This window comes from Diplotaxodon limnothrissa, linkage group LG15 (genome assembly GCF_057381915.1).
Source record: "Diplotaxodon limnothrissa isolate DT_005_m linkage group LG15, D_limnothrissa_male_GT1.1, whole genome shotgun sequence".
Classification (NCBI taxonomy): domain Eukaryota; kingdom Metazoa; phylum Chordata; class Actinopteri; order Cichliformes; family Cichlidae; genus Diplotaxodon; species Diplotaxodon limnothrissa.
Genome location: NC_140610.1, coordinates 3,333,759 through 3,401,918, shown reverse-complemented (window position 1 = coordinate 3,401,918; position 68,160 = coordinate 3,333,759). Strand labels below are relative to the sequence as shown.

Sequence of the window (68,160 nt, the reverse complement as noted above, 5' to 3'; positions counted from 1 at the left end):
TGCAAAAACTCTTTACAGATATTGATTCTTTCACTGATCCGCGGTGCTATAAAACCTATGTGCCTGCTCTTGCATCATAATCCAAATACCTTATTATCATAATCTACCCAGCGTGATGCCCCAAGAAAACTTCCCTGATGAGAAAAACATCACAATTACAATATCTCCATTGACAAGGTCATATGTCCCCGCCAACGTTCTTACAGTGTAATTCAAACAGGGCATTATTTCCCATTCACCGAAGATGCATTCCTGCTCTCTGCTGCAATTTCCCCGCTTTGATGTCATCTAATGAAATCATCAGGAGAATCAATCTCTCCTCCTATTCCCACGACAGCCTATTAAGACCCAGCACTAGAGGAAGTCTAGGCAAGCAGCCATTTTTAACTTCGGCGGTGTCTAAACGCAGGGCGATAACAAATGATGAAATCAAACTGGTGCACAAGTAAGAATATAAATGAGTATAAACGAGGGTGCTCGTCGCTAGGAATTACGCTCCGCTTCGCAGAGAATTTGCAAGTCAATCAATGATCCATCCCGGCGCTCACTAATAATTCCTGTAATCAATGCTTCCAACAATCGTGTAGGGACAAAGTGTTAATTAGAGCACTGCTTGTGACACTGTAAACGGCTAAAGGGAGAATAGTCAGTATGGGCGTAGCATGGAGGAGGATTAGGTGATACTCATATGAGCAATATTACTCCACCATCGTCATTCCTTGTTGCTTGTTTTATAAATGAAGACATCAGCTGCCGTGGTTATAATCCATCAGGGAGCGGAGCAGTCCATCCCATATGGGCGAGAAATTAGAAAAATCTTGTGGCCCTCTTCTGAGTTTTCTTATCAAGTTACGTATACATCAAGCAACCACACAATATAAGACAACTTTTTAATATTGTAGGCAATGGGAAAGGAAAAAAATCTATACGCGCACCTCCACAATGTTGGATGGATCCTGTCGCCACTGTGCAGCAGCTAGGCTGCTTTCTGACTGACACCACCATTAGAGATGGTTACACCTGTCTAAACCTCGCCTCTGTCACAGATTATCAGCAGAGAGAGCCACTGAGAAGAAGACAGAGCCTCCTCCATGGAGTCAGGTAAGGCAGGCGGGACAGACAGATTGACAGGTGGACTATTTTCCAGAGAGCAGTAGACTCTGTCCAGCTCTACACCGCTTGCATAATGAGGAGTGACTTCTGGCGTGAATGTGCGCAGATGAGGAACTAATGATAAGAACGTGATTGAGGGGCACAGAGGTTGCTCAGGTGTGTGCTGCTGTTAGTGCTGAGTGTCAGTTTGACATATTCAATTTCCAGACTGTGCGGCTTTGTAAACTGCACTAACCCTATAAATATCTCAGTATGTGTTTGAGTGAAAAACCATATCAGGCCCAAAGGGGAATATTTCAAGATTACAATATAAAATAAACATTGTAAGTAGAAGACTGCTGGAACATAATGTAGGTCATGTTTTTTATGCTAAATGTTCAGTGCATAAAGATATTTTTTTTCTGCCAGTTAAAGACGGTATGAATATTTCATATATTACAATCAGCATTAATTCTTTGACTTTTTTAATGGCACAGAAATAAGATGTAAACACAGCCCTGACACATTTTAAACTGACCAAGTTAATTAATAAGTAAGCAGCAGACAAGGGACAACACCTTAATTTGCAGTCAAATGTTCCCTTATATTTACTAGCGAGGTGCTAATTTGATCTTCCAGGCTACATCCAAAACAATGAGCTAAAAGAGGATAAAAAGGGTCTGCAAAGCTATGGTGGAATCATGGGAAGGCAACAGCAACTCAAATCCCTCATTACAACCAAGATATGCAGAACAGCTTCTCTTTTTTTTTTTTTTTTTTTTTTTTTTCTTAAATGACATCAGAAACAGCAGTATGCGACATTACGTGATGGCAGAGCTTCAGTTCATCCTTTGTCATTTTTTTTTTTTTTTTTTTTTTTTAATAAATAGGACAGGGGGAATGAATGAGAGAGAGAGGGGGAGAGAAAGAAAGAAAACCCAAGGGGAGAAGAGACGGTGAGAAGGGGGGGGGAAGAGAGACAAAAAAAAAAAAAACAAAAAAAACTCCTGGGTCACCTGTATGGAGAAAAAACAAACAAACAAACAAACAAACAGAGGAGACAGCAAACAACAAAGAGCAACATAATAATAGAGAAAACAAAGCACCATCACAATAAACTAGCTAGTCATAGATATCAGTATTTACTAAGTAATAAACGATATTGTGCAGCACGCAAGATAGACAGCGCACAGTGTGCTTTGAGGCAGCAGCCAAGAAAGCTTTAGTCCGCGTCTGTGAATACCCATGTGTGCATACCTGTGTGGATCAGCATGCTTGCATTCCAAAGGTTTCTCCATGTAATGATCTGCTAGGGAGTGTGGGGGGGCCACAGCCCCGTCCTCCAGGGTGTGAAGCGGGTATGGAGGAGATCAAAACTCCAGACATCCAGAGGCCCCCAGAACACAAGAGACCATGGAAGACCAACAGAGGGGCAGCCGCGCCACTGTTCCAGTAAGAGCTGAGGAGAGTCCCAGATGAGGGCTCACTCAGCAGCCGCGGAGCAGAAGCCAGGGGGGGTTGCAGTGACGCGCCCGTGAGCTCCGCCGGCCCCCAGCTGCGCCTGAGTGACCGAGCCCCAGGCCGAGAGGCCGGGGGCACCCCACCTCCAAAGGGGCCCGAGCGAGCCCCAGGCCCCAGGCCCCGACAAGCGGCCGCCAAGGAGTGAGCCGGTGTGTACCCGGACGCCCACCCCCAGACACAAAGAACCACCAACACACCGACACCTGAGGGAGTCCGCCACCGGCAGGGGAAGTGGTGGTGGGTGGAGATAGGCCTCCAAACCTTGGAGGGCCTGAGGTGTCCCCAGAGAGGTGGCGTCTGATACCCAACCTGACATATAGACACAGACATACAGGCACACACAGACACAAACATCCATTCCCACCCTCATGCTCTCATATGCACTCACTCCACACTCAACCAACGTGGAGACAGACATAAAGAGACGCTGTACACACAATCACACTCCCCAAGCGTACTCTACAAACCGGGTCTAGGTACCCTTGCCCCTGGAGGGGGGAATTGCACCCAGACCCAGGTGGTGTTACCCTTTTCCCTGCGGTGGGGAGAGGCAGACCACCCCGACTCCGCAGCAGCAGGGAGGCCCCACACCCCAGACCGCAGTCGGACGGCCAACTCCTCCTACTAGCCCTCCCGCTCCAGCAGGCCGCAGAGAATGGGGGTGGGAGAAGACTCCAAACCTCCCTCCACCCGCTCATTGTAGTGTTGATGCATATGTGTTCTAAGGTGCAATTAAAACCCAGGAGGGCATGGAGCTACCTGCCAAGGAGCAGCAGGTAAGCGCATAGTCCCTCCTGCTAACCCTCAATGACTAAGTGTATTTAAAATTGAGAGGTGGGCAACGACGTCAGGGGTGAGGTATACACCCTGATGGTGATTTGGACTCCGTGATTGTGCCCACCCCCAAGATCCTATATGTATGTGTAATGAGAGTGTGAATAATGTGAATGTCTAAGTTGTGGGATAAAATTGAGGCAGAGGCAGCCAGAAGGGGACGGGGGGGGGGGGGGTAGCCTCCTCTGCACCCTGGTGACATACCCCCACTCCAAGGCCCTGCATGTGTGGGTGGTTGTGGAGGAGCGGGAAGAGGGAGGCAGCTGGAGATGGGGAGGGAAGGAAGGGAGGGGCAGGTAACCCCTCCCTGGGGCCAGCTCCCCCGCTGACCCCAGTAGGCACTCCCACCCTCCGCGACCCGCCAGGGAAGGGGGGCCCAGGCCCATCAGACCGGGGCCCAGTGCAGTAGCGCCCCCCGGCTCCACAGAGCCCTGGACAGTCCACCCAACCCCACCACAGAGAAAACTGCACCCACCCCACCAACCACACATCTTCCAGACTACATAAGACGGTAAACGCCCAGGCTGAGATCTTCCTCCACCTCTCCTGTATCTCCCCCTCCTGCAGAGAGTTCCTGAGAGAAGAAAGCTCCTGCCAGATGTGACCATCCCCCCCACCAGTTGAAGAGCCCCCCAGGCGGCTCGATGCATCGGCGGCACCCTGCTCCAGGGCCGGGCCCCCATGCACCCACCCGCCCACAACCCCGGCAACACACCAACCAGGACCCGAGCCCCCGAGGCCCGGCCCGGGCCCCCGCCCAGAGACGGAGCACCCCCAGAACCTCACGCCCATCCCGGACCCACCCAGGGGCAGCCAGGTTGCCAGGTCAGTAACCCACGTCCGTCAGCACAGACCCTCCCCTAGCCCCGCTGCACGCAGCTGCGAGGAAACAGTCACCTGAGAGCCAACAGAGCCCTCAACCGGACGTGACCGCTACCCCGGGTTGAGCCCCCCAAGGAAGATGCCTCCGGGGAACCCCCCGACGCCCTAAGCCTGTCCCTACCCCCTCACCAATCACAACAGTGAAGGCGGGACCAAACTATGACCCCCCACCCCCACTAGGTGATGGAGCTGATAAAAGGGGCCCAGAGCAATTGATCTGATGTGGTGGCAGAGGCTGTGTCAAGACTAATGTAATCTAATAGATAATTTCTATATTGGTTAGAATTAAGATTATTTTTATTTTTCCAGTTCATGAGGACTGTTTTCTTGGCTATGCATAGGGCAGTGAAGATCATATGGGCTATATTCTTTTCTGAAGTGACATTATCTAAGCTGCCCAACAAACACACTAAGGGGGAGGTTGGAATGTTACATTTCAGACATTTTGATAAATCTTCACATATCTCGCGCCAAAACTTTTGCACTGGTGGACAGAACCAAAGAGCGTGGATGTAATTGTCTGGTGTATTGCCTTGACAGTGTGAGCAGTTGTTGGAAGATGTAAAGCCCATCTTGAACATCCGATGACCTGTATAGTGCACTCTATGAAGTATTTTGTATTGTATTAATTGCAGACTGGGATTTTTAATTAATTTAAAAGTTTTTAAGCAAATCTGAGACCAGAAGTTTTGGTCTAGGTTGACTGATAAATCTGCTTCCCACTTTGCAGTAGGAAGGGATATTGATTCATCTAATTTAGAAAGTGTTCTGTATATTTTAGATAATAATTTGGGGGATTTAAGAGTAAGAAAATGTGCCGCACTTAGTGGTGTTTGTAATTCAACTTGACTGAGGTTAAATTTCTTTTTTACTATGGATTTAATTTGTTGATATTCTAAAAACCTTGTCTTGTTGATCCCATATTGTTTAACTAGTCTGTCAAATGGAATAAATTCTGTTCCCTCTAATATATGTTCTAAGTATTTAATTCCTTTGCAACTCCATTCTGGGAAATTAATCATATTATTGTTTTGTAATATGTCAGGGTTATTCCAGATAGGTGTACGTTTGCATGGGATTAATGAAGACTCCGTTATTTTTAGAAACTCCCACCATGCTGTTAGAGAAAAGCTGATGTTGATACTTTTAAAGCATTCATGTCTTTTGATGTTTGAGCTAATAAATGGTAGGTCTGAAATCTCTAGATCCTTGCATAGTGCCTGTTCAACATCTAGCCAGGGCTCAACTAAGAAGGTATGTTTTAACCATTCTGAGATGAACTGAAGCCTGTTGGCTAAGAAGTATTGGTGAAAATTAGGCAGATCTAATCCTCCTCTATCCTTGGTTCTTTGTAGCGTTTTTAAGCTAATACGCGGGGGTTTATCTTTCCAAAGGAATTTGGAAATATATGAATCCAGAGATCTGAACCAATCTTGTGATGGTTTGTTAGGGATCATCAAAAATAAGTAATTTATTTTTGGCAAGATCATCATTTTTATAGTGGCGACCCTTCCCATGAGTGATATGGGTAAAGATTTCCATCTAGTCAGATCGCCTTCTACTTTCTTTAGAAGTGGGATGTGGTTTAGTTTAGTTAAGTCTGAAAGCTTAGGAGAGATATTAATACCTAAATATTTAATATTTCCGGATTGCAGTGGGGCAGAGGAAGAATTATGGAAGGAGCAGTTAATGGGGAGAACTGTAGATTTTGGCCAGTTAATTGAATAATCTGAAACTCTTGAAAACCAGTTTATTAAAGTAATTACCTCAGAGAGGTTGGTTTGTGTGTTTTGCAGAAAAAGCAACACATCATCCGCATAGAGACTGATTTTATGTTCTATGTTCTTACATTTTATGCCCTTAATTGTTGTAGCCTGTCTAAATGCTTCTCTGAATGCATAACTTGTCAAACCCTGAAGAAGATGGGCTTCAGCAGCAGAAGACCACACCAGGTGTGTTCTAAGCCTTTCTGCTTAGAACACGAAAGTGAGGATGCAATTCACACAGACTCACAAAAACGGGACAAATAGACGTTTGGAAGAACATTGAGTCTTGATTGGTGCTGATACATTCAGATGATTGGATCGGAATTTGATGTAAACAAAATGAACCAGTGAATCCATCCTGCCTTTTATCACCAGTTCAGGATGGTTGTGTTGTTGTAATGCTGTTTGTAGAATTTCTTGGCATTTTTTTTGCCTCCTGAGTGCAAGCTGAGCATTGTTTAAACACCACAGCCCACTGAACATGTACTTCTCTTTACGACCACATCATACCGATCTTCTGATAGACGGTTGGAGCACAATCATGTGTAATGTCATGAAACTCAGATCATCTCAGACTGTTTTTTTCCACAGTCTGCAAATCCCAATCCAATAGATCTCAACAAATATGCATTATCATCATCTGCTATCATGTCAATGTGGACTAAAATCTCTGTTATGAATGGAGGGAGTTGTGAAGGCAAAATGTGGTGGTCAAGTGAAAGTATATTTTCTAGATTATTGCTGCTGTAAATCAAATTTACATTTCTTGCACAGTGCCTACGTAAATAAAGAAAAATCCATCTCTGAGCCCATAGAGAGAGTAGGGATTTTTGACCTTTTGTCCTACAGAGCAGATAAGTCATGCCAGTTTCATGGCAGAGAGGGAATGGATCCAGTGTTTTCCGTGGATGCAGGGGTGTTTCTCTGACAAAATGAAAAGGTTGCCTTCAATACTGGAAGAGACACAGAGGGAGACAAGATCTCTCTCCGGCCACTGTTTTCGACAGGTCATCAGCAGCAGGCTAGAACATTTATCACCAAACTTATTGCTTTGCTGCCACCAACAGGAGGAAGGGGTGGGGTCGGGGGGGGAGGAAATCACAAAAGGAATCACAAAATAAACTAAGCTATCCTCCTTCAAGTCCAGCAAGTGGAAAGATGTGCCGCAACAACTCAATATTGTTTATTATTTCTGGGTTTGTTTCCTTGTGGAGCACAGATAAGGAGCTATCCATCACGGTCCCGGCTGGTGACCTGAGGATTCCATTATGTCCCGACACAATATGTTCACGGTTTACATTGAGCAGCACACAAAGGCAATGCCAAGGAACCAATTTCCTCTTACCTTCATGAATAAAGAATCTCATTCATCTTCCTCTGTGCACATCCATAAAGGCAGACAAGAGTGGAGAGGAGGCCCATTATCAAGCTGTCCTCAGTGCTTCCACAGTGGTCTAAGCACAAATGCGGCTGAAGGGAAACACAACTTTCCTGTTGTTTTGAGATAGGAAAGTTTAAATTGTGTTGACTTTTGAGATTTTTTACAACATTTTTTTTTTTTACCTTCTTTCTTTTTGTGCCTCCACAACCACACGTGAGAGTCGTGCGTGACTACACTTGTGATTCAGTTACCCTCAGCTGGTGTCTGTCATATTGATTTCTTCACACTGACACTCATATCAAGCCTTCACAATAAACCCCCGCTGTCCCTAAAGTACCTCTCACACTGTTGAGTTTCTATCCCTCCATTCAACATTTATTCATATACAGCTTGTTCCCCTTTCATGTCATTGTTCCAGATAATATAACATGTTCGAGACAATAGAGTGATCCTAAAAATGATGCCTCACGCAGAAATGAAAAATCAGGACAGCTCTCAATATTACAATATCTGAGCCCTCTCCTACCACTGACTCGTGTTTTTTTTATTATTCAGCTCATTTCCTCAAGAGCAGAGGGGAGACTGTGACAAACCACCTGCTTTCCCCCACACTGGTGAAGAATTGGATGACTTTGGAGCATGTCGGGTTCTTTCTTCGCAAGTATAGGTCAGTGTTAAATCACATCAGAGCCACATTGCTGAAACTGAGCGAGAGTTTAATGTGTTCGCGCCTGGTTTCTCAGTCCGTAGACGAGGGTGGGTCTTTCACAGCTTTTTCCTCTGGTCCGACGGGAGGTGAGAACTGTATCAGCACAGTGAGGAGAATGAATTTTAGGCTATAGTCCATTCAACCTTTATTTTATTTTTGACTCGAATTTCTTCTGCCATATCATTACATATGTTTATACCTAGTTAGACTTATAGGAAAAATAAGGTTTTCATAGGAATCTATACGTTAAGTACACCCCATGATTCAGTAGGTTGTAGAACCATGTTCGTTACGATGTTCGTTACGATGTTCGTTACGATGAACCACTTGTTGTTCCTAGAGTACTTAAAAGTAGAATGGGAGGCAGAGCCTTCAGTTTTCAGGCCCCTCTTCTGTGGAACCAGCTTCCAGTTTGGATTCAGGAGACAGACACTATCTCTACTTTCAAGATTAGGCTTCAAACTTTCCTTTTTGCTAAAGCATATAGTTAGGGCTGGACCAGGTGACCCTGAATCCTCCCTTAGTTATGCTGCAATAGGTGTAGGCTGCCGGGGGATTACGGGTTTTTCCTTTCCAGTCACCTTTCTCACTCAACATGTGTTAATAGACCTCTCTGCTGAATAATACTTGTCATTAATCTCTGTCTCTCTTCCACAGCATGTCTTTATCCTGTCTTCCTTCTCTCGCCTCAGCCGGTCACAGCAGATGGCCCCGCCCCTCCCTGAGCCTGGTTCTGCCGGAGGTTTCTTCCTGTTAAAAGGGAGTTTTTCCTTCCCACTGTCACCAAAGTGCTTGCTCATAGGGGGTCATGTGATTATCGTGTTTTTCTCTCTATGTATTATTGTAGGATCTACCTTACAATATACATAGCCTTGAGGCGGCTGTTGTTGTGATTTGGTGCTGTATAAATAAAATTGAATTGAATTGAAATTCTATTTGTTGGGGTTTACAGGAATTTGTTTGTGCACAGCTCGCCCACCACAGCATTTCAGTCAGTCTGGACTTTGACTGGGGCATTGCAACAATTTTTCTAGGTTTGCTGCTGTGCTCGGGACCATTATACTATTGCATGACCCAGTTTCGACCAGACGTTACCTGTGTGCAGATGGGACACAGGTAACGTCTGTATACTTTGGTTTGGTTTATAGACCAAATCAATGACTGCAAGGCCCCCAGGTCCCGTAGCTGCATAACAAACCCAAATCATTACACCTCCACCACCATGTTTAACACCTGATATGACGTGTTTGTGCTGATATGCTGTTTGCTTTATTCAGATGCAACTTTGCAAAGCCTAACTGTGCTAACATGTTCTTTTTTTGTGAGAAGCTTTCTCCTATCAACCCTCCCAAACAAGCCACACTTGTTCAATCTTTTTCCAGTTGTACTGTCATGAACGTTAACGTTTATCATGCCAACTGAGACTGTAGAGTCTGAGATGCGGCTCTTGGATTTGCTGCAGTTTCTCTGAGCATTGCACCGTCTGACCTTGGAGTGGATTTACTGGGACGATTGTGTCATTGTGCTCACCCACGCCTGAATGCTTCAGACCGACAAACTGCTTAAACTGCTGCTTTTACAGAGGTGCTCACACTTAACATCCTCTTATGGAAGCGGTGAGGCAGTACTTAGCTTTTCATGGCTGCAAAGACTTCAGTGAAAACTTTTTTCTTTACAACTACATATGCAGTTTGGATCGTCAGTGCCATTCCTACTATAGATGTAAATGTGTACAATGGTCTTGTGTTATTTATACCCTTAATATATATCGAGTATCATTTCAGGATCTGTGCTCAGTTGAAATATTAAATAGAATAGGAACAAGCTTAAGGGCTGAGTGCAAATTTGTCATCTCCATTTAAATTCTGGCAGACAAAGCAGGTTTTAAAAGTTTAAGCAACTTTAGGTTTTATGGAAATGGTGCAAAGTGTTCCTTTAGGGCTAGGATCGAAAAGCTTAGTTGCAATTTAGTGGGGTGGGGGCTGTGACTTGGAAATTCCTTGAAACTCACTGTATTTGTTAATGTTAGGAAGACTTAGTCTGCTATGAAAACTAAAGAAATAGATTCAGTCGTGTTTGGCTTTGGTTTATTTATTGTGTGCTAAACAGTGTATGAAGTAAATGTACAGTAGTACGCCCTTTCCTTGTGACATCTGCACGTACAATAAAATGTTATCACTGGCCTGCAGGCCACACTACACCCGTCTTTAAAATGAATTACACTTGGATATCCTAACTTGGTATTTAGAGGTCTTCAGTTTTGGAATGACCTTTCCAATAACCTCAGGTTTACATCAGTATCTGATCTTTCTCACGTCCAACAGAAAACATACTTTCTTAAAAAAAAAAGAAAAAAGCCAGCTATCCAAAGTGGCTGTACGATAGCTGATATTTGATTTGTTATATAGACCTGCGAGTACGACCCCAGGAGTGCATAAATACAGGACTAAGTATTATTGCAGATGACCTTCAGCTCAGCAGTGAGCTGCTCACACTAAGCCTCCTGTGTAGCTGTGGCTTAAGGCTATAATTTCTCACCTGCTGGTAAAAAGATGTGCAACATAACAATCGCATTCAGAACCGTGCATGAGTCAATACCCACAAACAGCGCCCACTGAAGAACAGTCTTGTGCATGTAACCACTGTTTGTCCCTTTTCAAGCATCAGTGGAAAATGGCATGGTGCAAAGATTTTGGAGTCCACTGGGCTGTGTAATGCCACGCTGATTATTTTCCAGAGCCAGGGAAAATAAAACTGTCAGGCTGCATAAATCATAATTAATTGTAATTAATTGAACTAGTTTTAGCCTAATCATCACATAAATCGCACAGCCAATTTCCAGTGGGGGGAAAAAGCCCTGAAAACTACTCACACACTGTAATTGATGGCTTTGCTGAATGCATTTCAGGCATTTAATCATCTATGTAAATGGGCTGCATTACTCAGGAAGTGATTAAAATAATGGAAATCTACTATGTACAAACTATGCCAATTACACAACTAATGGACTTCCCACTATGTTGGAAAAGTTTAGAATAACTGAAGCTTAACCGGACTAAAAATAACTGACAAGGAAAGACAAGTCAAACTTGTTTACTAATTAAAAAAGCACAGCAGTTACACACGATATGAAACTCAATCCATTGGTAGTAATGTACAAGAACTATAAATTTGGCTGGATTTATATCTTCTAGATACATTTAAGCTGCTGTACACATCTGCCATAAAACAGGGACTGTGCTCACAAATGTACGAGGGGTTTAAATTAAACACTGCCATAACAAACAAAAGGAGGGAATGTGAGGAGAAAGTGAGGAAAAAAAAGGGGGTAAATACTGAGGAATTCCTGTTGAGTTTATTCTGTAACCTTCAGCATTACAGGTTTATAAAAACAAAAGCAGACAGTGACTAAAATCTACATTTTTTCCAGGGTCAGTTATCACCATTCCCAGCCACATGTGAAATGAAAGAGGTTGCACTGTATAAAGAGTAATGTTTCAGATGCAGAGCCCACTCATACTTTGCCTCACAACAAATGCTCAACATGGGTTAATGAAGTCTAATAGACAAAAAAACAAACAAAAAACAAGCGTTTTACACAGCCTTACACCCTCTTTCACACTGAAAGAAGACATCAATCTTAATGTCCAGTCCTGACAGATACTTGTATACCACAACACCCCTCAACCGCTGAGGGGATGCACTGACTCCCCCTCTGTATAAGAAGTGCACCGAGCTGCTCTCACTCCTTCCTGCGCTTCTTGTCGTGGTAGTCATCCTTGGAGCGGTTGCTAGTGGATGGCCTCTTGGAGCCGCCGTGCTGCTTGGCTTGCTCCAAAAATTTATCCAGACCGAAGGGATCCTCCTCAAACTGAACAGGTCCTTCGCGCCTCTGCCCGTGGTCGGCGCCTGAGAACTCTTTGTCTGGGGCAAACCTGAAAGTGGACAGGAAAATAACTCATTACCAATCCCTACCTGATCTGCAGGTTATTAAACGGACTCACTGACAAGGGGCAGAACATTTTGAATGAGAAGAAAATGACCCTGAAAATATCATGGAGCAAATGTCTCTGGTAAGTCAGTCAAAAACTGTTTTCAACATTCTGTTTTGCACAATGGTCTCGCACCCTGTGGCCAACCAAACACTCCTGAAGCACAATGACAACCTGGTGACTAAACATATGGGACAGGCTATGCTCAACTAGCCGAGTGTAGCACTGCTGCCTCAAGGACGAGACTTCCTGCTGGGATTCATGTGAATGCTTGTCTCGTGCCTCAAAATAAAATTAGAATAACCTTGAAATTTTTTAGGTCTTTGTCATTTAAAAAAAACATAGATACTCCCTTGGCTAAAGGGCGCAGGCTTAGCCATCTTGGTAGCAGCCTAATTAACAGTTACTATGCTTAGATTCCACACATTTTCAAACACAAAATTCAAACAAGACAACAGCGACGACTTCAAGTTATTATAAAAGTGAGAAAACTGCTGGCGATGTGAATTGACCAGCTCCGGGAAAAATCAACTCCCAATGCGAGCGACTGAAGGAATTACCAATGAGAAGGCAGGATACCACTAGCTGACATATGACCTGGTATAAAAAAAAATATATATGACAAAGTTATTTAGGTAACCGGAGCCTGGAATGTCTGCTAGCAACAAACCGTCAGCACCAAACGATGCACAATGAGCGACCCACGTCCTGTGCAGACGGAGCGTATTGGAATACCAAATTGTATCCATGGCAGAAAGCTCTGAAATAAGGTTCACATGAGGAAGTATGATCACACATCTGTCACTGTGTTCCTGAGTTATGTTGTTAATTACTTGCTGGAACAATACGACATCCAAATAAAGCTGACACAGATACCACCACTTCAGCTTTTTTACCCTTTTAGACATATTAAACATATCTCTGAAATGACCTCATAATGAGAATATGAATATAATAAAGTAAGTCCAAGGTGTTCTTGATTTATTGTGTTCAGTCCTTCCTTGGGTGACTCTAAATTTTGGATGTGTTGTCAACACATTATGTTTATCTTAAAGGAACATTTTTGTAATCATTTTCTTCCCAGAACAGTTAAAAAGGTGAACAGGTCAAATAACGCCGTCTGAAGAAAAAAAGACAAAAAGAAAAAGTCCTCATACCTGTTGTTGTGCATGAGTGAGTCCAAATCATCTGCATAAGCATCTTTGTCTATATTCTTGCTGGGCCTGTAGATGTTGGAGGCCATATCTCTGCCACTGCGGAAAGGCTGGTCATACACGTTGTACGTCTCATCTTCACCACCAGCAAAGCCACTGTCCATACCCTGAAAAGAATGAGGGAAAAAAGAAAGACTAAGATCCAGTTTGATCTGGAACTGAAACTTTCAGCTACATTTATCTTCACAGCAAAAAACCCAAGATGTGAACGCTGGAAGAGTGGAACTAAAAACGTGAGAATCATTCCAACCTTGCTCTGATTGAAGAGTCTCTGGTCATATTGCGCCTCGCTGGAGGAACGAGGGTTGGGCTTGCCCAGAGCGATGAGCTCACTGACGTCCCTGTCCTGATCTCTCTGCAGCTTCGACCTGGGACGCGGAAAGAGGAAATCAAAGGGATGTTCAGCAGAAATCAAAGACAAGATAGAAGAAATGACTCATGGAAAACTTTAGAGAAAGTTTACTTTAACTTTCTTTAAAAGTGCTGTAATAATGTGAGTGCTACAGCTTCAAAAATTTAAAGAGAATAAAAGTGTCATTTCAATGTCATGTTATATAATACATAAAAATTTATTGGAAAAATGCTGGGAGAAACTTGCATGAATGCTTAAACTCTGTATCCTGGCCTTAAAGCTTAAATATATATTGAAATGTGAAGTTTTTTTATTCAGTTCTTGGTGACTTTAACATCTTGATTGTCCTTCAGCAAACAGTCATCTCAAAGTGAAGTGAAAAGTAATTTTAAGATAACAAGGTCTGTGCTTTCTGACAGCTGGAATTGTGACTGTAATGAGCTCTCCTCTGAATTTCACTTTCTTCCCTTCTCCACGGACCCACAGTTCCATCAACTGACAACCTGACGTGCAGAACACATGACTTAACACACAAATGCACACTGGCGGCGCATCCCCCATGCACAAACAGTCTGTGGATCCTGAGCGCGCTGCTGGATCCTGCTGCGTTTGTTCAGTATTAGCTCTAGCTCCATGAATGATTCAGCAGTGTGGACTGCATTCGTGTATGCGTGCGTGTTTAGAGGGAAAGGGTGGTTGAGTTCACATGCGGTGCGTTTAAAGTGCGTGTCCAGCACCTCTTATCGGGAGCAGCTCTGGAAATGTTCCTGTCGTGCTGCCTCTCTTTCCTTCTGTCATGGCGGATCTCGTCACGCTCCCTGGCCTCGCCGTCCTCGCCACCTGCCGCGAGAGATGGACGGATGGGAAGAGGGAGAGAACAGGGTGCAAAGAAAAAACGAATAATAAAGAAGAAGAGAGAAGCAAGGGGTACACATGAGGTGAAATGGTGCAACAGAAGTGTGGAGTGAAAAGAGCAGGGGAACAGGGCGGGGCAGAAAGAGAGGACAAGAGAAGGTTTTATAAGTAACCTTAGAATATTTGAATCAAAATCACAGCTGATGGATGAAGCATTTACCACAGCAAAAGTTCTATTTTATAATCACAGTCAATGTCCTGTAGCTAAACAGTCATTCAAGGCGTAAAAAAAAGAAGAAGAAAAAAATAGACACGAAACATTGATTTTTCCTCTCAAAAATATACGTGAATTATCAGTGGGGAAGCAGGAACATCATTTCACAGCTTACTGGTCCTGTCAACACTGGCAGACTGAAAAATGTTGTCATGATTTATGCCGGTCATGTTCCCGATTTGGAAGTGGTGACAGCACTGATAACAGAGTCCGCTCTACTTGCTCAGAAAAGCCTCACACAGATACACCCATGAATATTAAGTAAACTTTATATTCCTGGCTCTTATCTTCAGGGCTCACCTTTGTCACCGTGACTTTTGATCCCTGCCCTGCGATCTCGAGCCATTTGGGCCAGCTCCCTCAGCTTCTCCTCCTTCTTTTCCTTCTCCTTCTGAGCCATCTTCTTCTCTACCTGAGCTCGCATCTCCACGGCCTCTCTGGCCTGCAGACATAATCAGCATTTAAATATAACCAACGAACGATCACTTTAAAGCACAACCTTTCAGATTCCCTTTGACAATCATGTGTTACCTTTCTATCAGCAATATAAAGGGCCTCAGCCAGCTTGGCAAAGTTTTCATTGATGTGAACCGTTTGAAGACCCCTCCCATCAGCAGCCAGACGTTTGTCGAGTGGGATGGTGTAGCCCTGAGCGCAACCAAGCATAGTGAGGAAAAAAAAGTGGGCACACACATGTACAAAAAACAAAACCGACCCAATAACTATTTCAGATGTCATGTTACCTTAGCGTTCTTCCAGTTGGAGATGCACGGTGGAATCTTCCACTCTTGCTGCTCCTTGACCGTCATCTGTAACAAAACTGAGAAACTGTCAAACATAGTGCAAGCAACTTGATTTAGGATGCAGCGTTAAAATGCCTGAAAAGCCGGACATCTGTTTGAGCCAACTCTACCTTTCTGCTTGGAGAATGCATCACAGGGGCAGGGGGAGAAGGCGGTCCACGAGGAATCTTCTTGTTGATTCTGAAGCACGAAGAATGACAGGCAAAATATTTTAGATGTTTAAAAAAATTAATCCTGTAAGACTTTTTAACACATTTTACTTGGAAGTCCTCATTTACTCCTTACTTTAAATTTCTAGGGTGATCAAAACACCACACCCACAAAAGGGACACATTCTACAAAATAAACATCTAGATATCATAACTATGTATTAAAGTGTCAAAACAGACATTAATGGTTAAATGAACACATTTCAAATTACATAAATTAATGATGGAGATAATGTTTACTTACTTAAAACGTGGAGGTTCCATGGGGTCTTTCTGCATTTCCACCATGCGGATCACCCTCTGTTTGGCCCCTGAATTAAATGCCACTCCCTGTTGGGATGGGGTGTACCTTGAAAAGAGGGAGAGGATGAGGGGAAAGTGCCAGACAGACAAAACTTTATCCTAACCCACACTGACATCCGTTAAAGCTAAAAATACAAGCATGTAGTTGCGCGGCAGCAATAAGAGCTTTCTGAATTCTCCAAATACTTCAATAGTTCATTTAATAGCCCTTTAAACAGCATCCTGTATGAAAGGAGAAAACATAATGCTATCCCACAAGTTAGTGATACACCATTTGACCATTTATATAAACAATTAACATAACTGCCAAAGTGGTGCAGGTAATGTGAATGATAATTGTAAGTTAATCTTCCATTTCATGTCATGAGTTAGTGATATATTTTATCAGTTAAACTCTGATCATCACATTTTTCTAATAAAAAGCTTCTTGTTAAGTTGTTGCCTTGCATGAAATACACAGATCTATGCATGTTCTCAGAATCACGAGTCAGACTAATTGATCAGTGTGTTCAAGGTTCTGCATAATTCTGCTTGCACCCGTACCGTCTGTTCTTGTATTGCAGCCTTTAGGATGATCAGAAATTAATCAATAACTAACTAAACTAATACAGTCTCAGTGCAAAACTCTGGTTTTGTAGACTGAAATTCAAGTGAATCCAGAGGAGAGCTGCATTATTAACAAAGAGGTAATTTGGGGGGATGATCTGAATTGATTCCTAGACTTGAGTAGTTATGTTAGCTAGTTTACATCATTAGCTTACTGTTAATAAGCTATACCCAAAAGCTGTTGTACCCGCATTAAAAGAATCTAAGAACAGGAGTAGAACTGAAAGAAGGCCTCAGGCCCATGTACTACAGAGCACTACAGAAACTGGAAGTCAACCTTCCGACCCTCCTCCCTGACTGTGTGCAGTGTTGATAATCTTCTGACTAATACATACCTGATGTACTGTGCAGGAGCTTGTTTGTCTGCGGCTCTTACAGGCATGGCAGCAGCGATTTTTTGAGACACCTGCTTCTCCAGGGCTGTACGGGTCTTCTCTGTGAGCTACAAAAGGATGATCATGTTTACATTCCAAATTCAAGAAAAGCACATGTCAAATGACACAAGAGAAACTGTACTTCTCAAACATGTAGTAGTAAGAAAGCATCCTGACTGGAAACAACATCAACTGATGAAGGTTGAGCATGGTGCAAAATCGGGAGATGAACAATCTCAAACAATTGCAGGCTTTGATCTACTGAGAATCAGTAATATCTCAAGTACACTAAAACACTACAGCCTGAACTGTCTTTTTATTTTCTTTACTTATTTATTCATTCATTTAGGTCTTTATGGTTTAGTTTGCAGGAGGATTAAATAGACTTGAATCAGTAATTTTGTTAGACAACCTTGTATTTCACAATGACAACTAAAACGAATCTTAAAGATAAGCAGTCATCCTGGTGTCCAACACTTCTTACTAATTAAGTTTAAAAAGTCTAAATACAAAGTTGTCAAAACTAATTATGACAAATTGTTTCACTCGCTCAGCAACTTTACTGGGACAAAAATATACGTTGTCCATTTTTTCTTTGACATCATCGATACCTCCGAAAAGCACTTTGTGACGGCTTTATATAAAATTTTTACTTCTTTGGTAAATGGTTCTAAAAATGACAAGTGAGCACTCAAATCTAAAGTAATTCTGAGGGCGACGTGCTCTTACCTCTTGTATAGCCTCCTCATCTGGCTTCTGTAGTCCTGGAGCATCTTCATTGAGAACTTCCTTTGGAAGCAGGTCTGTGTATTTACTGAAGATCACCTATAAGCATGAAAAATGAAACCAATAAAGGAATACCACTTTTTAAAATGAAAACAGAGCCAGAGATGCAAATAAACTAAAGCCTAAAAGTCATTTTCTGGCCGTGCGAAAGCGATGTACATGACAGGTTTTATTCAGGCCTTAAAAGAATTGCTGATTTTTATATTATGATTTAAAGACAAATTCTTGGATTGTATGGATTGTATTGAGAGGATCCCTGCTAACTGTCGAAGGGATAAAATGCTCATATACCTTATCCTTTCCCTGTCCTTGTCTGGCAATGGCATCATATTTAATCTTTCCTTCTGCATCCACTTGTACTGCCAGGGCATTTGATGTCTTCTTCTTTCTACCCATCTCCAGAGGAAACTGAGCCACATGGATCTCTGGGAAAGCACCTCCATCTCCAAAGTCCTGCAGAAACACATATTTTGCAGTGAAAACTCAGGGTTGATTTCATCTTCAACCCGTAGAGGTTAGACAAAAAGGGACCCAACTATAAGCGAGCCAAACAAGAAACCTTATCCCATACGAGCAAGAGGTTTTACCTCGAGTGAGCGAGGTATCCAGCCTTTTCTGTGTCCATAAGGAGGGGGCTCTCTACGGGATGCAACCAGGGCGGTAGAGTAAGACTTCTGGGCCCGGAGCTTCTCCTCTGCCTCCAACTGATCTTGGGACAGCTGGGTCGGCGCCGGTAAAAAGCTGAACACACAGGAATCCTCATGTAAGTCTCAAAGTGATGAACAGTAACACAGGCGCTCTAAGCCCTGGCTAGCATTAGCCGCTAGTGACAACAAGTAGCTTCGAGGTTAATTAAGACACTCGTGTGTCAGTTCAAATAGCTAATGATCAAGGTAAGTTAAGAGAAAACGTTAAAGAAGCAAGCTTAAACACGTGGCTGCCTAAACTACGTCTACACAACGAACTACATCATATCGTGACCACAACTGCGTGCTGATAAGCTAGCTATGCTAAATGTGGAACTCGCGACATTTTTACTTGCTAGCCGTAGCCGTTGGCATCGACTAAATCAGATACAGAAACGACAGCGTACATACCACACATATCAGTGTGATACATTAATCGTAGTCTACACACCAGAAACCAATCGGTTGAATCGATATCTTATTTCCTAACAGTTTTGCAATTTATAACTACAAAAGGCTTTGTCGTGAAGCTCACCTCGTCAGAGACATCTTCCCGTTTCTTCCTAAGCAATGAACTACACATGCGCGAAGACAGAGCAGACATGCGCAGAATAGAACAGACGACAACCACCAGAAACAAGAAACGTTCTGGACAAAGTATATAGGTGGAAAGTAGGCAGGGGCATTTGTAAGGTCTAGGAAACGATGGCTGGAGAAAGAAGAGCAGAATTCTTCATACTTTTAAGTTAGAAAAGTATCATGCAAAATTGAAAACAATTACTCATTTAAGAATAGAAGAAGTGGTAACTGATAACCTGAAAATGATAACTAATTCATGTTCATCCTATTATATAAAAAAAAACTTTATACGCAGTGATGCTCTGACCTTTTTAAACTCTTTACAAAACACTCCCAAACTGGAAGGAAGGTGAGGATTTATGTGACACTATCTGTCAAAAAAAATCTGTGAATAGTATATAGTCATTGATCAATGGTATTTGATCAGTGGTTGTTGATCAATGGTCATGACAATGTGCATGTTAATGATTAAGGAACTGACCTCACAGCCCATTGTTTATTCAGTGGGCTGGTTTGAGTTATTGTGCAAAAGTACTGTTTATAAGGTTGGGGAAACCTGCAGTCAGCTGAGACTGAAGAAGTCACCTGGATGAGTGATGAAACGTTTCTCCCACTGAAAACACTTTGTCCAGATGAACAGATTCAACCTTTTGGGATCTATAAGAAGGCTGAAAAATAACAAATGGGACAGATAGCTTGTCATCTGAGTTCTATAAATTATTTCATCTTCAGTTGATGCATTACCGTGGCGTATGACTCAAGGATTAATTACTCTAATTCCCAAACCTAAAAAAGATTTGCTTTTAATAGACAGCTGGCGTCCTATTTGCTTATTGAATAATAATTACAAAATTGTGGCCCTTGTCTTTGCACAGAGAATCAAACCGGTGTTAGAGTCAATAACTGATGAAGAGCAATTTGGCTTTTTACCTAACAGACATATTTCCAATAATATCAGGCTTATTTTGGATATGTTGAATTAGTCATACCTAATTCCAGATAATGGCTATATTCTGTTTTTTGATTTTTTTTAATGCTTTTGACACGGTTGAACATCAGTTTTTACATCATTCACATAAAAGCCTTGCCTTTTTGTAGTTATATAACAATGCCAACTGCTCTATTAAGCTTAAACATGGGTCATCAGCCAGATTTAATGTGCAACGAGGCATCGGACAAGGCTGTCCAATTTCACCATATCTTTTGCTTCTTGTTGCTCAGCTGCTCTGCTCACATATAAAATCAAGCAACTTACAGGGCATTTCTATCACTAACATTTCTCATTGATCAACTTGCTGATGACACAACTTTGTTTTTAAAACATAGCACAGGGATTTCTTCTGCAAGTATTTTGTTAGAATCATTCTCTAAAACTTCTTTTGCCTTAATCTTAAAAAGTTTGAATTATTTTAAGGAGTGTTTAAGAAGTGTTTTATTTGGAACAACAGTTATATTCTCTGTAAAAACAAATCATTTTTTTTCCAGAACTGGTTTGATAACAGTCTCATGGCAAGCCAACTATTTAATCAAGAAGTGCATCTGTTTACTTATACTGAATTTTTACACTACTATAAAATTCCTCTTTCTCCGAAATAATTCTCTGTTGTTTTTGACGCTATTCCCTCAGGATTGTTTTCACTTCTTTGATGTGTAACAGGAAATAGAGCCCAGCTTCTGCCTCCTCTGGTCTCTGGAACTGAAATTATTCAGACTAGTTTTCTACCCTTTTAACCACCTAAAACAAGAACCAGACAACTCAGAATCTGTTTCTTCAAGATGTGCTGTTCATGCTTTTATTTTTGGTGGTTATTTCTTGATTTTATGTTCTTAAAAATTGACAGTAGGCTTTCTAGATCATGTAGTAACAAAGTGAATAGAAAAAGGTCATCCTGCATGCTAGATTTATAGAGTCCTAATGCAGTAAGTGAGACAGTGTGCGGGAGTTATATTTACATTGTTGTGAAAATACAAAACTATACTCACTGCCTTTATAAGCCATCTGTATGTTTTTTTTCAGTTGGTGTTGTAAGTAATACTCACGGCTATCAGTGGAGTCTCAGGCAAGCCAGTAAGTGCAGACAGATCAGATTGTAACTTGCTGCAAAAAGCATTTGGAGATTCTGTATTGAGTGTACGTGCCAAGCATCAAACTGAAGGGCTGAAAAATGAACCCGGCATAGACGTGTCAAAAACTGCAGTTCCTGGCTGCGAATCAAACCCCACAGATGCTCCTGTTAAAGTGCCTACATTTAAAGCAAGTATTTCTTGCATGTTTTATCCATTTAATTAATTAAATTTAATTCATTGCTAAAATTCACAACTTCATTAGCAGCTTGGCTGCTCTAAATGGCAGGTGCCAGCACATGTGGCTGTCGATGGGAGCTTTCTGCTGTGCTCCAGTTTTGGTGAATTGCACCTTTCTGGCTCCAAAAACGCAAGTTAGCAAGTATTTAAACATATAACAGAAATCACGGAGGCTATTTCCATCTTTTATACCCTACAGTCAATGATATTTGCTTCATGACGCTTTTTTCGTGCTAAGTGTTGAAAATGGCAGCACACATGTCCTTGACATCTGTCATGGCATTACTATACTTGAAAGTTTCACAGCCCTGATGTCCCCCCTTTAGAATATCTTTTGTTTTTGAAGCAAAGTGTAACAAAGCAACATTTTGGGCTGGATTTAGGTGGAGATGAAGGCTGAGGCAGAGTATAGCAGAGGCAAGAGGTGCTTATTTGTCCACATATGCTATAACTGCACAGACAATTAAGGGCAGGTCAGGCCTTCCAACAGTAACACAGCGCACACACTGTCTAAGGACAAATGGCAGCCTTAAATACTCTCATCTGTTAAAGGACTAAACCATTATTTGCTCACATGTGAGTTTACCAAATTCCAATATTCCACCATCTATAGACAACCCACATTTTCATAAATAAACATATGCATTTTACCATTTTCTAATAACAATGAAAACTATGATATATTTTAACCTTACATCTCAGCACCATCATAAAAACACCAAAAGAACATGTTCCCCACACTCTCTTAACCCATCGGCTTTCCTGGAACCTTTAAACGATGTCCGGACTCCCGGGAAAGCATTTGCCCAAACAGCCTGGAGAGGTCACAGAGGACTTTTTACATCAAAACTTTTACCTCTAGACTTCGCACATAAACCTTTGCCTAAGTTTTACTAAACACTAGACCTTATTTGCTCCCCATAACAATTCTTTACCCCTCCAGGGCAACCACCACACGTCTCAATGAGGAGCAGCTATGCAGGCCCTGGAACAAAAGGCTACCTGCTAATTATTAAACTACTCAATAAATATTCAATAAATAAACTTCTTTTGTGCAAATAGTTATTGGTGTGCAACTCTATGCCTAAAGTGCGGTGTTAAATAAAATGCTAGTTAAAGTGCTTTTAATAAAAATTGCTGAATGGACTGACAAGTCACTGATAAATTGCAGCCCTTTGGACCAACAGTCCAAGCTGCACTTACATGTTTCTGTTTTTGCAAGCACTGACTCTACAAAGTAGTGTAAAAGCACAAGCAGGAAAAACAGCTGACGTTATCTTGTGTAAAGCAGCTGGAAGGAAACCCTCAAGCAATCACGTCCTAGTTCCCATTTAAGCCTATATGTTTCACTTTTTTACATTTGTTTCAAAAACGTGCTTTGCCCAAGAATTGTAGGATTATGTCAAAATAATAGAGTTTGCTGTTATATTGTATGTGATGAATATCTTGAATCAACCCTTCTGACATGATGATCAGCCATAAAGCAATACGGGACATCCCCACAGGTGCTTGTAAGCTTTCTTTCCTCCCCTTCCTCTGTGTCTCTCCTGTGAGGCAGTCTGTCAGTCCCTCAGCAGAGACATAGTTTATTAATGTGACACAGGGTAAAAGGACACGTCAAAGGAGATCAATCATCGGGCTGTGGTACGGGACAAGAAAGCTTTTAATAAACCCAATCATCTGGGTGCTTCTCCCTCTCGCTCTTTATTTAATGTGCCTGACATTTGGCATTGAGGAGCCCTACACCATCCTGTGTGCACACCCTGGATATGCTGTATCAGGATTACTGATGGAGAGGTCATTGTTTCACCACTCAACTGAAAAACCTCCGGGGAGCTTCTAAGAAGTGCTGTAGACGCATGACAAGCAGCATTTCTTTGTGAATGACGGGGGATGTTTGAATTCAGTTTTTAGGTTACGCTGACAGAAGTGGTCACGATACATTTTTCACACAAGTAGTTTTAATGATTGATTGATCCCACATTCCTGGCCGTTGAATGAAATACAAGAGGCTGCACAAATCTCTTCAGTGGGATTTAAAAATGACAATGACAAATAATTCAATTTTTTTCTCTATTTTGTTTGAAGAGCAACATTTAATGGAATATATTCCTCAGCTTAAGGTCACACAAAAAGCAAACCAGTCGTGCATTTTCTACATCATGAGGCCAGACTAATAATAGTAGGGTGCTTCCGCATGTTCCTGGCTGTGTTTAATTTGGGGTCATGACAAAAGGTGATGCAGGCCAACACGGAGGTGGCAGAGCTCCTGGCGATGTGGACGCTCAGAGCAGCAGTAGTGTCTGAGGCTGGGGAAGGCGACGCATGCCCTGATACATGACAACATGGCCCCTCAGTGTCACTGTAGGGGGACATCAACCAGGGAAAAGTGATGTTTAAACTCTAGGGCACAAGATGAATGGACATAGCCATCATACATCCATCATTCATCCACACGTCTATACATACTGAATGTATCCCTCTGCCCACCCGGCCCACCCGGCTCCTGAATGAAAGTTTTAGGTTCCTTTTAGTGCTGCTGGCTTCTGTTGCTTAAAAAAACATGACCTATCCGTTCAAAGACTCCTTATGGAAAACCAACTGTGTTGATATAACAATGACAAATGTTTCATTATTAATGTACACGAGGAAAGTAATATGTTAACTGTGTTTTTTTAGAACTCTCATGCAATCAGCTGAGCATCACTGTCATGCTCAGGCAAGTTTTGATACATTGTTAAAATAAAAATAAGAACTCTTAGAATTATTTGTTACATTGTTTCTTCATTGTTTCAGCTTCATGCAAATTTTAGTGCACAACATTACCATACAGCAAGACTGTCAAAGAATAATGGTTGTCATTTTTTAAAGTGATGTTAAGCAGTAGCTGTCCAGGCTTTTCAAAGGTCTTTCAAAGTTTTTCTTTGGACATTGGCTTCTTTTTCACCTTTTTTCAGTCACATCCTTATACCTGACCATTTTCAGATGATTATTTTAATGTGTGCTAAAGGGGAAAGAAAGGAAAATTAGTGGTAATGGGTCTGATGGGGTGCTCATTCCAAATTTAGACAGAGGAGGTCAGGAGAAAAATACAGTGTCAAGTATCTACAGCCATGTGTAAGAAGAGAAGGGTGTGTCATGGTTTAGCGTTGCATTTCAGCCAGTGGTGTTAGAGATCTTGTCAAAACGGATGGAACTATGAGGACAGAAAAATGCCATCAGATTTTGAGCCAGCATGCAATACCATCTGGAAAGCTTCTGATTGACAAGGATGAAATTTTTCAGGATGATCATGATTCTAAACACACTACAGGTGCAGTAAAAGCATACCTGGATAACTCAAAAGTGGACAATGAGAAGTACTTGTAATTTGCTCGCTGGAGATACGGGAATCAAAAGAATTTGTCCTCTCCTCGCTCTATTCTTTGGAGAGGAGTTGTTCTCACAGATGAGCTCCCCTCTGCTGAAAATGATTCATGTAAATTCAAGTAAAATTTATTTATATAGCACATTTCACAGATAAAAATCACAAAGTGCTTCACAATAAGATCAGACATACAAGTTAAAATTAATTAAAAGCCTGTTTGTAAAAAATGTCTTCAGCTGCTTTTTAAAGGAGTCAGTAGAGTCTAGACAGCGTAAAGACAACGGCAGGGAGTTCCACAGCCTAGGTGCCAGTGCCTGAAAAGCCCGATCCCCACGAATTGTGAGGTAAATACTGGGAGGAGAACAGGAATAAGTTTCAAAAAAGAGAGAGACATTGAGAGAACGCACGAGAGCCTTGTAGCTCCTCGTGAGGAGTGAATGAATAAAATGAAAACAACTTAAAGTGGGTCACCAGACTGCCAGTTCCAAGTCTGGTGTATGTACACGCACCCACACATGCATGCGCACAAGTACACATTTGCATGCATAATATGCGTGCACAAATACAAATTGACACACTCGAGAGGATGTTTACTGCATGCCATGCAGCACATTTGACAAAAGAGAGCAAAGCTATTGTGGCACTTTGTTTATTCATTGTTGCACTGCAGTCCTCCACCTGAGCTAACAATCTCATATAGCGTCACTATGTGTCACCTCAGATATTAGATACAGAAAGATGGTCTTAAACGAGTCTGTGTCTATTTCCATTTACCTGCCACACAAGGTTACACAGAGAATGCTGTTTCTGTTCCCTCTTCCGGCTGCTTGATGAAGAGAATCGGTTTGAATTACATGGATGTAAGTTCTTCCGTATTGTCACAAATAGAATCTGTAAATCTGTTAGACAGGTATGGACACCTTGCTCGTTATCCCTCACTGGTCATTAGTGCTTAATGTTCACAAAACGTTGTTCTCTTTTTCTAGCTACAAACTGTTGGGATTTCTGATATAACTAAAGAGGGAGCAAAGAAAAAGGAAGATGGGTACAAATTTTACAATGCAAAAAAGACTGAGTGAAATTAAGTTATTTTAAGAGTGGCAAAATCCTGGGTTACTGTGTTGTCAAAGCCAGGGGCAATGCTCACTGGCCTTCCTGCAGTGGAGTCCTGCTCAGTGCTCCTCTTTGCCAGGATTAGGATGGATTCCAGAAAAAGACTGGGCCAAATAAGGTCGGCAGAGGGCTTGCACAGCTTATGGGGGCTAAATAAACCAATGGAGCTTGTCATCTAAAAGAAAGGGAGCAGCACTGCGGACTAAGTGGAAGAAGAACAATATTTGATTGTTCGTATTTGTCTTTGTGAATCCATTATTTTTAAAATATGCATGTTCAGCTGATGGACACAATAAGGTCAGGGGATGGATGATTAAGTTAGCAGAGGATTGGGTGACTCAGTGCTGAAGACCTTGTAGTTTATGCGGCGGCGTAAACAACATTAACAAATGTACACATCCCTGCCCGAGGTTGTGAATGATTATTTTATTTAGCAATGGTTAGATAGAAGAGCAAATAATACAAACATTTTCCAATATATATATTGCATCAATCATGTCCTCTTTTCTTTTGGACTGCTTATTTTGATTTTCATGAATTTCGAGGTCGAATAAATAAACGTGTTTATTCGCCCTTTGGCTCATTACATAATGAATGAACCATGTCAAGCAAATCACATCTACTCCTCAGTTCACAGATTTGCCACTAGATGTCAGCACCATCCCGAGAAGGGTCATCGGTTCTGCACACACACACACACACACACACACACACACACACACACACACACACACACACACTATCACAAGTGAGAACAAAGATGCCTCCAGGTGTTTCTATGACTCTGAGCCCTACTACACTGCATCTGTTTTGCATAAGAAAGAGACAGACACTGAAATGGCGAGATGATGCTGTATACTTGTGGGCGACTGCATGTTTTTTTTTCTAAAGCAGGCGTGCTTGTGCGCAGTTCTGTGCGAGTGCCAGGAAACGCATTAGTAGACAGCGAGAGAGAGAGAGAGGGAGCCAACAGCGGCCAGTCAGAGCCTCTTTGCATCAGCAGGCGGGCTGTTTGAGATACTACCCCCCCCCCCCCCCCCCCCAACCCTCGCTTCCTGCTCTTTTGGCATTTTCCCAACTTGGACAGTGCACACCCCATTTAGGGTGCTTGGTTTTGTGAAATGGGCTCCCATCAACACCAGCACTCCCATCATTTGCCTCCCATGTTGGAGAGGAAGTCATTGATTTCCTAATCAACAAAAAATTGCTCTGTCATTCAGAGAGAGCTTGTTGTTGAGAGGGCGGACAAGAACAAATTAAAATGCTCTCCGCACACACTGGCAAGCCTTTTACGCAATTATTCAGCCTGCTGCGTGTGTTCAAATAAACAAGGAAGCCAAGTTGCTCTCTGTTAAACCCTAATTTCATGCCGCATTCATGCATTCGTGGGCACGCCGTGGCTGGTTTTCGGCACCTCGATGTCGATCTGACCTTGAGAATGGGGAAGGGGGAGATACAGGCAGAGCTAAGTATGAGCAGCGGCACACGGGGCTCGATGAAGGGTGCTGATAGTGAGCAGCGGCAGCGTCTCCAACAGTGGAGATATGCATCGCTCCAGATTTGAGACAGAGCCCTCGAAGTGAAGCAAAGGATTTGAGAAGCGACTTTAAGAATCTGCAGTTCAGCCTCATTTCATGCGCTCCCTGGTTTTCAGTGGAGCTAGCGTTACACACTAAAGAAAGACAATGTTCGCCCAGGTGCAAAATAGTAGTTCTGTGTTACTGTTGGCTTCCACTACTATGACTGGTCTGTGTTACTTTTGTAAGGGATTATGTGTAATTAGCCCTTAGTAAACAGGGTAACTGATAGACAATAAACCAGTAACCAGTTTTATCATATTTCTGATGGAACAACAAAGTTACAAAGTCAGATGCAGGACTAACATCGTTAGCTAGCGCACCACGTACCTCATCACGTCTCACCTGAATATCTTCCTTAGTCTGTAGAAGTATCAACTTTACATAAATGTATATAGTGCCTGTATACTGCTCTCACCTGAAACACAGCAAAATAGCAGTTCTGTGTTACGTGTGCAGTTCACAGGGAAGTAAGGAAACTTGTGCAAGCTGCTGTAGTAAATGTTTGATTTGGAACTCAGCACTTGTTGTCAAGGTCACATTAGGACACCATGGGCTTCAGGGACTTTTTTGGGTGTCTTTTTCAAGCCCCTTGATTTCTCCAGCACAAGTCAACTATCGCTCTGCTACAGCTCCAACCTGCACAAACAGAGCACAACACAACAGCTCAGGACTGTGGCTACAAAAACAAGCCATAGATTGATTGTAAGCCAGGGTAAAGAAAACACACACACACACACACACACACACACACACACACACACACACACACACACACACACAGCTAGAGCTGCTTCATCGTCACAAGGCTATGTGTTGTTTAGTTTAGCTAGCTAGCTTAAATTTTTAATAAAAATGTTTAAATAAGATGGAACATAATCTTGCTTTGATACTTTTATTGAAGATAGTTATTTTCTAATATTGGTGCACACATTTACTCAAAAGTTCTGACTCTGGTTTTCCTCTTTCTGCTAATAATACTTATCTGTTGTGTTTCCGAAAAAGTGGACTGAAAGTAGAGGACATGTCATTGGAAAATTTGTAAAATAATTAGTTGTTGTTCTTTTTGGGGAATTCTAATTGTATTTTTTATATATAATCAGGGAATCTTAGTTTGTAAATTTAATTGTGGACCTATGTTAGGGTTTTTAGATTTATGTGATGTTTGGGTAAGCACCCCCACCCCCCTGCTTGTGTCTGGCAGGATAGCCCATGTCTACGCAATGTGACCAATCCTCTGTCTGTGTGTTCGAAATAACTAAGAGCAATACATAACTGAGGAATTTGTTGCTGTTGTGTTTAGAGGCATGAAACTCTCACTTTTGGAAAGAACAATCATTAAAAAATGCAATCATTAGATATTAAACTCTCTCTCTCTCTACCACAGTGTGTCCTCTCTCCCTCCCCTCACCTTCAGCTGGCTGCCGCAAATCATTGCCCCTCCCTGAGCCTGGTTCTGCTGGAGGTTTCTTCCTGTTAAAAAGGAGTTTTTCCTTCCCGCTGTCGCCAAATGCTTGCTCACAGGGGGTCACCTGATTGTTGGGCTTTTCTCTCTGTTATTTTGGCATCTTTACAATATAAAGCACCTTGAGGCAACTCTTGAAACTGAATTGAATTAAACTAAAATAGTCATGGATGGTTCCTGGTGAGGTCTAATACAGCAAGTATGTAATAAACTCTAAACTCTTATTAACTCTTGTATTTTCAAAACTATATATATTTATATTTTTTTTTAGCAAAGTTGTTACGTTTAAACTCAGATTAAAATGAGGTGGTGCGTTTGCTTAACTAAGTAGAAAAAGGAGAAGTAAATGTATCTGCTTTTGATGGTGTAACTGAGTTCTGATCATGTAAGGCCAACAGAACTGTACATATTTCATACCTTTTGCCTGGGATTTTTTTTATGTGGATTCTGGTTTGTGCATGTCTGTGTCAGTGATGTGCCATGTGATTTGTCCATAATTATCAGTGGGCTTACTCACACACAGCTGTGTGTGGGACATATTCCTGTGACAGTTGGGGAACTGCCAGGCCAGCCACGCCCTCTAACCACTGTCTGATTGATTCGTTGGAACAACGTTGGCCCTTGTGCTTTCATCTTTATGCATGGAGGCTCCCCAAGGCGATCAAACCCCAGATTTTATTCATTTCCCCTTCAGTCTCCATTCACCATCTTCTATTCATGGCTCTCTCAAACGTACCACAGGCAGCCAGTGTACTGAAATGGACCTCATTATCATAATAATTGCAGGCGAGGTTCACCTTAGGATGGCTGCTTCTCCACTACAACCAGATGACGTGTTCTGGTAGTGAGTGATGCGATGGGGCTGCTCCACCCTAACAGCTTTCGACAGTTGAAGGAAACTGGAAGTAGAATTTGCATCTTGGTTCTGCACGTACCTGGTAGCAGATCACCTGGCATTATCTGCTAAGCAAGAAGGGACACAGCAGCATCAGGATTTGATCCATGTTGTAGACATGTTGGTCATATCAGCAATCCAAAACATTATAAATGATTGATTATTAAATATTAAATATGCTAGCAATAGCAATAATGTTGTCTTTTAAACATAGACGCAGTAGTGCCAGCGATCTTCCATTGGTCTCTTATGACTAGCCCCGGCTGGTGAAGGAGAACTGTTCCTCAGAATGGTTGCCCCAATTTTGCACTCAGTTTTCCAAACATTTTCTGTGCTTTCTGATCTTCAGCAGCGCTAACTCAATTCAGTTTGAGGGGGTAGAGACCAAAAATGCACGTGAAGGTTTGTGAAGAACTTTGCATTAATAACTTGCAAACATCCTGGGCTTCAGCAGCCAGTGAAATACCTCTACACTTATTGTTTTTTCACTTATTTGGTGTGGTGGGGAGGGGAGCCTTTGGTGATCACTGAAAAGTTACCACAGGCATAACTGGCTTGTGGTGGACGCGCATTCATTGTGATTTTGCTTTTTGATCCTTCCTCTCATTGTGAAGCAGAATTCACCAAGCATTGAATTGTTCTTTTAATCAATATTCACCTTTTTTACCTTAAGTTAAAAGAAAAGATTGGCACGACTTCTATACCACTATGGGGGCTTAATGTATTAGTGCAGATTGAAAACTGGAAACCAGATGAAACCATTATCTTGGCTCTAAAGTAAACAAAATCCAGCTCAGCACTTAAATACATTAAAGTGATGTGATTACTCTTTTCATTGATGGGTTCAGTAATTAGCCTAGATTACAGCTGCTCTAACCAACTGTTTTGACATTTCAAGTGCAGCTTCTTTGCCATTTAATTTTTTTGAGTTAAAAGGAATCTGATTATTTGCTATCATTTCAGTCTCACTACTTTCAGTGGACACGCTGATCTGATTGATTATGATAGGCTTGTGATTGGCTGAAGGACAGATGATATATAAAGAATGAATGAGACATCATTTCTTCTTTGGATTGCACACAGTTGAAGCCCAAATATCTGAGTAATGTCATACTGCACTGGTGACACTATTTGCAACTACCGTCTGCACATTAGTGACTGGGTGGGGTGACGGCGACGTGGTATCGATGTCCTGCTTCCAGGGAGCTGTAATGGTATCCAACTTTATATATAGTGAGCTGGCGATGTGACGTTAGTCTCAACAAAAAGAGGAGAAATGTGACTCCGGGTAACTCCACAGCTGTCTAATCCATATATTGTGTCTTTTTCATTCGCTTAGTCACACACCAGTGAGCCGATGTTCGAGAATCACCTGGCTTTTTGTTCAGGGCTGGAAAATGTGCGAAAATGTAGGCTGACGTCTCCTTAAACCAAAATATCTTTTCTTATTTGGAAATGGTTTGTCATGGGGTGCGTAACAAAAAAAATCTTATTTTAAACAATATTTTATGCTTTAAAAAGCTGAATAAACAGACCACATATTACTCACCATTATAGACATGAGAGTGGAATTTCTCTAAAGTGTCACATTTGTTCTTTAAAACTCTATAAAATCTTTAAAATAATGTATTTTTCCTCAATATCTATATATCTATCAATAGATATATAGATATATATATATATGTATTTTTTTTCTTTTTTCTGCCAAGTAGTGTGTTATGACAAAGGTATTAAAGATCAGAAAAGGCACAGCGGATGCTGGAGTGGATATTCATTTACATCTCAGAGCCAGTCAAGGGTGGCGAACCCAAATGGAACTGCCAGTACTGTCTCCCCCTTGGTTTTATCGGGCTTTCTCCGAATTAGCACTGTATGAAAGTAAACTGGAATATGGATTTTCAAGGCCCTCCACCCCACCAATGCCCCCACCGCATAAAGATAACTCAGACGCTACCACTTGCAGCCTTGGTTAAGGGGTGTATGTATGTGTGTGTGTTTGTGTGTGTGTGGAGGGGGTGGGGGCTGTGAAAGATCACAGGGCATGCATTTCATTGCGCTGGCCTGAACTGTGAATTAGCCATGCATGACAGTAAAATACAAGGCATGAAATTAGCTACAGCTCCCCTCCTCTGTCATTTGTCTCCCGTGACATCAGTTGCTCTCTGCTGTGTGTGTGTGTGGAGTTTTTTGGGGGTGGGGGGTATTTTTCCATTACAAATGAAGTAGCAGAAAAATGCAGATCGGATTTGTTATGGATCAGCACTGTGGAGTGGAGTATGGTTATGTCTAACGCAAAGCAGTAACATAATTTGCTGCTAAATAAGAAAGAATGAGCAATACATGATGCATTTCAAATGAGTACATATATTCTGATTTGGCAGCAAATGTGTGCTTTGAATTTTTAAAGACAAGGCTGTTTTAAGTGTGAAATTGTTTATGAGAGGAGAAAAATTGTGCAACGATGCCTTGAAAATGTCTAGGTTTTATGTCCCAACTGATCTCTACTCTTTACAACTTCAAACATAAAAATATCTCTCAGAAATAAATGATGAGACGCTCCTCTTTTTTTCCACGCCTCTGAGATTGCTAACACGTGTGGCCTTGATTTCTTTGGTTGTGTCTTTTAGCTAGCTGATGACACATTCTCACATGATACACGTCGCTATCATAAAGGACATCTTTATGGAAGTCTTCAAGGACAGTGACTCTGCAGAATCTGTCTCGCTCTCTGTGCATGACTTTCGTTTCAGGTGTAATTCCCTCAGCAGGCTTTCGCGAGATCAATGCATATAGTTACACCCACTGCTTTTATGCTTTATGTTCTCATGTGATGCACCTACACCTGGGTTGAAGTAACATTTCCTGTCCCCCACACCACAAAAAAAGCCCATGGAAGAAAGGAGTCACTCGACATTGACTCAATTGACCTGGCTCTCCCACTGGAATGAGGTGTTTTTGGCTGAGTGAACAGTGTTTCAAGGTTATGGCGAGAGATGCAGTCAAACGTAATGGCAGCCTGTAATGAGTGTTTTCCTGTGGGATGGACGGTGACTTTGTGGATGGCAGGTGATTTAAGGCCTGAGGGAAAAAGGATTAGAGAGTCTTCTGCCATCTCAGGGTTCAAACTAATTTAAACTGATAAAGCACAGTTTGTTAATACCTGTCTTTCTGTTTGTGCTTCTGCACCCCTTTTGCTCCGCGTCAGTCAAATCTACGTCTCGTTTGTGTTTTTTCTGAATGAAATGTTTGCCTGTGCAGCTTTTTCTCAAGCCTGTTTGCCTCCTTTTGTGCTTGGCCTTTGTGATTGGGATATCCATTACATATTTTTGCGGTGCCTTAAAACGACGTGGCATGTCAGGTGCAGATGAAGCATTGTCACTACAGGGAACCGCTGGCATTGTGTTCGGGATGAAAACAAGTCAGTGTACGATGGCTTGATGCATGAGCAAAACATTTGCCTAAAATTTTCACCTTAGCAATAAAGACCAACTCAGCTGTACTGAATACACAATATACTTATTGCCCACAGGTACATTTAAAGCAAATGTATGTGTGGGCTGGAAAATAACGTCCCTGAAAACTGCATCTTTTCTAATGGCCACTTGAGGCCAGCTTAAAAAACCTGAGTCAATCCCCCATATAGCATTATGGGTCATTCCATCTCCAATTATTGTGGGCCTTCTGCTCAGCCGTCTCTGATTTCCCTGCAAATTAATAGTCCAAAGTTTGGATATGTGTAAAGATTTCTGTGAAATTTTAGCTTCATATATCAATTTTTTTTCAAGATATATGCATATATACAGTGGGGCAAAAAAGTATTTAGTCAGCCACCAATTGTGCAAGTTCCCCCACTTAAAATGATGACAGAGGTCAGTAATTTGCACCAGAGGTACACTTCAACTGTGAGAGACAGAATGTGAAAAAAAAATCCATGAATCCACATGGTAGGATTTGTAAAGAATTTATTCGTAAATTAGGGTGGAAAATAAGTATTTGGTCACCTCAAACAAGGAAAATCTCTGGCTCTCACAGACCTGTAACGTCTTCTGTAAGAAGCTTTTCTGTCCCCCACTCGTTACCTGTATGAATGGCACCTGTTTGAACTCATCATCTGTATAACAGACACCTGTCCACAGCCTCAAACAGTCAGACTCCAAACTCCGCCATGGCCAAGACCAAAGAGCTTTCGAAGGACACCAGGAAAAGTATTGTAGACCTGCACCAGACTGGGAAGAGTGAATCTACAATAGGCAAGCAGCTTGGTGTGAAAAAATCAACTGTGGGAGCAATCATCAGAAAATGGAAGACATACAAGACCACTGATAATCTCCCTCGATCTGGGGCTCCACGCAAGATCTCATCGCGTGGGGTCAAAATGATCATGAGAACGGTGAGCAAAGATCCCAGAACCACACGGGGGGACCTGGTGAATGACCTGCAGAGAGCTGGGACCAAAGTAACAAAGGTCACCATCAGTAACACACTACAACGGCAGGGAATCAAATCCCGCAGTGCCAGACGTGTTCCGCTGCTGAAGCCAGTGCATGTCCAGGCCCGTCTGAAGTTTGCCAGAGAGCACATGGATGATACAGCAGAGGATTGGGAGAATGTCATGTGGTCAGATGAAACCAAAGTAGAACTTTTTGGTATAAACTCAACTCGTCGTGTTTGGAGGAAGAAGAATACTGAGTTGCATCCCAAGAACACCATACCTACTGTGAAGCATGGGGGTGGAAACATCATGCTATGGGGCTGTTTTTCTGCCAAGGGGACAGGACGACTGATCCGTGTTAAGGACAGAATGAATGGGGCCATGTATCGTGAGATTTTGAGCCAAAACCTCCTTCCATCAGTGAGAACTTTGAAGATGAAACGAGGCTGGGTCTTCCAACATGACAATGATCCAAAACACACCGCCCGGGCAACAAAGGAGTGGCTCCGTAAGAAGCATTTGAAAGTCCTGGAGTGGCCTAGCCAGTCTCCAGACCTCAACCCCATAGAAAATCTGTGGCGGGAGTTGAAAGTCCATGTTGCTCGGCGACAGCCCCAAAACATCACTGCTCTCGAGAAGATCTGCATGGAGGAATGGGCCAAAATACCAGCTACTGTGTGTGCAAACCTGGTAAAGACCTATAGTAAACGTTTGACCTCTGTTATTGCCAACAAAGGTTATGTTACAAAGTATTGAGTTGTATTTTTGTTATTGACCAAATACTTATTTTCCACCCTGATTTACGAATAAATTCTTTACAAATCCTACCATGTGGATTCATGGATTTTTTTTTTCACATTCTGTCTCTCACAGTTGAAGTGTACCTCTGGTGCAAATTACTGACCTCTGTCATCATTTTAAGTGGGGGAACTTGCACAATCGGTGGCTGACTAAATACTTTTTTGCCCCACTGTATGTTTATTTTTGCATTTTGAAATCTGAGGCAATAATTCAACATGAGTATATCAAGAACTGTTAAAGGTAAGCCAGACATTTTCACTGGCTTTTATTAGTATTGGCTTGATCACTCTTGCGATATTATAAAAGGCATATAGTTCCAGTTCACAATAATGCAAAGTGAAACATGTAAAACACCTTTTGAAATGAAATTCTTAGTCATAAAAATGAAGAAAATGCTATTTTTTATTCATTTTTGCAGGTTGGATTGAACATTTATAACAACTTGTACCACAAAAACCAAAATATTAGTAGTAACCCAAATATATGCATATTTTACATTTTGGGACCCACTTTGTAAGCATGCACGTCCTATAATTTTACGTTTAAAATATACAAAGAAGCATTAAAAAAGCAACAATTTAACTGTTTTATTTTTATTACAGCTTGTGCAGCATTTATTCAGCAGTTGGCGTGCTGACTGCCTCAAGTTTGCTTGCATGTAGCAGTCAAGCCATCAGGGTTATGGTTAAGGTTGGGCTGCCAATCATACCAATGCATCATGTGGACATTGCAACATGGCTTTGCAAGACTCCCATGAAATGAGATGCTAATCCCTTTTTCACTACTTTTAATTGTTTTACTATGTTATTTGTGTTTATGAAAAGTTTTGTTATATATATATATATCTTGGGGAACATTGCTTCTAATTCTGCTCTTTAGGTATGGCTCAATGGATTGGCCATGCAGCACGTATTTATATATCTTGTTATAGTTTCATAGCATGACTGTTGAATAATAATGGCATTTTCTTCATTTTACTAAGAATTTCATGTTAAAAAGTATCCGAGATGTTTTATTTTGCTTTATTGTATAATTCAGCTGTATACTTTACTTTTTTTTATTAGTATGTGCTCTGTATATTATATATGTTGTATTTCATGCCTGAAGATGGAATGACCCCGTGTTAAAAAATTTTACAGGAGAAAAAACATTTATTGCTACCAAGGGTTTAAAAAAATTAATAATTGAAAATGAATTAATTGGCTGTGAGTGACAGACGGATGTTACACAGTGAGCTTGACTTTATCTCAGGAGCTGAACTGAACCTCTTGCTTATGTTTGTGGTGTTGTTGCCGTTTGCGGCATTTTTAATCCAATCCTGAGAAATATGATGTTTGCTGAGAGGTTGAATGTAACAGAATGCCCCAAAAGAGATTTTTATTTCTCTATAATTAACAGCTGGCTATGTGGTGCATACATTCCACAGTCTTGTGAAGCTTGCTAGGAAAAATGAACCAATAACTTTAGACTCTATTTAATGTGGCCACAAGGTTTGCAGAACTTTAATCTTCAGCATGGGACTCCTCCACTTATATACTGCATGTAAAAGATTAATATATTAATAATGATAGCTGAAGTGAAATAATATTTCAGGCTGTTCATTTAGGCTTAGGCATACAGTATGTATTATTTAGGGTTTTCACCATATCATATTTTCTCTATGTGATTAAAGTAATTAACTTAAAGGTGCTACTAGATGTCTAGTATAGACTAAAAAAAACAGTGAATCGGCAAGCTGAGCGTTTCGTCTCTTTTTGGAATCAAACACTGAGGTCACATGTAGAGCACACACAAATGTAAAGATAAAGACACTGACATACAAAAGTGATAGTGAGACACAGACTTCGATTAAATTTCCTAATGAATATCGTTTTATTTAAGCTTTAGTCAAATTTTTAGAAAACGTGCAGGTGTCTCAGATAATGTTTATGATGCTTTTCATTTTTTCTCTTTCACTTCCATATTTCCTTTATCCATCCATCCATTACTCTGGCTACACACTCCATGCCTCACCAAGAGAGAGGAGGGCATGTGGTACTGCATCAGTGTGTGTCACTGTGCATGCCACTGCATGCTATGAACACTGAGGTGAGAGGAGGAGGGTTCAGTTCAGTTCAGTTCAGTTCATTTTTATTTCAAACATTTCAAACATGTGCCTTCACAATCATTACAAAATATCATTCCATTATTTGTTTGAAAAGGAGTAGGCTGAAGTATTTACTTATTTGTCCCTACCCCCTCAAGTTTTACCTCTCATTCATTTAATTTTTTTTTGTCTTAAATTAAACAAACAACATATGAAACATATAAACATATGAAGTAAAACAAAACATAACATACATAAATCAAAAACAAGAAATTAGCAAGCCCCACCACAGTATAGTTTCTTTCATATGAAAAATACAGAATGTGTATATTTGCAGATACACAAGTTATGGAAAAACAACAAACCAAAACAAAACAAAAAAACAACCAAAAAAGAACCGCAACACCATTACCAGCAACATTACCATCCTGGGTTAACCCCGTTTTCTTCATTCTTATACTTATTTAAAATTAGGTTTTTATATTTTACTTTAAACTGTTTTATGTTTTGACTGTCTTTTATTTCTTCTGTTAGACTGTTCCATAATTTAACTCCTGCAATTGAGATTGACATAGTTCTTAAAGTTGTTCTAGCACTTTGTATTTTTAAATTCCATTTCCCTCTTAAGTTATACCCACCTTCTCTTTCTATGAACAATTTACAGATTTCTTTGGGAAGCAATTTATTTCTGACTTTATACATTATTTGCGCTGTTTTAAGCTTCACCAAGTCTTGGAATTTAATAGCTTGCATTTTGACAAAGAGTGCATTTGTATGGTCCCTGTACCCTACATTATTTATTAATCTAATGGCCCTTTTCTGTATTATAGTTATTGTTTGTGTGTTACTTTTGTATGTGTTTCCCCAGACCTCTACACAGTAGCTCATATATGGCAGTAGTAAAGCACAGTATAAAATGTGCAGTGCTTTCTGATCCAACATATGCTTTGCTTTTCCCAGGACGGCAATGCCCCGTGCCAATTTCCCCCGAACATAAGTAATGTGTGGCTTCCAACAGAGCTTGTGGTCAATGATCACCCCAAGAAATTTTATTTCATTTACTCTTTCTAAATATACATTGTCAACACATATTTCTACTTCGATGTTTTTCTTTTGGTTTCCAAACAACATAAATTTGGTTTTATCGAGATTCAATGATAGTTTATTTATATCAAACCACTTCTTTAATATCGTTAATTCCTGTGACAAAGTTGTGCCTTGTAGCGCTGTCAAAAGTCTTAAGCCACCCCTCATTTCTTTATATTTCACTAGGAAACTGGGAAATGAGTGCAGCGATTTATTGAAGCTTGTACAAACATACATGGAAATACAGTATATGAGGCAAAAACAGAGTCTGTACAACTGTAACAAGCTTGAAAGACAATATCTGGTACGACCACCAGATATTTAGTCTTCAGCCTTTATTCTTCCTTTGTCCTTTATTCTTGGCTGCCTTTTGTTCTGTTCCCTGTTAAGTTGATCCCACAATGTTTCAACTGAGGTCCAGGCTCTGGAGAGGCCAATCTATGACTGATAGTACACCACTGTGTGTTTTGCTATCCAGGTATGTTTTTACAGTGTTAAAGTGTTTTTGAGATAATTGCCGTGGTGAAACAATGAATCTGTTCCCAATCGGATGCTTTCCATGGATACCATCAGAAAATACCATCAGATTTGGATGAAAATCTGTGTTTTACAGATGGCTGCAGACACTGTTGCACCTCCTCTGTATGTACTGATGATGATGCTCTGAAACAAAAAGTTCCAATTTGGATTCCTGACCCTGTAAGTCCTGTTTTCCGTAACTTTAAGTCCAGTTCTTGTTTAATTTGGCATAACTGAGCCTTTTTGCAAACAGGGAGATATGCTTCTTGTCACCCACCCTTCCCCAGAGACCATTTCTGATGAGGCCTCAGTGAACAGTTGATATGTGCACATGAATTTCAAATACTGTTCACGTGCTGGTTTTTTTTAGGCCTGCCACTTCTCCTTTGGTCCTCCACTCTCCCAGTTTCCTTAATTTTTTTAAAGACACAATGAACAGCATGTCGGGATACGTGTGTGTTTTCAGTTATTAGCTTTTTTTGTTTGATGCAAAAATACTTTTTTATGCCTGTCAGTCTGTGCGGTCTTTGGAGTTTTTCTTAGATTCATTTCAAGAATTGGAAACAATATGAAAGCTGAAACTGAAGCACAAATAACTTGGATGGTCTGCAACGCACCGCAGGCACTTGTTATTTGTGAGATATATCCACTAAAATTGCTCCCAAAGGTGACAGCACCGCAGGTGCTGTGGAGCGGTCCAGTTCCAGGACTTGAATTAGTGGAAGTGAAGTCTAGCACACAGTGATCAGCTACAGCTGTCTGGCACCTGTCATTTGCTATGGAGGGGAGGATTACAGGGCTTCAAATTAGCTGTAAGCATGTATTTTTAATGCTGTTAGGGTGAACATTTTAATGTGAAATAGTCTATGGTGCACTCACATACAAACCTATGTGCCTTTTGATCTTAAAGAAATATTTTGCATTTCCTCAAGCTCAGATTCTTACATTATTTTAACAACCTTCCATACACACACGGAGCCTGCATCACTAGAAATGACACATTGCCCTCTCTGCATGTGAGACATACGCCGTGGCAGTAAACAGTGCAGAATACGATTTATGTGCCTCAGCGCTGTGGCAGGAACAAGTGATAAATCATGGAGTATTGTGAAGTGGACACTTCATCAGGCTATGCATTTTCTGAATATGTCTGCTGTAATTCTGAAGCAATGAGTGCTATTACTTTCTCCTCATTGTAATTAATGTCACCACAGAGAGAGAGAGATAGAAGTATAGAGGGAGAAAGACAAAAATAATACAGAGACAGGAGAGGAAATGAGCAGCTAGCAAGCCCGAGAGGAGAACATAATTCAGGGCTGGACCGAGTGCCTCGGCTGTGAGATAACGGTGATAATACAAGAATTGGGGCTGTTGTTTCAGGGATAAGCTAACAGTGTTAATTCCTGTAATTCTTAAAATTAGAGTTAAATTACTCAATGCATTACTGATTTAGCAAATATGTATTTGGAGCCTAACTGGGAGAAAATGTGAAAGTAATGTTTAGCACCTACCGGATTTTTGACCATTCAGGGGGAGTAGTGTCACACAGATCACATTTATAAACTACTGTTTTCACTATAAAGTTGGTAAGGCTGATGTTACCGACAAGCAGTTGCGTATTAAAAACCCAGTAGATACAAAAAAAAAGTTTAGTGAATTTTTGTTCTTCTTTGAGTCCCTCTCAAATTTAAAGGTACAGTTAGTGATTTTTGTAAGGTTATTTAACAGAAAAAAAGGATACTGTACTCATAAATATACAATGAATACTGTGTAATTACATCTTCCAACAAACTGATGCATTCTCATAAACTTATGCATTGTTTTACTATTTCTGGAAAGATACTGGCCACATAAGTGGAGGAAAAGAGAAGTCGCAGGCATTCGCTTGCCATTGAGAGACATGTAGATTAATAACTGAATCTTTGGATTCTAAATATGAATATGTCATACCTATGTTTTATTGTCTGAGAAGGGATCACCTTCACCAAAGAAGGGAAACGTGAAAAAAAGAGACAACACTACTGGCACCTTAATCAAATATCATCCTCTTCCTTCTCACCCCAAGCCTCATTTCCTGAACTGAAATCAGGGCTCTAACACATGAAAATGTGCATAAACATGCTCATTTTTCCTGAAAATGTCACAGTTACTTATTGTCAGCAGGTTAGATATGTGACCCTGCCATCTCCTGCAGCTGACAAGAACTGGCTGGACAACAACAAGTGGCAATAAGCGAACATTATGCTAGCTAATGTTGGGCTGAAATCACACTTTCTCTCTGATAAACATTTTGATTAAATTCTCACATTGTATGAGAGTGTATTTGCTAACCCTCAGAATCCAGCAATGTTACATCCACTTCAAAAAAGCTTCACAGCAAACAGCAGCTAACAGAGGCTAACAGCAGCTAACAGAGGCTAACAGCAGCTAAAGGAGGCTAACAGCAGCTAACAGAGGCTAACAGTAGCTAAGAGTGGCAAAAACAGCAGTGCTCACTAACAGTTCAGCATATCCTCAACAACTCACCACAGTATCTTTATCACTGATCAGAACTGAGCTTCTCTGACTAACTGACGTGTATCAGACTCCTTTCCCAAAGTTTCACAGCCTCTTTCAGAGTAAATAAAGGTGGACGCTGCTCACCTGCATTGACGGCTGAGGTAAAAGTGGACTCACAGCCTTCAACAAAAAATGGATCTGACCAGTTTATACTGGTAGCAGTATAAACATGCTGATTGGAACTGGCTGTTATAGGCTGTATTTTGATATAATGTTTTTGATCTCTCTTGACTAAAACCTGTTTGTCCTGTAGCTAGGATTATGCACCTAACTGTGATGGGTAAGAAAACAGACCTCAGATGACTACAGTCTGAAGCTACTGACAGCTAGTGGTAAAAATTGTAACCACCATAACTCTAATTTGAAAGTCCAGGGTGACTGTCAGGCTAACATGTGAAATATTTTTTGGCAATAGTTAAAAATAGCAATATTGTTAAATAATATTGGGTTAAATAAAACCTTTCTATTGAACAAATGAAAAACCTGATGACCGCACTGGCATTGTGACCATAAACTTACAACTGTACACCCACGCAAACTCACAAACCAAAAGAAGGTGACTGTGGAGTTACTACAGCCTTGAAGTTTAGAAAAGCCACATTCAGTCAAGAGATACTCTGTGAGAAAACCAGCAACACCCAATTCAGAAAAAGTACAAAGATGTAAAAAAAAAAAAGAATAAAGAGATAATTACAACATCAAAACATCGATTTCTTGGTTTAAAGTGCTCAGGTGTTAAAGTGAAAAATAAATCAGACAAGGCAAATCTTCCACATGAACTATTATCGAACTAATTACAGTGAAAAGAAAACTAAGTCTCAACAGCAGTGGTATAAACACCACACATACACGCACACATATCTTTCAGTTTAGTCTTTCACCTCCTCAAATTCCTTTCTGCAATTGTTATTTGCTATTATTACAAGCAGTTCATTTTATTAACAAACATGCATAAAAGGCTGTAAAAAATACAACTGTTAATTGGAAATTTAAAAAATAAAATACCTTGCATCGCCCATCGGGCCAATTGTTCACAAATAATATGCACCAATAATTCTTTTTTGAGAGCTAGAATGTAAATGTGCCTGTCTCTAAAGCACTCTGGGTCAACTTCTGTTGTTTAAATGTGCTACAGAATTTAGCACATGAAACAGATGTGACAGTCAACGTATATTTTTTCATTTCCCCCCCAAAATTCAACACAATTCAGTGGATTACATAATAAACAAATTATCAAGCCTATTGCTCTTGTATCGATCCGATACCAATGCCTGCATTGGTATGGACACTATTGATATTTAGATCAATCTGCCCAGCTCTACTTCTTGTGGTGCTGAATTATTCCATAACATGTTTCATATATATGTAAAAAGATGTGCTGTTTTAAAAAAAAAAAAAATCTACTTAATGTAAAGAAAATGCTTTCTAAAAGTCTTTTCTGCAGGCTGAAATGTTCACAGATGCATATTTGACACCTCTCCCTGACACTGTGTATTTTTGACTGCTCCATTTTGTTTTTGAGATGTATTTTGCCTCGGTCAGCCTTGGAAATGAAAAGCTGACTGAGTGGCTGTGTATATTACAGGCCTCCAGGTGAATTTGAGAGAGGAGGGAGCAGCAGAGACCAAAAGCAGATGCAGGAAGCAAGACCGTCTGTCTGAGAAAGCGTGAGCAAAAACAAGGTTTTTGTGCTATTATTTGAAGTTTTATTATCAATTAAAGATGTTCTTAGACAAAGGGGAACATTACTTCTAATTCTGCTCTTTAGGTATGGCTCAATGGATTGGCCATGCAGCACGTGTGGACTGTTACGAGTACGCATGCTTCCACTTGGAAAGATTAAAGATTAAATACTAAGAGTTTTTAATCAACTCTGGAAGAAGAGAGCAGTTTGAGAAGTCATAGCCTGTACTATTGGAAGAAAAGATTGATTTGTCGCTTCACTTTACTCTCGGTAATGAAATACGATAAAGACTTTAAAGATCTCATTTTATTGTTGCCAAAGGGCAGAAACAGAGAAGCGAGTGCACTTCGACACTTCATAGCTGGTGTGATCTGCAGTACCTGCATGGCCAAATCCACGCTGCATACATCATCCTGAGCATACAAGGAAAAACAAGATGCATGTCAATGCTCAAAAAGGCTTACTGATGCAATATTGTTCTGTTGGAAAAACACCTGGCGCAATTTCTTCACTCGTCGCCCCAAAGCTCAGCAGTGTTTAAAATCCAGCACACCTTTGATCGGCACGCATGATGCATTTTCTCAGCCCCTCTAAACCGAAAGCGACAATGCATACTAAAAAACCTTGGGGAAATGCTACAAATTAAAAATCGAGTTGGAAAAACAAACACACACACACACAAACGCATGCTTGCATCCAGCATTGCTCTCACGTCGCCTTCTCTCTCGCTGCTGTTGCGAGTTTCTGTTTGCTTTAAACACAGATATCCCTCCAGTCCCTCACGCTGCTGCACACTGTAGCAACTCAAAGCCTGTTGATCAATGCAGCCTTAATTTGAGAGCATGGATTATAATAGAGGCATTAGCGTCCATTGATTGGAGCGCAGAGGGCCAGTTGCAGTATGAACGGAGAGTCGATAGAAACATCACTTACATTGACCAATACTTGCAAAAAGCCCCTCGGGGTGGGGGGATTTAAATGTCAAGAACAAGTTTGATGTGGGGGAGATTTGACCGGGCTCTATATTTGGTTTGTTCAATTTTTTTAAATGTTTTTTTTAATTAGAAGAAGAAGCAAAGTCCTGTGATCACGTCAAATAATTTAAAAGTGTTAGAAAAGCTGCTAAGGGGAAAGAGTTAAATATTTTAGATACTAAAAGTAGCGTTGATGAAGACACTAACTGTTCGTGAACTGGAAGATTGGTGCTGGGCTAGCGTATGGTAATTTAAGGGTACATCTGCAAGGTTAGGAGGAAAATTACAAATTGATTTTGGCGATTTCACAGGGTATTATAAGCTCAACTTGTTGCGTGCATTTAAAGATCCACACCGAGCGATTAGGGAAATGAGAGCACAAGTTCAATGAAAGTAAAAACACTTCATCTTGGAAATGTCTGTGGAATCAGTGCAGGCTTCAAAATGTCTGTTCTAGAACACCATCTAGGTGCTCGGGGCTGTCCACTGCAGGTATTTGTGGGTGATAAAAAAGTGTTTCTACATACTATTAAACATCATGGCTTCTTTATTTTGCATGCAAATTTCAAACACTTTGCTTGTACTGTTACATTCGGTCTGTGAGATAACATACATTTCTCCCCTGTAACATCCCATAATATCCTAACAGAGATAACAGGCAGTCTGGTCAGTAATCGGATTAATGAAGCAATCTGGCAATCAGTATTAATTAACCAAATGAGCCTAAGAATGAGTTTTTGGGGGGAGAAAAAGGCAAAAACAACAATAAGTAGAGCCAATCGTCTTTATCTGTGAGAACCACATTGCTCATCCACACTCTCTGCAGCCAATCATTCGAACCCTAATTAACTCTCTGGAATTGGCTCTGTGTGTGTGTGTGTGTGTTTTGGCCTAAATGTTCCTTCCCACTATTTACAGTGCAGGAGATTATCTTTTTGGTTGTTGTTGTTGTTGGTTGTTGATAATCTGAGTGTGCTGCAGGGCTAGCAAAAGCATGCCAGGAGCAGCAATATTTCCTCTCTGCTTGCACTTTTATTGGCTGTGCCCGGGTTGACAGAACCTGTCCAACAGTCAGTCACAGAGAGGTGTCCTCTGCTGCTTGTGTCAAACTACACCTAATCCTTTACATTTTGGTGGATAGAATACCTTAAGATGTCCAAATGCTTACAAGCCCAGAGATGGAAAGGTGTTTGACCGTGGAGAGCGTTCACTGTCTGTCTCTTTTGTTGCACAGATTCCCAGCTGATCTACGGTATTGTTGTGCTCTCCATTCCTTTGAAGGCACTATCCTCCTTCCTCCTCCCTCTTCATGCTCCTCTTGTGAAGCATGAAGTAATAGTGGCTCAGTGAAACTGCTGCGCTAGCTCTTTCATCTCCCCATGGAGCATCTGGTTGGTTTGAGCCATGTAGTTGCGAGTACACACACCCCGGGCCCCAGTGTGAAACTTCACCCGCTAACACACTCTGATGGCGTCCTCCGACGGAGCATTTTTCGATTTTCACGGCTTATGCTAAATATGGCTCTCTCGTGCAGCTGGAAGTAGCTGCTGGAGACAGAGAGCGAGCAAGAGTGATGGGAGTGGTGGAGGGCAGGGTTGCAAATGGTGATGTGGGCACATGCAGGGCTTGCAAGAATGAGGGGCATGACAGAAGAGATGAGCTCGGGCAGGTGAAGGGGTGAATCATGTTGTTGTGTTTTGCAGCAGCTAGGGGTGGGGCAGAGGCTGATTTGGAAGCCCAGAGGGGAAGGGGGTCGGAGAGTGAATGCATTGAGGCTAATGTGGGGACATACGAAGGGGGAATGAGCTGAACAGTAGGCTCAGTCAAGCAGGCAAGTTCACTCATTCAACGTATTCCCACAGAAAGCTAATGTACAAGAGAGGCAGACAGAGTGGGTGGGATAGAGAGAGTTATAAAAACGAGAGAGGAAAGAAGTAGAGAAATATGAGCTTAGGGCATAAGTAGGAGTGTTACATCATGGAATAGTAAAAGATTGGGTCAGGTGGGAGTTTGTCTCCTCTAGGACTGAATTCGAAATCTCTCTGCTGCCTTTTCAGCGTGCAATAACAGCCAGCCCGATAACTCAGAGAGCTTATTATCTCACAGTCCTCCACTGCCAGGTCAAACAACAGTCTGCACCTCTGAGCCCCCAGGATGGAGCACTGCACCACAGGGGACCCAGGGCTGCTGCTCCCCCCCCTGCTGGTGGAACAAACTACACAGTCACCCAGGAGCACTTCCAACTGCGGAGACTTTTAAAATACAGACCTTGAGCCCTTTTGGTTTTAGCCATGTTTTTATTTTTTTAATGATTCATTAGGAAGCAGCTTGCCTCTTTTTGGCTTTGCTTTTAATCTTTGGTCCTGTTGGGGTTTTCCTGCCCCTGCTCACGGTCTTGGAAGAATGATCCAGATGCTCCATTACAATTAAAAGTCACTTACACTAACAATTATTCTCAAATCAGAGCTTTTGGCCACTTGGGGGCAGCGTAAACAAATTGTCAACCTGTCGTCTTTTATATCACTAAACTAAGAATCGGTATTTCTTTGTAGTGATGCTGCTGGTCATTTGCTGAAAGCCTTTATTGCCTTTTTGGTTTGTTTTCAGTTACCTACATTCTGAAAACAAAAAACAACCAGCTTTTCAGATGCTAAATGCTCCTCTATGTTTGCTGTCCAAGCACTGGCTTTTCATTTGGCGTTGCAGAACTATGCAATAGTTACATGCTAAGACCAAGAACAAAAGAACAGCCGGGCTGAACCAAAGCAATAAAATGGTCATCCAATGATGTGAGATGGCTTTTCTATCACGAGCAACCCTTTATACATTTTTATCTTACGCGGTGTGTTTAGGTAAAAAAAAAAGATAAACTCTTGATATTCTCTTCTATCTGCTGTGGCGTTGTTATACAATGTCCCTTGCGGGGTTCCGTAATACTACACATATATAGAAATAATAATAAAAAATTATATTTATTTATTTCAGTGTAACACATGCTACCTATGCCTGAAACTGTAGTTTATATTTTATTTGAAATGTTTATAACAACAACAACAACAACAACAACAATAAAAGTGTTACTATAATCATCGACTTTATAAACTTAAGGCAAATAATCACTTCTCTGAAGTGAAATTAAGATTCTAATTGATTCAGGATCAATGTGTGGCATTATTGATCATATACAGTGGGGCAAAAAAGTATTTAGTCAGCCACCGATTGTGCAAGTTCCCCCACTTAAAATGATGACAGAGGTCAGTAATTTGCACCAGAGGTACACTTCAACTGTGAGAGACAGAATGTGAAAAAAGAAAATCCATGAATCCACATGGTAGGATTGTAAAGAATTTATTCGTAAATTAGGGTGGAAAATAAGTATTTGGTCACCTCAAATAAGGAAAATCTCTGGCTCTCACAGACCTGTAACGTCTTCTGTAAGAAGCTTTTCTGTCCCCCACTCGTTACCTGTATGAATGGCACCTGTTTGAACTCATCATCTGTATAAAAGACACCTGTCCACAGCCTCAAACAGTCAGACTCCAAACTCCGCCATGGCCAAGACCAAAGAGCTTTCGAAGGACACCAGGAAAAGTATTGTAGACCTGCACCAGACTGGGAAGAGTGAATCTACAATAGGCAAGCAGCTTGGTGTGAAAAAATCAACTGTGGGAGCAATCATCAGAAAATGGAAGACATACAAGACCACTGATAATCTCCCTCGATCTGGGGCTCCACGCAAGATCTCATCGCGTGGGGTCAAAATGATCATGAGAACGGTGAGCAAAGATCCCAGAACCACACGGGGGGACCTGGTGAATGACCTGCAGAGAGCTGGGACCAAAGTAACAAAGCTCACCATCAGTAACACACTACAACGGCAGGGAATCAAATCCCGCAGTGCCAGACGTGTTCCGCTGCTGAAGCCAGTGCATGTCCAGGCCCGTCTGAAGTTTGCCAGAGAGCACATGGATGATACAGCAGAGGATTGGGAGAATGTCATGTGGTCAGATGAAACCAAAGTAGAACTTTTTGGTATAAACTCAACTCGTCGTGTTTGGAGGAAGAAGAATACTGAGTTGCATCCCAAGAACACCATACCTACTGTGAAGCATGGGGGTGGAAACATCATGCTATGGGGCTGTTTTTCTGCCAAGGGGACAGGACGACTGATCCGTGTTAAGGACAGAATGAATGGGGCCATGTATCGTGAGATTTTGAGCCCAAACCTCCTTCCATCAGTGAGAACTTTGAAGATGAAACGAGGCTGGGTCTTCCAACATGACAATGATCCAAAACACACCGCCCGGGCAACAAAGGAGTGGCTCCGTAAGAAGCATTTGAAAGTCCTGGAGTGGCCTAGCCAGTCTCCAGACCTCAACCCCATAGAAAATCTGTGGCGGGAGTTGAAAGTCCGTGTTGCTCGGCGACAGCCCCAAAACATCACTGCTCTCGAGAAGATCTGCATGGAGGAATGGGCCAAAATACCAGCTACTGTGTGTGCAAACCTGGTAAAGACCTATAGTAAACGTTTGACCTCTGTTATTGCCAACAAAGGTTATGTTACAAAGTATTGAGTTGTATTTTTGTTATTGACCAAATACTTATTTTCCACCCTGATTTACGAATAAATTCTTTACAAATCCTACCATGTGGATTCATGGATTTTTTTTTTCACATTCTGTCTCTCACAGTTGAAGTGTACCTCTGGTGCAAATTACTGACCTCTGTCATCATTTTAAGTGGGGGAACTTGCACAATCGGTGGCTGACTAAATACTTTTTTGCCCCACTGTATGTAGATCTAAAAATTACTCTCTTTGTCTGAAGACAGATCTCAGAAAAAAAGACTCCTAAAGACACCAGGATACATCAAACTAAACTCAGCTCAAGTTAGCATTCGTCACACTCTTGACTATAATAATTGTCTAGTTTAGTTCATTTCCCTTCAAGGTGAATTTTGTAGACATTTCAAACGGCATTAAATGTGAAAACTGAGAAAATATTAATGTTCTGCATTACTCTAAATGGTTACGTGGACATCTTTAGTCTTTATATTACATTAAATTTTTCCCTGGCAGTATTTTCTAAAGCCGGAAATAGAACTGAGAGTTGGTTGGTTGGTCTAGTCCTCCTGTGGGCCTCTTGAATTACAATATTGTGAAAGATTATCGTTGATTTTTTTTAGCCAAAAACATCATATTTAGTCTAGAACACAGGTGTTTTTAAAAACATAAAGGGCTGTCAAGTGCATACCATAGACAATAACCTAACCATGGAGGTATGTTGGCCATTAAATGGCCAACAAACAACCTGGCGCACAGTCTGATGTCCAAAAAAAGAGATAATGTCAGGGCTCTGTGTGCGGGCAGGCAGAGATGAGGATCCAAATGCAGGACTCGGAAAACGGAATGTAACTCAAAAACCTCAGCTTTATTGCTGGCAGGAAAACAAACATGAAGGGAGGATGGACCACTGAGACCAAGGACACACAGGCATAATCTGTGGGTACGACGCGACACTGGGCATGGGAAAACACAGGGCTTAAATACACAGGGTAGTAATGAGGAAATGGGCCACAGAAGGGAGACACAGCTGGGAGAGATCAGGGCTAACGAGACATGGGGAACAAAGCTGCACACACTAACATAAGACAAAGACTTTCACAATAAAACAGGAAACATGAATCACAACTCAGAGACATGGACTCAACACAGAGACAGAAAATGAAACATGGAACTGAACTATACATGAAACCACCATTCCTAAAACATGGATAATAGAAACATGAAACTCTAATAATGATAATAATAATAATAAACATCACAACAAGAGAATGAGAAACAATCCAAAACACCAAGATAACTGAAACACAAAGTACCAGAGAAACAAAGAATAATCCATGATGCAAAAGTGAACCAAAACATAATAAACTCCAAATACTGGGTCCAACGGACCCAGAACCGTGACAGATAAAGATGTACGTCTTTCAAAATTCTTCACCCTGTGTGAGTTTTCCAAAAACTACAGTAACCCAAATCCCTGTCTACATGGGAACGTAGCCTAGGTTTAAGTATTCACACTCAGGACATAATTGTTACCTAAATTAGGACGTTTAGAAAGGTAGCAACAGCTGGTAAACCATCTCCACACAGGAACTCTGGTCTGGATTCATGACGAATGGACCAGTTGACTACATATTAATAAGTTGCTGCCTTGCTCATTAAATGTATTGTTCTTATTTTACAAATATGCAGTGTCAGTTACTGTTTCAAACAAGCAATGTAAGCAATGATTTTACAATGAACTAAGGTAAAATCATATAGTGTTTTGGGATGTGGTTGCTAGCGTAGCAGAAACAGTGGTTGCTGCTAACGCTATTAAGGTTAGCCAAAAAAGCCACACATTTCAGTTACATCGGAAACATGATTCTATTAATGGTTTCATATAAAATACTCACAGAATAGTCTGTTCAAGGTTCTGAAGGTTTTCTGGTTTTTAGTCAACTTTTACATTTTTTTTCTTTGCTTTAAACGATTAGCAACTTAGTTGCTAGGAACATCTCTCATCAAAGTTGCGCTTTCTTACATGTTTCCTTTGAATTCTCCAGCTAATTACCCACTTTTTAAAAAAAATATGTGCTCAATCAAACTACTGAACAGCTGGGAGGGTTTAAAAAAAATACTTCATGCCCTGTGTGTCTAATTGGTTATTTATTTTTCATCTGATACACCTCATCATGGTGTGTTTGGCTTCATCTTCTCTATATATTAAAAAAAAGAAATCTTCAGAAAAAAAAATGATACATTGAAATTTACTGGACTATAAAGGAGCATAAAATGTAATAATTCAAGTGCCACAACTCTGCTTAAAAGAATGTGACTAAGAAGGAAGACTACACAAGCTGTAGTGACAGCCAGACAACCGGCCAGCGTGCCAAACAAAGACAGGATCCCTTGCGAGCTGCTGGCAGGGCTGCTTTGTTGCATCCTCCAACCTGCTCAGGTGTGCTGCATCCTTAACTAGGCCAGCTTCACCCATCGGTTAAATTGGAAAAACTCCAATCAACAACCCTGTGGCCATCACACAAGTAAGCCTAAAAGTTAGACGCAATGGCACCATTGCCTACTTGTCGAAATCAGAGTTAGTGCATTATGAAATGGCTCATTACTAATTTAGCCTGCTTGTTGTTCAATAATTTGTGCTATTCATACACGCGCTTTCTCTATGCACTCAAATTCTTCTGAGCTGCAGACAGCCAAAGTCAAATACTTTATCCACACTGCTGCAGACAAAAGGTTACTCTGATTCTCCCTCTGTCATATCTGCTCACCTCTTTTCTCTCTCACTCCATCTGTCTCCATCTCTCTTCTTCAGTCTCTCTTTTCTTTTTCTCCGGAGAGCTCATTCTTCCCGAGCTTATTTCCCACGAGCCGTTGCTGATTGTATGATTGCAATCACCCCACGCAGCTGCCATGGTGACAGGTAGAGCGTATTCTTGCTCTGAGCGCAAATTTAACACCACATTTGATGACATAAGCAGAATGAGGTGTACCAGGATGTGTCCCTGTATGTGTGGGTGCCTGGTTGTGCAAGTGAGGCTAATTTATCTAACGGACTTATACCCATCACAAAAAGCCACCGGCGTCAGAAAGTCTTGTGACAGTGTGTTGTGTATTTCTCATTTTCTTATTACATCAGAAAATGAGAAATACCAGCAGATAGTGTGAAGTTATATGTCAATTTGTAAGCATTCTCTCCTAAGGGGCATGAGGTTTGTCAGGGAATTGGGGTTTTTATGAGTGTTGTCTGTCTCTACATCTTTGTAGCTTCTATGAAACCTCTCTGAGGGGTGGAGGGTGCCCTTGCTTGTGTCAGAGAAATCTGTTTTGACAGGCTCGGGGTGATGTTTGATGGTAAGGTGCCTTTTCTGTTGGATTTATTTTAGGTATTAGTTCCTCCTACGCCGAGCGGCGCATCGGGCAGCTAGTGATCTCCATCGATGTCGGTCAGCAGCGACTGCTTCAGCTTCGTCCCAGGCAATGTCGACAGTTCTCAGGTCGTCCATAAATGTTCGACGCCATGTGGTCTTTGGTCGGCCTTGCTTTCGCTTGCCAGTTCGTGGACGCCATGTCATGGCAATCTTAGCTGGGCGATGAGGGGGTAGGCGTAAAATATGTCCCGCAAAGCGAAAGCGTCTTTCTGCAACAACATCGGCTAATGGGCGGGTGCCTGCTCTTCGTAGGACCTCCTCATTTGTTATTCGGTCCCGGTAGGAAATTCTCAGGATTCGCCGCAAGCCACGTTGTTGAAGCACGTTCAGGTGTTGAATAGTTGCACTTGTTGAGCGCCAGGTTTCACTAGCGTAAAGTGCAGTAGGGAAGACTATAGAGTTCAGTAGTCTGATCTTGACCCTCACATTCAGGGAAGTCGAGTTCCAAATAGGTTGGAGACGTCGCAGGACACCAACTGCCTTCCCTACTCTGGCGTCGACATCCCGATCAGAGACCCCGTCATTCGAGATGATGCTGCCAAGATCTTTTCTGTTGGAAAAAAAAAAAAAAAAGAAAATTGTTTGGTCTGTGTCATACATGCCTCCCTAACTGGCAGAGTCATCGCGAGCAGAAAAAAAAAATGGTTTGCATTGTGTGACAGTCCTTGAGTAAATTATGGTGAATGTGGGGAGAAATAACACCTGGAAAACCCTATTTCACGGCACATAAAACTGCACATCAAGCAGCTAATTTCCATTCTGAATGTATTCTCTTGCATTTGTCGGCAGAGGCAGAGAAAGCCGGCGCAATATCACAAGTTTAAGGGCTGATGTCACCCAGTTATCCAGTTATGTCTGGCTTTTATATCTGCGCCGCCGCAGTAATGTACAGAAAGCTCCACTATAGCTCACCAGGTTGAGTGGGTGACCCCACAGACTGAAGGGTTAGTGTAGATGCCTGTGTTGTTTCCCTCTTCTTCCCTTGTCAGAAAATTAATAAATAAAAAAATTGTTATTATTAATCTGGTTCTGCTGAAGGTTTCTTTTATTACTGTGCTGGTATCTATCTGATACCGAATAAATACAGGGCTGGTATTTCCAATGCCGATACCACTACCAAAAGCTGTATTTTTAACCCATGTTAGCGGATAGCAGTGTGTCATCATTTATGAGATGACTTTTCATTCATTTTCCAAATTCTGAACACAATTTAATGACCAGTAAATCACTGTTTGTTTACTTTCCACAATAGTCAGGTAACACAGTAAAACACACCTTTCTGCTTTAATGTATTTTTAAACTGCATTTTTTTGAGGTCACTGAGGCAGTTAAACAACTCCTTGGTGTCAGGGTTCTTGGGGTGGATGAGGTCCGCCCTAAGTTCCTAAAAGCTCTGGATGTTGTAGGGCTGTCTTGGTTGGCACACCTCTGCAATTCTGCATGGAGATCAGGGGCGTTACCTCTGGATTGGCAGACCAGGGTGGTGGTTACCATCTTTAAGAAGGGGGACTGGAAGGTGTGTTCCAACTGTAGGGGGATCACACTCCTCATCCTCCCTGGAAAAGTCTACATCAGGGTGCTGGAAAGGAGAGTCCTTTAGTTCGGCTATCAGGGAGGGGCTCACAGTAGAGCCGCTGCTCCTCCACATCGAAAGGAGCCAGTTGAGGTGGTTCAGGCATCTGACAGGATGCCACCTGGGTGCCTCCTGGGTGAGGTGTTCCAGACATGTCCCATTGTGAGGAGGCCCCATGGCATGACAGTGTGTCCAGGACACGCTGGAGAGGTGATATGTCTTGGCTGGCCTGGAAACACCTTGGTGTTACCCCTGACAAGCTGGAGGAGGTGGCCGGGGAGAAGGAGGTCTGGGCTTCTCTGCTTAGGCTGCTGCCCCCATGACTCGGCCCCGGATAAGATGAAGAAAAAGGATGGAATGTAAACATGTCTGTCTCTAAAACATTTTTGGGCAATTTCGTTTGTTTAAATGTGATATAGGCTATAAAAAATAAATGTGACAGTCAACAGATTCAGACATTTTTCATACTACAGATTTAAAAAAAAATACTGACATTGGTATCAATACTATCGATATCAGTCTGCCCACCTCTAGTTTCTTCCTGTTAAAGGGCAGTTTGTCCTTACCACTGTAAATCTTAGATATCAGCTTAAATCACTTATTAAGTCATTAATTAGCAACAGGAAACCATCTTTTTAATCCCCATCCCATCTCTTCCCTTTTGGCTTTTCTTACATATACTCCTGATTTTTTTCTAACCTGCAGCTCTGGATCCTTTTCTCTTTTACATTCACACATCATCTCTCCTCTTACTTTGACTTTACTCTGTTCATTTCCTTCTTCCACCTTCATCTTACTCCCCTTTTCCCCCTGCCTGATGATGCTTTCACTCCTCAGGTTCATACTTCATCTCCTCCTTTCTTTCACTCTACCCTGCAATTTGATTTAATTTCCTTCTCTTTCACTTTAGTCTTCCCCCCCACTAGTTTTTAATACCCATCTGGATATAAAAAGGACACCACGGAGCATAGCTTCAGCCAGGCTGAAGGAGATGTGCAAATGTGTTTTATTATGAGTAATTTGGTAAATCTACTTGGACACAAATAACAGATGACAGTTATACAGGAAATATAATTAAGAACTTAACTTGACTATTTTAATATTAATAATTCAAGCTTCTTTTGAATTACTTTTAGGGAAAAAATACACTTAACGGCCACTTTATTAGGTATACCTTTCTAGGCAGGTTGAGCCCACTTTTGGAGGCCGTTTGAGAAGAATGAGTTCACCTTTCTGTCATGTTCAAGGAACCAGTTTGAGCTGATCTGATCTGGCATTGTCAGCCACAACACTCAGGTAGGATGTTTTGTTTACAAATGTGGTGTTAATAGCCAAGAATATATCTCGCACACTCTTAAACCACCAGCAGCAGCCCGATGCAAAGATTGAGTCAGACCGTCATGCTGTTTATGTTGTTTATGCCAGATTCTGACCCCTAAATCCAAATGTTGTAGCAGAAAGCAAGACTCATCATACCAGGCAATGTTTTTCTTTTATCATCCATTATATATTTTTTAACTTTATTATTACTTTTATGAACTTGAGCAAACTGTTTCCTGTTTATAACTGACAGGAGTTTCTCATTCTTGATTGGAAGTGGCAGTTTCTGGAATCCATCCTTAATGTTCAAGCCAGACTATAAGAGAGGGCAGCATCAACGCTAACAGCAGGATGTCTCTGTTTGGCAAAAACTAGCCAAACTATTTGCTTAGGGTAGCACATTGTGGTGGATTTAGCGTTCTGGTCGCAGGTTGTTGTGGTCGCAAGTGACTCAATTCAGTTATCAGTACAAACATTTCAGTTGTACAATCTTTCTAATAGCTTATGGTTCTGCCTCCTTGACACTGGCCTTGTAATGTATAGCAGCCTGTCTTTTAGCTTGGCTGTATAAAATTCAGTTTCATACTGAGCTTTGTTGAGAAGAGTCCTCTGTGAAATGGATTGAATGAACAGACATGTTTGCTGTTGGCTGTTGTTGAGCTGAAAAAAGACACCATATCCACTGTTGCTCTGTGCTTTTCTTCTGTACAGAACCCAAATGAATTTTACTTTTCTTCACAACAAGAAATGCATTCTGAGCCAATAGTGAAATAAGAGTGAGCAGGTGGATGGTGCTGCCGATGTAGGAGCAGGATGCAATAGAAGACCAGTTCAGATATAGGCGACCCTGCTGTAGGGGGCAAATGGTAACAGCTTTAGTGGTATTTTAACTAAATAGTTTTATTGATTCTGAATTTATGTATAAAATAAAATCCCCAGCTGCTGCTGTTAAACTTCTAATTATATGTGGGGATGAATCCAATCTCAAAATGTCAAGTGTTAAGTGTAGAGAAAACAGAAATGTCCAAGGTTTGGTAACACCTCAAATAAGATGAGGTCTGAGTGACTGATACTGCTGTAATCTGATCATATTTTATGGAAGTTGTCTTTTTAAGAAGAGAGCCACTAGGTTAATGAAACACACACACTTATAAGTCCACTGTTTAAAGAAAATCGCTCAAACACCTTGCTCTCTATCAGTTACAGATTATTTTTGCACACATAACTGCTGTTAAAATAATAAAAGAGGCAGTTTTATAACTTCTAGTTCATGGCACTCCCTGCAATGTCAGAATCCTGCTGCATAAATGTTTTGGAGGTGAGAATATTTCAACTGAAAGGTAAATTAATCGCAGTAGAGCACATGCAGCCACACTCTCATTATTGTAGAGCATTCATGGTGTCCACAAAGCGATGCACTACCCTTGCTTTATAGACTTTGATGTGTTGCACAGATCGGGGAGTTGGCCTAAACCCAAAGGCTCGTTCTCCTGGTATAGCAGTGTCATGAGAAAGCCTTTAAATTTAAACAGTCACTGTATCCAGACCTGATACACTGGGAGTGGACAACAAACAGATGTGGCTATTAATAACTTTTCAGCTTTAGTTATGGCAACAAACAACAGTCACATCGCCTCGGTTATTTTCTCCAGAAGATACAGAAGTCATCAAAGAATGTCTTCATTGACTCTTCGCTAAAATAGTCCCAGTTTGTGCTTCTCCCCTAGCTTAATCTCCATCTATTCTGAATTTGGCTACTCAAAGGAAATTTGATGATCGCTCTGGCAGCTGTGAATGAATTTTGTACTTTCATGTATTATGCTATAGTGCTCTAGTGTGTTTGTCTCATCATGCGTGTGAATTAAAAGCTGATTCTCTCCTTGACTGCCACTAAGAGCCACGTTGTAATGAATGAATGAATGAGAGATTTAAAATCTCTCATTCATTCACTACAACTTGGTTGTAACTGCTGAGCCAGGAGCACGACGGGCATCAGAGGCAAGGAGTGACTGAGCTGGTGAGTGAGGTTGTGGTTCACACAGGTCAAGTCTCCATCTTGCTAAATGAAAGACGCATATGCATAGAGAGGGTGTGTGTCATAAACTGGCTGTGTGGAGGCAGAAGAGGACCCAAACGCAAAACTCACGGAGACAAAAAGCTGAACTCAAAACCACTGCTTTATTGCAGGCTTCACAAAGAAACAGAACTAAACTGGGAATGCTAACTGAGGCCCGAGGGAACACAGAAAAGCACACATGTTCGGGGAGGAGACATTGACGACGCGACACCGAACTGAGGGAGACATGCACATAAATACACAGAGGGTTAACGAGGGAAGTGGGAGCACACGGGAAACACAGCTGACACAGATAATCATAACGAGACACGGCAGGCGTAACACAACACTGACGGGAGACTGTCAAAGTAAAACAGGAAGTACACAGAGGTGCAGACAGGAGGAGAGAGAGAGACAGAAGAGCACAGGCATAGCGGGCTAGGGAAACATGGAATAAAACACAAGGAGGGGAGACGAGGGCTCACAGATATAGAGGGGCACACAGGGGGTAAAAGTCACAAGAGGGAAATCAAATAAGGAACAACTTAACAGAGCAACCCAGGAACCATGGCCTAAATAAAGAACAAAATACAAAAATACATGAAAACTAAGAATGCTGGGCCAACATGGCCCAGGATCATGACAGTGTGATTTACTGGTGTTAATATTTAAAATGTTTATTATTATGTGTTTAGAATATAAATGCTATCTGATAATATTATAATATTGTCTGTTTCTGGTCTCTTTCTCTAACCCATATACTCATTAAAAAGAGACCAAAGTACATATACAAAGCTAAAGATGAATTTATGTGATGACAATACTATTATTTTATTTATTATTTTACAAACTTCCATTGGTATCAAGACATCAATATTTCCGATTCTTTGGAGAACAGTGTTGTAGCAGCCTAATCCCATGTTGCGACAGCCCTGCTCCAGACACTAGTCGATAGGAGAAGAACAATTTAGTTTTGGATTAACAAGAGTTCAAAGAAAACACAAAGTGCTGCTTGGCAGAGCATTGCATGCATGCAGAAAGATGCTTGAAAGTTAAATGTTTGCTAGCTGGTAAGCTTCTTGCAAGCTGTGGGCACTGGCACACACACAGCAACAAGCAAGGAACGGCACGAGCTGTGTCATGTGATTTGATTCTGAGCGACGGATCCTCACAATAAAAACTTTTCACACAGCTTTGCAATACTGAAAGATATTGGAGGTTACCTTACCTGCCCCTAGAGTGAGACGACTACACAGGTGTAGCGAGTTGAAGAAGTTTTGTTTCTCCCTTTTCACAAAACACAATATATCTAAAGCTGGGAGGAAGTCTCAGCATGACCTCTGTGTCATGTCAGTCATTGCTAACACTGGCAGCTAGGACTGTGATATTAAGTGACAGAGACAACCTGCAGTCTCCAAAGGAGTGATCTGCTATATGAAGTCTCTTCTCTCGAGTTTGCCAGGTCCACAAAAGACGGGAGGAGTGAAGGCTGGCGTCGCCCCTGATGATTCTGAAACACGAGCACTCCTGCACCGCTGTGCACTTTGCAAGGCTGTTGCTTTTGTTGAATCGATTTTATTTATTTTTATTATACGTGTGTGTTTAACACCACACGAAAGGCCGAACAAGGAGGGGTCTTTAGTGACCTTTTTGACTTTTTTATTAAAAGATGCAGCGAGACTGTGTTTGCGGTTCTATGAAGCATATTTTTTGATAGAGATGTTCTGCTGTGCCACAAGAATTTTAAATGGCTCAATAACAACCTTGTAAATGTCAAACGTCTTACTCCCATCTTGCTGTTTACCCCCCCCCTTTTTACACGCTTTCTTCTTCATCCTTCGCTCGTGTGTGTCTCGCCCATCCTATCCTGTCTTCCTCTCTCTTCTCTAATTGTCCCCTATAGCCGAGGGGACGGAGCCAGACAGGGAGACAATTATACAGAAGTTGCTGTTATGTAATTCATTATCCTGCTCCGTCTTGATTGGCTCACTTGGGTGAAGTAAGGGTAGGAGGGAGGGAAATAAGGCAGTTCATGCATGGCGCACAGAGTAAAAGGACGGCCGGGTAGTGATGTGCCTGGCACAGCATTCTTACATGCCTCAGCGCTTTCCATATATACACATATATAGAGAGATAGAGATTGTTGGAGTTTGGCTTTATCAGGCTGCACTCAGGCCAACTGCCCCTCCTCCTGTTTCCTCTTATCACCACGCCGCTCTGAAGGTCAAATATTACTCCGATGTTTGCTCAAAATGCTCGAATGAACACGCAGGCACAAGTACAAATCTGTCCAATTTATTACAAACCAGAAACACACTTGTTCATTATCCGTATGTCAGGAGTTGTAGATATGCAGAGTCCAGAGCACTGAAGGCAGCTTTTTGGGGCTTACATGTAAATTAAATAACCGTTTCTTCACTCCAACATCATAATGCACGACTTCACAGAGCCTCTATCGCTATCCAGTGACACATTGCTCAATGAAGCTGTTCATTGTGCTTGCAGCAAACATAAAGTTAATCAAATTATGGGTGTTCTTCATTTTTCTAGGACACTTCAAAAGCACCCGTGGTGCCACTTTGGCCATTTCCTTCATACAGAAGACAACAGATGGGACAAAGGAGTCGTTTCATTTCAAGGCTGAGGACAGGGGCTTGATTGTCTCCCAGACAATTTTAGGCTTATTTGTAATAAAAAAAAAAAAAGAGAGAGAAAGTGGGAATGACTTTCAAATGCAGCTCTGTATCGTTAGGAAAAAAAGCAGTCTAGTTTCCTCTGCGCTGCTGACTGGATGCCTAACATAATGGACGGACACCTGTTTGAATTAACCAAAACGTTGCAAGGTTGCTCTGACACTATAGGCATTGCATGGTGCATTTAAACAAAGGCTGTCTAAAAGAAATGATGCAGTGATTGAGGAGTGAGAGAAGAAGGGATAAAAGGAACAGGAGAAAGAGATGGAGGAGGGAGAAACAGAACAAGGAAGAGTCACACTGACGGGCGTCTTATAGCAGGGCCGATGTCCTCAACATTGTGCGTCTGTCATAATCTCCCTAATTCACCACTGTATTACATAATGCCAGGCAGGAGGCCTTGTTTTTATATAATAACCGTTTACTACAGGAAATGCCCGAGTCAGTGTGTGCTATTTAGTTTTGTATTCGGACTCGAGGAGTAGAGAACGGAACTTGGAACGTATTAAATGACCGTTCCACAAGCAGCACCTACGCAGCGACACTCAGCCTCGATCTCTCACTTCAGGAAATAATCGCTGTGTTTTATTTTACTAACATATTTACTTGAGCATTCCTGTGCACGGACAACTTGACACACAGTGCCGGTGTGTTCAGATTTCCATTATTTTTGTTTCTCCTATGTAATCTGAAACATTTATCCGTGATGCAAGGAGTCATCCCGGCAGCGTAGCTACAGAGATCGGTGCAGACTCAGTAAGTTGTCAGAATTGCTATGACACTTTATACTGACATTCATTGTCCCGACATCATCTTAAAAGCTTTGATAGTACCAGGATCTTTCCCCCTCCTCCATCAGGAGCTTGACATATGCAGTTTTGAGTAAAATACGTTGACATGTATTGGATGGACTGTCTTGAAATTTTTCCAGAGACATTCATGATCCCTTTGGATGAATATATCAACTTTGGAGATCTCAAGGCTTTGACTTTAGACACGTCTGGCATCAGGCAGTGTGAGGGGGCTCTGTGCTTTGGGAGAACATGCACATGCGTATCATCAACAGTGACAAGCAAATTCTTCCCTCATATAAAGGCCTGCATTTCAATCCAAAACCTTTTAAAGATGTTGAAGAGCTGGCCTCATTTGGCAGACTGTATAAACTGTAACAAGATCTGATGTGTGCTGACAAGCCTCTGCTGTGGATGTGGGCTTTGTGCAAAACTACCAGCTGTAAAACCGTTCTGCAAAAAGATGTACCAGGCTACCTTGAAAGAGTACATTAATTTGAGTAGTAAGATGCAACTAATGCAGTCCTGCTGCATCCTCTTTTCCGTAAGCCTTATTTACTGAAAACAATTTATACGAGCGTCTTAATTGCTATTGTATTTTTAAAGGTAAAGCACGTCTCTGGTGTTTTATCTCCAAGTTCCCTGCTAAATCTACAGGCCTGGCTTACATTTTAACACCTAGTGATTATAGCCAAGATGAGATGGCAACTTTTTTTCCTGTCTGGAGCATAGATTGCACATAAAATATGGACGTATAGATGCCTGGATCTTAAAAGTGTAGCCAGTGCTGTGTCTTAAAACTCTTTCCAGTGGTTGTTGGGAGAGGTTTATTTTTATTTTATTTTGTTTTACAAAATACGTTGTGTATGTATTCAAATTGTTATGTATTTATACAATTATAACCTGTTACTATAATGTGCATGACACAGTCATTATAAATAACACGACATGCGGAATCACGATATGCCTGTATGTTGTCAAACAATGGCAGTAAGAAACATAGTTTTAATAGCTCCGAATAGCATTATTTTCACCTTGACACTCAGATTCATCTGTTGAAGATGAAGGAGAGGTCAAAGGTCAAATGCAACATGCTATTTTAAATCTTTATACAGTACTTTCTACATATTGACAACACACGCCACACTTGTAGCAATCATGGCGTCTAAGTTATAAGGCTTTCTGACCATTTTTGACTAATAAATGATTAAACTGACTTTGAAGAGCTTGGTGGAAATAAGCAAAGGTGTAATGGATGGTTACCATGACTCCACTCTACAGCCGTACATGCAAAACTTTTTGTGTTCACAGAAGAAATGATGGCAAGCAATCAAAAATATAAGCTCCTTGGCAGCTGTAATTATCTATGGAGAAGTGACCCTTCTTCTCAGTTTATGATCACAGAAGATACTTTTCTAATAAGTTTAAGGTCTTAATCGCTAGTTTTAAATCCCCAACAAAGACCAATTTCCTTTTTATAAATCATGATCACATCCAGACACAAAAACTGACAAAAGACAAGAAGCCAATCCTGCATGAGTGTGCAGTGCTCTCGATTCCTCAGTCAGATCCACCCCTTGCTTGCATAGTCTTGTTTGAAAAATTAAGATACCGATGGACAAACTGATGAACTCATGGCTTCAATATGGGGTCTGCCACACACGAGGTGATGTCATCTTGCTCACGTCAACTTTTAACATACAGCCTATGATCAGGAGCTTGTCAACATCAAACAAAGTGCCCAGAGCTGATCTGTTTGTGCAGTCGACTACAGCAGCTTCACTGTGTACTGTGGGTGGGGGAAATGAATATGTACAAACCATCAGTGGGCTTTGCCAGAATTTGTCTCCTGACACCTTGTGTTTATCTCTTTGAATGCATTACATCTTGTTACTTCAGATAATCAAATTTGAATGTGAGGCGCCGATTAAGCAAAGCTCACACAAATATACACATTGCACTCAAATATTCATGCACACACACACACACGCGTGCATTTATTCTTGACCGTTTGAATTGCACCATTATGGTGATTGCAGTTTACATCCATCTTCTCTTTCTCTAGACAGCCACAGTCAAACCTAATGAGCTTTGCTCAGACGGAGCTCGTGGCTCTATTCAGGTTGTGCAAAATGTGTGGAACCTAATCCTTTCTTACGCAGATCACTAACTTACACTGATCAGCTAATAACTCTGCCAACTCTCTCATTAACCACTCTCAGTGACTCTGGTCCGGCGCCCATGAACTCACAGACCTGGCACACACACGTTTTTCCTCTCTCTTCCATACATGTAACAGTGCTGGGTGATAGCAAGCAGAGAGCTATATTTTAGGGTGCAGTTAATCCTTTACATACATAATGCAAACCAAAGACATTTTTATCACTACACCTGTAAGGCCTGGAAGCCTTCTCGATTTTAAGCCACTTCGATTTGGTCAGAAATGATCCAAATGTAAATCTGAGTGAGAGCTTACTGCAGCATCAATGACACATCTTTAAACATTTTCAAATGTTGAACAAAGTTTTAGGCACAATGGTTACTGTCAAAGGCCTCTTCATAATGTATTTATGGTACTAAGTATGCAAAATGGATAACTGTTGGCATTCTTATCCGAGGTTTGGATCAACATTAGGGCACTGCATCATTTAGCGCTGTTGCATTGGCTCAAGAAGGTCCTGGCTTCTGTGTGGAGTTCACATGTTTTCCCCACATCTGCTTGGGTTCCCCCGAGTACTCCGGCTTCCTCCCAAAGACATGCAATTATTTGGTTTACGGTAACTGGTGATTCTAAATTGGACATAGGTGAGAATACGAGTGTGAATGGTTGACAGAGAAACATTCAACCAAGGTAACCTTTCCAGGGTGTACCCCACCTCTTGCCCTATGGTAGCTGTGATCGCCTCTAGATCCTCTTGTGATCCTGCGTCAGATAAGTGAAAGAAAATGAATGGATGGATGGGTCAGCATTAATGAACGACTGCTACTTTGGAACCTTAGAGAAAATATATCTACATACAAACATATGTGCACATGGAGAGATGACACAGCTAGCTTTTAACATGGCGTCCTACAGCTCTTTGTAACCAGTGCCAGTATAGTGTCACTGATTTATTATATATTTGTGATAAAGAATGCAATGTTGGGGCCAGTATGTAATGCTGTGTTTAACTTCCAAACCTAATGAATTATGCAGGCTGTGGCTTAAAAGTAGCCTGAACAGTAATGTAATATACATATATACATATATACATATAAAAAAAAAAAAAAACACCCAGCACGCCCCTGCGGGCGGTTTTATCCTTCAAGCTCGGGTCCTCTACCAGAGGCCTGGGAGCTTGAGGGTCCTGCGCAGTATCTTAGCTGTTCCTAGGACTGCGCTCTTCTGGACAGAGATCTCCGATGTTGTTCCCGGGATCTGCTGGAGCCACTCGCCTAGCTTGGGAGTCACCGCACCTAGTGCTCCGATTACCACGGGGACAACTGTTACCTTCACCCTCCACATCCTCTCGAGCTCTTCTCTGAGCCCTTGGTATTTCTCCAGCTTCTCGTGTTCCTTCTTCCTGATATTGCTGTCATTCGGAACCGCTGCATCGATCACTACGGCCGTCTTCTTCTGTTTGTCTACCACCACTATGTCCGGTTGGTTAGCCACCACCATTTTGCCCGTCTGTATCTGGAAGTCCCACAGGATCTTAGCTCGGTCATTCTCCACCACCCTTGGGGGCATCTCCCATTTTGACCTCGGGACTTCCAGGTTATACTCGGCACAGATGTTCCTGTACACTATGCCGGCCACTTGGTTATGGCGTTCCATGTATGCCTTGCCTGCTAGCATCTTGCACCCTGCTGTTATGTGCTGGATTGTCTCTGGGGCATCTTTACACAGCCTGCACCTGGGGTCTTGCCTGGTGTGATAGACCCCAGCCTCTATGGATCTTGTACTCAGAGCTTGTTCTTGTGCTGCCATGATTAGTGCCTCTGTGCTGTCTTTCAGTCCAGCTTTGTCCAGCCACTGGTAGGATTTCTGGATATCAGCCACCTCCTCTATCTGCCGGTGGTACATACCGTGCAGGGGCCTGTCCTTCCATGATGGTTCCTCGTTTCCCTCCTCTTTCTTGGGTTTCTGCTGCCTGAGGTATTCACTGAGCACTCGGTCAGTTGGGGCCATCTTCCCAATGTATTCTTGGATGTTCCTTGTCTCATCCTGGACTGTGGTGCTGACACTCACCAGTCCCCGGCCCCCTTCCTTCCGCTTAGCGTACAGCCTCAGGGTGCTGGACTTGGGGTGAAACTCTCCATGCATCGAAAGGAGCTTTCTTGTCTTTATGTATATATATATATATATATATATATATATATATATATATATCCTACCAGTGGCTGGACAAAGCTGGACTGAAAGACAGCACAGAGGCACTAATCATGGCAGCACAAGAACAAGCTCTGAGTACAAGATCCATAGAGGCTGGGGTCTATCACACCAGGCAAGACCCCAGGTGCAGGCTGTGTAAAGATGCCCCAGAGACAATCCAGCACATAACAGCAGGGTGCAAGATGCTAGCAGGCAAGGCATACATGGAACGCCATAACCAAGTGGCCGGCATAGTGTACAGGAACATCTGTGCCGAGTATAACCTGGAAGTCCCGAGGTCAAAATGGGAGATGCCCCCAAGGGTGGTGGAGAATGACCGAGCTAAGATCCTGTGGGACTTCCAGATACAGACGGACAAAATGGTGGTGGCTAACCAACCGGACATAGTGGTGGTAGACAAACAGAAGAAGACGGCCGTAGTGATCGATGCAGCGGTTCCGAATGACAGCAATATCAGGAAGAAGGAACACGAGAAGCTGGAGAAATACCAAGGGCTCAGAGAAGAGCTCGAGAGGATGTGGAGGGTGAAGGTAACAGTTGTCCCCGTGGTAATCGGAGCACTAGGTGCGGTGACTCCCAAGCTAGGCGAGTGGCTCCAGCAGATCCCGGGAACAACATCGGAGATCTCTGTCCAGAAGAGCGCAGTCCTAGGAACAGCTAAGATACTGCGCAGGACCCTCAAGCTCCCAGGCCTCTGGTAGAGGACCCGAGCTTGAAGGATTGACCGCCCACAGGGGCGAGCTGGTTGTTATATATATATGTATATAAAAAAACCTAATGTTATTGATTTACCACACTGTGTATCAAGATGGCGCCGAGTATGGCAGCCTCGTCGCGAGCTCCCCCAAGCAACGGCTTTCTTCTGTGTTTAATTTTACTTTTCCTTTATTTTTTCACGAGCAGCACTTGTCTCCTTGTGTACGACCGACAAACCTTACTGGACATAAAAGACGGTCTTTCTTATAACTTTCCGGAGTTCAAGTTTTGCAACACGGACGCTCCGTTTGCAGACCCCCCATTCATCTCACCTGAGACGCCTTTGTTCTCTGGCCCTGGAGGCCGCAAACGCCGACGCAGAGGGAGAAGATCTGGCGTTCTGGTTCGACTGAGACGGCGCACTTACAGACCACCGTTACCCAGTTTATTACTGGCTAATATGCAGTCTCTGGAGAACAAGCTGTGCGAGCTTCGGGCACGGATCTCATTCCAGCGAGAGATGCGGGACTGCTGCGTGATCTGCCTCACAGAAACCTGGCTATCGGACAAAGTACCGGACTCCGCAATACAACTGCCGGGGTTCTCTGTGCACCGCGCGGACAGGTCACAGGATCTTACTGGGAAAAGCAGAGGCGGTGGTGTGTGTTTCATGATCAACAACAGCTGGTGTGATTATGCGAACGTGCACCCGGTCAAATCCTTCTGCTCACCGGACCTGGAGTACCTGATGATTAAGTGCCGGCCATTCTGGCTACCGAGGGAATTTACAGCAGTGATTATTACGGCTGTTTACATTCCCCCACAAGCCGACACTGACCGTGCACTCAGGGAACTGTACAGCGCGATCAGCAGCGAGGAAACCGCACACCCAGAGGCAGCGTTTATCACAGCCGGAGACTTTAATAAGGGAAACCTGAAGAAAGTCTCACCAAAACTCCATCAACACATCCTTTTCAACACACGTGGAAACCGGCAACTCGACCACTGTTACACCTCTTTCCGGGATGCGTACAAAGCCCTCCCCCGCGCCCCATTCGGCCAATCAGATCACTGCTCCATCCTGCTCCTGCCCGCCTACAGGCAGAAGCTGAAACAGGAAGCTCCAACCCGGAGGGCGGTGCACTGTTGGACGGACCAATCGGAGTCTGCGCTGCGGGACTGTTTTGATCACGCGGACTGGGAAATGTTTCACGTGGCCGCCAGAGACATTGATGAATACACAGACTCAGTCTGCGGATTTATCAGGAAATGCGTGGACGATGTCGTCCCATCCAGAACAGTCAAATCCTTCCCAAATCAAAAACCCTGGATTAACGGAGATGTTCGCGCGGCACGGAACACCGCCTTTGCCTCCGCGAACACATCGGACTACAAACACGCACATTACCAACTCCGGAAGACGATCAAAGCAGCCAAACGTGAGTACAGGGACAGGGTGGAACAACAGTTTGACAACCCTCGGAGTATGTGGCAGGGACTAAACACGATCACAGACTTTAGAGGGAAAACCAGCACACCGCAGACCACGGCCTCTCTGTGTGAGGATCTAAACGTATTCTACGCTAGATTCGACACAGCGAACACCATGAGACCGGACAGTGTGCGCACCGCGGATGACGTCAGTGCGCACACTGTGTCTGAGGAGGATGTGCGGAAGTGCTTCAGGAAGGTGAACGCACGCAAAGCTACTGGTCCGGACGGGATTCCCGGCTGCGTCCTCAGGTCATGCGCGGCTCAGCTGGCTGGAGTGTTCACGCACATCTTCAACCTTTCCCTCTCTCTGTCTGTAGTCCCAGCCTGCTTCAAAATGGCCACCATCGTCCCTGTACCCAAATCCTCCACCATCTCCTCATTGAACGACTGGCGACCTGTAGCCCTGACCCCCATCGTAAGCAAATGCTTCGAGAAGCTGGTCAGGGACTTCATCTGCTCTGCACTACCCGACTCACTGGACCCTCTACAGTTTGCATACCGCCACAACAGGTCCACTGATGATGCCATAGCCCTGACACTACACACTGCCCTGTCACACCTGGAGAAGAGAGACACGTATGTGAGAATGCTGTTTGTAGATTACAGCTCAGCATTCAATACCATCGTTCCCTCGAAGCTGGACAGGAAACTGCAGGATCTAGGACTGAGCAGCTCCCTCTGCAGCTGGATCCTTAGCTTCCTGTCTGACAGACGCCAGGTGGTCAGACTGGGCAGCATCACCTCATCCCCCATCACACTGAACACTGGTGCTCCACAGGGGTGTGTACTGAGCCCTCTCCTGTACTCACTCTACACCTACGACTGCACAGCCACTAACAGCTCCAACATCATTGTGAAGTTTGCGGACGACACTACAGTGGTGGGTCTTATCACCAACGGTGATGAGACGGCTTACAGGGAGGAGGTCAGCGCCCTGACCCACTGGTGTCAAGACAACCATCTCACCCTCAACGTCGCAAAGACAAAGGAGTTGATAGTGGACTTCCGGAGGTGCAGAGAAGTACACACCCCCATCACCATCAACGGCGCTGCTGTGGAGAGAGTGAGCAGCTTCCGGTTCCTTGGCGTACAC

At 42.1% G+C, this 68,160-nt stretch overlaps 1 protein-coding gene across 1 annotated transcript; it reads right to left on the bottom strand.

Annotated features, from left to right (window-relative positions):
• Positions 1 to 11,300: 11,300 nt before the first annotated feature.
• Positions 11,301 to 19,212, bottom strand: snw1 (SNW domain containing 1). Its single transcript, XM_085372382.1, has 14 exons — positions 19,175 to 19,212; positions 18,541 to 18,694; positions 18,245 to 18,406; positions 17,897 to 17,992; positions 17,129 to 17,235; positions 16,129 to 16,233; positions 15,786 to 15,855; positions 15,616 to 15,681; positions 15,404 to 15,520; positions 15,173 to 15,314; positions 14,481 to 14,583; positions 13,642 to 13,759; positions 13,335 to 13,498; positions 11,301 to 12,120 (listed from the first exon to the last, which is right to left on the bottom strand). Exons 1-14 carry the CDS (start codon positions 19,186 to 19,188, stop codon positions 11,928 to 11,930), a joined length of 1,611 nt encoding a protein of 536 aa, XP_085228508.1. The 5' UTR covers positions 19,189 to 19,212; the 3' UTR covers positions 11,301 to 11,927.
• Between the last annotated feature and the right edge of the window lie 48,948 nt (positions 19,213 to 68,160).

Excerpts from the sequence above, each read along its gene's own strand:
- snw1 (XM_085372382.1), bottom strand. Across the intron at positions 17,993-18,244 it reads AAGGACAGGGAAAGGATAAG|GTGATCTTCAGTAAATACAC; the intron begins GTATATGAGCAT and ends TCATGCTTATAG. Across the intron at positions 15,315-15,403 it reads TTTATATTGCTGATAGAAAG|GCCAGAGAGGCCGTGGAGAT; the intron begins GTAACACATGAT and ends TTATGTCTGCAG.